The sequence below is a fragment of the Suncus etruscus genome, chromosome 14, assembly GCF_024139225.1.
Source record: "Suncus etruscus isolate mSunEtr1 chromosome 14, mSunEtr1.pri.cur, whole genome shotgun sequence".
In the NCBI taxonomy this organism is placed as follows: Eukaryota; Metazoa; Chordata; class Mammalia; order Eulipotyphla; family Soricidae; genus Suncus; species Suncus etruscus.
The window spans coordinates 39,252,863-39,315,270 of NC_064861.1; the positions used below are offsets into that span (position 1 = coordinate 39,252,863).

Here is a 62,408-nt window from a genome sequence, read left to right on the forward strand (position 1 = left end):
CTCAGCCCATTGACCTAGCTTTCTGTCAGTCTTCATGCTTCTCTTCTTCAGGGTCTACATCTGGTGTTACTCAGGGCACCTCCCTCTGGCGTAAGCCAAAGTGCTTTGACACAAACTGGGGCCTGCTGTGCACAAGGCAAATGCCTTACCTCTGCGCTGACTCTAGCCTCTTTCACTTGTTTTGGTATTTTTTTTGGAAAGGCAGCATCCCCTGCCAGTGCTCTACAGTCACTTTTGGAGGACTCAGGGGACCTTAGGTGGGGTGGTGGAATCAAGTTCCAGGGGGATCTGTGTAAAGCCTAGGCTTTTCCTGCTGTTCTCTCGCTGGGGATCTCATCCTCTTTCAGTGTTTCAAGTGTAATTGGAGCCTTTTCTAGGACACCTGGAAACATGGCCACGTAGAGCAGTGCTGAGCAGCCAGGCCTGGCCGTGATGACCGTGGCCAGTTTGTGCTGACCGGGTGAGGTGTGCTGACCAGGCAAGCTGGGACTTGGCTCCTGGGACTGGCCCCGTCGCATTCCTTCCTAGGGCGGGCCAGAGGCCTGTGACCTGGAACCAAGGAGGCTTCAGGTTCCCCGGGGAAAAGCTTCAGGATCTAAGCTTTCTTCCAACATTTGAAGACAACTGGAAAAAACAAACAAACAAAAACAGAACACAAACATACACAAAGTCAGCGGGTGTCCTCAGATCTTGCAGTTCACTTCCATGAAAAAGGCGCATTTCAAGGCTCTGAGCGCTCCTGAATCCCCTGGAGGCCCCGGGTAGCCTGGAGCATCTACCTGTCAGTGACTCGGGCCAGCCCGAAAGTCCTTATTGCTGCCGTGGGGCCCAGCAAGCAAGGAGGCTAAACTCGCTTCCCGGGCGGGAGGAGAGCCAGGTTGTGCAGCCTGCGGTCGAGTGCACACGCCTGGAAGCTCTGCAGGTCTAAGTGCCTCTGACAGCCCCTAGCGCGAGGGGCCAGTCCAGACGGGGCGGGGCCAGAAACTGGGCGGAGCCACTCATTGGGCGAGACCTAATGTAGAGCGGGGCCATACATGGAACGAGCCAATCATATATTTAGTAGGACAGTCATGGGGGCGGGGACTCAGGCGGTGGCGCGGAATGAGGCGCAGGCGCAGTGCGGCCGACGGGGTGTGGCCAGCTTTGGCGCGAAAGCCGGCGGGAAGCGCGCGCAATTCCGCTCCAACTCTTCCGGCCCGAGCTCCGCTCTCCTCCCGCACCCAGCACCGCGCCATCCCGCGTCCTGCACCCCGCTTCTCCATGGCGCAGCGCCGCCTCACCGACTTCTATGCGCGCCGCCGCCCTACGGTCCCGGGGTCCGCGCTTCCACGGCTCAAGCCGCCCTGGCGCACCCCGAGTCCCGTTAAGCTGGAGCCCTGCATCCCGGGCAGCAGCCGCAAGCGCGCCCGGCCGGCCGACGAGCCCACGCGCGACCAGCCCGCGCCACTCGCGCGCAGGAGGCTGCAGCTGCCGGCCGCCGAGGTGAGCGTGCGTGCGGGAAGCCGGGGAGGAGAGAAGCGGGTGGGGCTGATGGGCCCGAGCCAGACCGCGGGGCGTGCTTTAGGTCCGGGATGCGGAGCCGCACCACATGGGAGCTGAGAATGGCTGGTTGGGTTGGGGCACCCTTTGCAGAGCGCGTGCGACCCGGGCTTTGCTCAAAAAGTTTCTCCCTTCCCATCCGCAGACCCCCGACCCCGACGACCTTCCGGCCGCCCCCGACGATCCGCAGCCCTCTTCTCCCCGCAAGAAGGCCAAGAAAGCCAAGAAAGCTGCCCCCGTCGCGGGCTCCGAGATCCAGGTGAGGCAGCCGGACCTTGGGGCGAGTAGCAAGCGCCTGTGACCCGCACGCTGACCACACCCTCCCCCCCCCCAGGTCTCCGCCCAGGATCCCTCTGAGCTCAAGCGGTGCCTGCAGCGGGCCCGGGAGCTGGGGGCCCGGGTGCTGGAGCTGAAGAAGGTACACGCAGAGGATGAAGAGAAGCTCCAGGCTACTGAGGCCAAAGATCACCCCCCAGAGTCAGGGTGAGTCCTAAGAGACGGTCAGCACACTGCAGGGCTGGGCAGAGGACCAGGGTGGACTTGGGCTCCTGTGCCTCCTGGAGACGGCTCAGTGTAGAAGTGGTGTGGGGGGTGGTCAATGCATCTCTGTTCCAGTACAGCTGAAGACATTTGAGGGTCCTCCATGGCAGTTGGGGGGTGGGGATTTGCTTTAGACGCAGCTGACCCAGGTTTGATCCTTGGCACGCTTTATCTCCGAGCACCACTGAGTGTGGCCCCAAGTAAAATTAACCGCAGTTGAATTTTACAGCAGCAGCTGTACTTGCTACTCAGTAACCCATACTGCTGGGTTTGTGGCTCTTGTCTGCATGTGTGGAGGCCTCCTGGCCACACAGGATGTGTGGTATGGCCTGGACCTTCCCTCATGGCCAGCTCTGACCCTTTTGGCAGTGGAGAGAGATCTGTACCTGCCTACCAGCGCTTTCATGCCTTGGCTCAGCCTGGGCCCCCGGGCCTGGTTCTACCCTACAAGTACCGGGTGCTGGCTGAGATGTTCCGCAGCATGGACACAATCGTGGGAATGCTCCATGGCCGCTCTGAGACCGCCACCTTTGCCAAGGTCAAGCGGGGTGTACAGAACATGCTGAGCAAGTAAGCAGGGGGTATCAGAGGGTGTTGGGGGCTGGGTGGGGGTGTTCCTGCTTCCTCTTTTGACCCCACCTTGTTATGCAGGCGTTTTGAGGAACACAACGTAGGCCAAATCAAGACTGTGTACCCCACTTGCTACCGTTTCCGTCAGGAACGTGGCATCCCTACCTTCAGGGACAACATCAGGAAGACTGACTACCAGCTCACCTTTGAACCACTGCTGGAGCCAGGTGAGTGGGGTTGTGGACACCTCATCCAGCCAAGTGCAGGGCTCACCACAACCAGGGGGAATCTGGGAAGAGACACAGGACTGATTCTCTCTGCAGAGGCTGCGGACGCAAACCCCCAGCTCACAGCCTCACGGCTCCTCCAGCGGAGGCAGATTTTCAGCTACAACCTTGTACAACGGGTCCGGGAACACCATCGGGTGAGTTTAGGCAATAGGACATGGTGCTGGGCCTGAGATAGACAGGGGCTGGTAGACCCAGAGGGTTCTGCTTGCTGTTCAGGGTCACCAGCCACCCTTTGCCACAGGCCTTTCTGGCCTCGCTGGACCCCCCCATGGTGGTCCCTGAGGAGCAGCTGACATGCTGGCACCCCCGTTTTGACGTGGACAGCGTCCCCGACATCGAGCCTGCAGAGCTGCCACAGCCACCCAGCACAGAGAAGCCAGTTAGTGCCCATGAGGTGCTGGCACGTGCCCGAAGTCTGATGTCACCCAGGGTAAGATGGGCTTGACCCTGTGTCTGCAGATGGGGGGTTGAGGTGGCCAGGGGTAAGGGGCTCTCCTCCTGACTGCCTTGCCCTGCCGTAGATGGAGAAGGCGCTGACCGCCCTGGCTAAGCGCACAGCCCCAGCCTGTGACCCTGCACCACCTAGCCCCACTGTGCCCGCCTCCCCACCTGCAGCCCTGAAGGGGGTGTCTCAGGCCCTGCTGGAGCGGGTAAGTGGAAGTGGTGGAGGGAGGCGGCTGCCTTGCCAAGTGTGCCTGGACAGTTCCTCATGGACTTGCCATCGCAGATCAGGGCCAAGGAGGCAAAGAGGCAGCTGGCACGGATGACTCGATGCCCGGAGCAAGAGCAGCGGCTAGAGCGTCTACAGCGGCTGCCTGAGCTGGCCCGGTTGTTACGCAGTGTCTTCGTGGCTGAACGCAAACCAGCCCTTGCCATGGACACAGTCTGTGCCCTGATGGTGGACAGCTATCACTCAGCCTTGAGCCCTGGTACATCCCATGTCTTCTTGGGGCTCAGCCTGGGATCCCACTGCTCATTTTGAGTGGGTGGGTGGAGTCTTTTGCTGGTTTTGGTTTGGCAGTGTCCCCGGGCAGTGAGCCTAGCCCTGGGGTATCGAGGTCTCACCCACCCTCTCTCTACAGAGGAGATGGAGCAACATGTGTGCCTTCTCTCCGAGCTGCTGCCCAACTGGCTGAGCCTGCACCGTGTCCGCTCTGAAACCTACATCAAGCTGGACAAGGCATCTGACCTGGCGGGGCTCACTGCACGGCTGGCTCATGTGGCCCAGGTTGAGGAGACTCTGTGACAAGATAGGACTGTATGGTTTCTAATCCACTCACAAACATGCCTGGTAGCCAGGCCCAAGGGGGGACACCTATGACCAAGGTGCTGGGCTTCACTGTGTGCTATGATTAAAGTAGCTCACCGCTGTCTGCCCAGAGCTGTTTGCCTGGCCCCTGGGAATGGGGTGTGTGTGTATGGTGGTGGGGTGTTGTCCTAGCCCAGGGAGCCCTTAGGAAGTAGTCACAAAAGATTTTTTGTTTTAGGGTCACACCAGGTAGCAGAGGGGCTACTCGTGGCTCTACACTCAGAAATCACTTTTGGCAGGCTCCCGGGACCATATGGGATGCCCGGGTTCGAACCACCATCCTTCAGCATCTAAGGCCCCACAAAAGATCATTTGTTTGTTTGTTTTTTTGGTTTTTGGGCCACACCTGTTTGACCCTCAGGGGTTACTCCTGGCTATGCGCTCAAAAGTCTCAGAAGTCACTCCTGGCTTGGGGGGACCATATGGGACGCCAGGGGATCGAACGGTGGTCTGTCCTACACTAGCCCTTGTAAGGCAGACACCTTACCTCTAGTGCCATCTTTCCAGCCCCTATTTGTTTTGTTATTGGGTCACACTTGGCAGCGCTCAGGGGTTCCTCCTGGTTCTACACTCTACCTCCATGCTATCTCTCCGGCCCCATCACAAAAGATCTTAACAGCTATGGCAAGTTGACAGGGTGTGCCCAGAGCTAAGCAGAACTGGCCTGGACCTCTGGGAAGCAGCTCCTACCACAGCCCCAGGATGCACGGGGTCCACAGGGCAGCTTGCCCCACACTCCTACCAAGCTCACTGGACTGGAGACACCACTAGCAAATAAATTGTTTATTATAGTCTGGGTCCCTGACAACCTGCGCAGCCCAAGGGTTTGGCACCCACTCTGCACTTCCTGAGCCCCAGGCAGGGCTTGCTCAATCCTCTGGCCCCAGGCCACAGGAAAGTTCCAGGCAGGCAGCCAGCGCCCCTGGTGGCTGGGAGAGGCATCTGCATCCTTGGGTGAGCCATGGCCCAAGCTACTGGTGGTGTTGGGCGGGAATGCTTCAGTCGAACTGTAGAAGTGAGAAGAAGGGCACTGCCCCCAGTTTCTCCCTGCCCTTCAGCGAGGTCAGCTCCACCAGGCTCACACACTCCAACACCTCGGCCCGCAGCAGGCCCAGCAACTCACAGGCGGCCCGCATGGTTCCTGGGAGGGTGGGTGGGTTGTGAGGCCCAGCTCCAGGCAGGGAAAAAGGAGTGGGGCTGGGGCAGTGCAAGGGCCCCTCTCCCCTAATCCCTGTGCCAGGCCAGGGGACTCCTCACCACCAGTTGCCAGCAGGTCGTCCACAACCACCACTTTCTGCCCTGGTTCCAGGCTGTCCTTTTGGACTTCCAGCTCAGCCTACAGGAGGAGCCAGTGTTCAGGGAGGGGACCTGGGGTGCTGCTGTAAGCACCCATGGCCCATGACGGAGTCTCCCCGGATTGCTCACCTTCCCATACTCCAATGAGTATGAGACCGACACAGTGGGGCCTGGTAGCTTCCCCCGTTTCCGGATAAGCACACAGCCCAAGCCTAACTCCTGGGCCAGTGAAGGGCCAAACAGAAAGCCCCGGGAGTCCAGGCCTGTTGGAGGGGAGGGAGATTGGGGCCAGACCACGATTAACCAGCACAGGGAACAAGAGACCAGGGCTTGACCCCTGGAGGGCAATTCCCAGCCAGAAGTTCGAGCACCACTCCAACCTCTGAGATGTTTTTCAGCTGGATTCAAAGGCCAATGGGCCGAGCACACCAGGACCCAGTAATCCTTTCAGAGGAAGTCAGGAACTTTGGCCCCGTGACTGGTCAGACACACCAGGGTATCACGTCCCCCAAATACCCGGAGCTGAGAACCAGGAACATAGGGGCTTCTCTAGCTGTGCCTACATGTGGAACCCACCCAGCAAAGGCCACTCACTGTCCATGCTACTGCCCCGACATGCAAAACAACAGGCATCCAGCATACATGCACTCGGGCCATCAGAGCTCTGCATACTGGTGGTGTCCACAAGTGAGCCTGGCAGGACAGGGGACCCCCACACTTGGTCCTCATGTGGCAGCGTGGTACGGGCCGTCTGGGACTCCTGCCCACTTCCTGAAAGGCGGCTCTACCCCTTTTGCAAAGTCAGAAGCAAGAGGGGCGGCCCGCACACCGCCACAGGCAGCAGCCCCGCACTTGCCCGCGATGTAGTCTATTTTGTCGTGGGTCTTCCTCAGGTGCCGCGCCAGCAGGATGATGGCGGCCCGGAACGAGGCGGGGTCCTTCAGGAGGGGCGAGATGTCCCTGCCAAACAAGAACAGACCCGGTGACCCAGGGGCCGGGCCGGGGCGGCGGGCTCACCTCAGTTTTCCCTGGCCCGGCCACGTGGCCCGCCCCGCGCCCCGGCCGCTCGCCCGCGCCGCACCTGAACATCACGCCCGGCATGGGGAAGTCGGGGAAGCTGCGGATGCGCCGCGCCACTAGCTGCAGCTCCTGGTCCGCCATGGTGGGTCCCCGCGTGTCCGCGGCCGGGCGGGGCTGCGGCTCTGCGCCTGCGCGGGAGGGCCGCGGGGCGTGGCCCAGCAAACACGGGGCGTGGTTTGGAGCGATGGGTGGAGCCTGTCGCGTACGGGGCGTGGCTGCCAGAGATGGGCCAAGGCCCGAGGGGTGGGATGGGTCACTTGGTCTCTTTCTACCCCAACTACCTTCTAATTCTATAGTGTTAGTTTTGTTTGTTTTTGTTTCTTTTGTTTTGTTTTTGGGCCACACCTGGCGGTGCTCAGGGGTGACTCCTGGCTGTCTGCTCAGAAATAGCTCCTGGCAGGCACGTGGGACCATATGGGACACCGGGATTTGAACCAACCACCTTAGGTCCTGGATCGGCTGCTGGCAAGGCAAACAACGCTGTGCTATCTCTCCGGGCCCAAGTGTTAGTTTTTTTTGTTTTGTTTTGTGTTTGGGTCACACCCGGCAGTGCTCAGGGGTTGCTCCTGGCTTTACGCTCAGAAATCGCTCCTGGCAGGCTCGGGGAACCATCTGGGATTATAATATAATATATATAATATATTAAATATATAAATAAATATTAAATAATTATTAAATTAAATTTTAATTATTAAATTAAATTAAATATATATAAATATATAAATTAAATATATAAATAAAATATAATAAACGGAATTCGAACCACTGTCCTTCTGCATGCAAGGCTAACGCCCTACCTCCATGCTATGTCTCCGGTCCCCCCAGTGTTAGTTTTTTTTGTGTGTGTCAGTGTGCTTTTCTGTTTGTTTGTTTTGTTTTTGGACCACACCTGGCAGCTCTCAGGGGTTAATCCTGGCTCTAAGCTCAGAAATCGCTTCTGGGGGCCGGAGAGATAGCATGGAGGTAAGGCGTTTGCCTTTCATGCAGGAGGTCATCGGTTTGAATCCGGGCATCCCATATGGTCCCCCGTGCCTGCCAGGAGCAATTTCTGAGCCTGGAGCCAGGAAGAACCCCTGAGCACTGCAGGGTGTACCCAAAAACCACAAAAAAAAAATCACTCCTGGTAGTCTCAGGGGACTATATGGGATGCCGGGATTCGAACCATCGTCCTTCTGCATGCAAGGCAAACGCCTTACCTCCATGCTATCTCTTTGGCCCCTTGAGTCTGTGTATCTTTGTTTTTGAGTTTTGGGTCATACCCGGCTCAGGGGTTACTCCTGGTTCTAAACTCTGTTCCTCGTAGGCTCAGGGATCCATATGGGATATTGGGGATGGAACCCAGGTCCATCCCTGGTCAGCTATGTGTAAGGCAAACCACTCTGCTGTCTGTCGCTTTGGCCCTTGTGCGTGCGTGCTTCCATGTGTGTGTTTAGATACATAGCACAACGGGGAGTAGCGAGGTAGAACCAGGCAAAGCATAGGATCCCCTGAGCCTGGGCCCGGAGAGATAGCACAGCGGCGTTTGCCTTGCAAGCAGCCGATCCAGGACCAAAGGTGATTGGTTCGAATCCCGGTGTCCCATATGGTCCCCCGTGCCTGCCAGGAGCTATTTCTGAGCAGACAGCCAGGAGTAACCCCTGAGCACCGCCGGGTGTGGCCCAAAAACCAAAAAAAAAAAAAAAAAAAAGGATCCCCTGAGCCTGCCAAGAGTTATTGATTCCTTATAGCAGAGCCAGGGGTGAGCCCTGAGTATCTCCAGGTGTGGTGTAAACACAAAGACACCAAAGCTGACATGCCTGCATATTTTTTTCTACAAATTCCTTTATTATTAAAAAATGTCGAAACATGGGCCTGCCCCCAGAGGCCCTCACAGGGTGTGACACGCCCGATTAGGACTGCTAGGGGTGTGAGCCTCAGGAAGGCCTAGCCCGTGGGGGACCGAGGTACTGAGTGCCAGCTCCTGCCTCCCAGTCAGTCACACTGGGTCACGGTCACGGGAGGCACAAACGGAGGGGTCTGGGGCAGCTCAGGAGCTGCTGTGGGGATGAGGGCAGGGCAGGGCAAGGGAATGAGGACAGAGGAGGCCCCTGTGGTGTCCACTGGGGGCAGGGCCTTCCCTGCTGGCCAGAGTTCACACTGCGGCTAGTGGGGCCAGAAGCACTTCACGACGACAGACTCAGGGGGCGTCAGGCACTTCCCCAACTTCTCACAGCCCGGGGGCGCCCAGTTCTGGAGGTGAAAATTCAGGCCGGGTGGTCACCATAGCTCAGCTTCTCAGGCCACGTTGATAAAGAGAAGCCATGATGGGGAAGGAAAGGCCAGGGTGGGGTTGTGTGGGTCTAGGAAGGGAGGGGCAGGACAGGAGGGGAAGAGCGTGGTGTGGGTGGGATTAGAGGGGACCGGAAAATCGAGGAGGAATTGGAGGGAGGAATTGGAGGGCAGGATGTGGTGCTGGGGTTAGAGGAATGGTTGCTGGGCATGGTTAGAGGATGTAAAAGCAGATCTGTGTAGGGTTAGAGGGCGGAACGGTGAGGGCGGTATTAGAGGGGACAGTAGGGCCGGGTGCAGGGGGGCACCACGAGGCTCCATCCAGGGAGGGAAGGAGCAGCTCCAGACTCTCAGCACCCTCTCCTGCTACCCTTTGGAGGGCCGCACAGCCATACTCACCATGGCCGCAGGGTCGCACACGTTGAGCTGGGGCTGTCCTGGGATCATCGTAGCCAGGTGCTGACTTACCAGCAGGCGGAACCAGGCCAGGGCCTTTTGGTACTCTATGCTCCGGAAGCTGCAGGACGCGGGTGTCACCGGGCAGCACTAGGCTGGACCCATGAGGGAGTGGACGCTGGGCAGGGGGAGCCCTGGTTCTCCCACAGGGGTAAGGGAGGGAGGGAGGGGAAGAGGAGAGGAGGGGAGGGGAGGGGAGGGGAGAGGAGAGAGGAGAGAAGAGAGGAGAGCATCTGGGCACCAGGAACTGAGCAGGGCCAGTCCAGCTCACCTGAGGGGGAACTTCTCCCCGGGGTCTCTGCCCAGATGGAAGATGAGGGGCAGCTCCGTGTGGTCCTGCAGCGTGTGCGTGGTCACGCCTGACACGTTCTGGCCCGGGCAGAAGTTAATGCCCTGAGGGAAGCCAGAGGAAGTCCTTCTGTGTCCAGGTCATAACCTTACCCCACAGCTCCCCACAGGGCCACGATGGAGGTCAGACACCCCGACCCTGGACAGTCTCCAAAGGCAGAATGGAGGCAGAGATGACCAGTGCAGCAGGAGCCAGCAGGTCAGGGCCAAGACCCATGGCCCACACAGGGTGTCCCTCCCCTGTACCCTGAATCCTTGATGGGAAAGGAGGGCATAACTCAGGCTCTGTGGGGCTCTGAGCTGGCCCCACCTGCTTGAACTCCTCCCAGGAGTTGGTCCAAGTCCAGAAGTGTGCCTTGTACTGGTCCATGGCCACGGCCATCAGCGTATTGCCGCGGTAAAAGAAGACGGGCCTGTGGGGATGGGATATAACGAACTGGGTCCCAGCAGGGGCCAGCCCACCTTTGCCCTCAGCCACAGGAATTTGGAGCTGTGTGCCAGGACTCACCTGTTGGTCAGCTGGCCAACCAGCATGGATGGGAGCAGGTTCAGGCCATCAATGACACGGTCAAGGGGCGGCTGTATGCCAGCAAGGAGCAGGCTGGTGGTGAAGAGATCCATGATGGTGCCCAGCTGCTGGTTCACCTGAGGGGTTGCAGACCACAGCCTGTACCAACACTATCACACTGCAGGGCATGAAGGGATAATAGAGGGGTCCCCAGCAGGTGGGGACATGGGGCTCTGTCCTCCAAGAACCCTCATTATCCACAGAGCCTCTGTGGGGTGCACAGACATTCTGACTGACCCTCAGCCCTCCCCACCCTGCTGCCCAGGTCATAGGGGAAGAAACACCATATCCCCTACAGCTCACACGGACCCTCACAGTTGCCTATGTTCCCCAGTGACCTCTTAGGCCACCACAGCCCCTAGTGATTCCTATGTCACCCAATGTCCCTGGTGACCCCCCACATCCTTGACAGCCCCTGGTGAACCCCATATTTTCCCATGGCCCCCAGTAGTTCCTGTGTCCCCCAGATCCTCCAGTGACCTTTGTATCTTCAAATGGTCCCCAGTGATCCCCATGTCCCCACACAATCCCCAGTAATACCCATATTCCCCCCTCAGACCCTTGTGACCCCCATCTTCCCCCATGACCCCTGGTGAATCTCATGTCCTCACATAACCCCTGGTGACTCCATATGGATTGTCTTCTCATGACTGTGTCCCCAAGGGCCCCCCACATCCCCCATGTCTCCTGGTGACCCCTGTGCTCCCACCTGGCCCGCAGGGATGTGTCCAGGCCACCAGGCAATCGCAGGCTCCCGCATCCCGCCCTCGAAGGTCGTCTGCTTCCCACACAGGAAAGGTCCATTGCTGCCTCCTGGGGGCAGAATCAGGTTTAGGCTGCCCCGATTCCAAGTCCTGGTGTCACAGGCAGCCTCAGGAGGCAGGACGGGGCAACCCTGCAAGGTCATAAATGGGGTGGGGACCCAGAGGACTCCCGTATTTCTGGTGGGCCATGGGTGAGCAGCTTCTGGGTGCAAAAACCCGGGGGTGATACAAGCGTGGACTTGCCTTGTGTGGGTGCAGACACGAGGGCAGCGCCATTGTCTGAGGTGAAGAAGACGAAAGAGCTCTCTGCAATGCCCAAGTCCCGAAGCAGCTGAAGAATCCGGCCCACACTATCATCGATCTCCCGGACTGCATCCCCATACCTGCCAACACACAGATTCTCAGGCTGGGACCAGAGTCACCTCCTGCTGCCAGGAGGTGCCACAGGTTCTCACCTCCCACGCCGGCTGGTACCCAGGAAGCGCTGAGAGGCATAGACGGGCGCGTGTGTGGCGTCTACTGCCCAGTAGAGGAAGAACGGCTGCTGGGATGTGTGTTGCTTCTTGATAAAGTCCAGGGCTTCCTGTGTGAGAGCACAATTTGTGGGGGACCCCAACAACCTGGGACTATCACCTGCAGACCCCCCCACCTGCAGCAGTTCTCCCAGACCTTTCACCTAAAGACCCCCTCACCTGAAGTACCCTCTCCCCTCACCTGCAGGTATATCTGAGTGAGGTTGGACTCGCCAGTCTTCAGGTTTATGGGAAACTCTTCATAAAACCTGGAAACAAGTAGGAGGATGGGGAAGGCACTTGCCCCACTGGGAGCTATTCCTGAACACCACTGGAAATGATCCCTAAGCACCACTAAGAGTGATCCATTGTTACCCTTCCCCAACTTCCTGCCTATCTCACCTGGAAAGGGAGACCCTCCCACAGCTGGGAAAGGTCTGTGGTTGGTAATTAAGAGTGGGTTAAGAGTAGGGGCGGGGAGTGAATGCAGCAAGGGAGAAAGAGGTGAGGCAGGAAAGAGGTGGATGAGTTTAAAGGCTATGTGAGGCTGATGTCTCCTGAAACTTCATCTGACTGCCTGTGGATCATTTCTTCGCCATTACCCTGATACCTTCAGACCTGCCAGGCCATAGGGGCTGCAGACTCCCGACTGGGCCAAGAAAGGCCTCACTGGAGCCGGAGAGATAGCATGAAGGTAGGGCGTTTGCCTTGCATGCAGAAGCATGGTGGTTTGAATCCCGGGATCCCATTTGGTTCCCCGAGTCTGCCAGGGGCGATTTCTGAGCATAGAGCTAGGAGTAACCCCTGAGCACTGCCAGGTGTGACCCCCCAAAAAAACAAACAGAAAAAGAAAGGCCTGACGATTCATCCACTAATAGGACTCATTAATTAATAATTAATGCAACAATCCATGAGCACAACTGGGAGTGATCCATGAACACCATTGATAATGATCCCTAAATGCCACATAAATGATCCCTGAGCACTTCCAGGGATGTAGCCCAAATACCAAAACCAAAAGCCTGGGGCCAGAGCAAAGGTACAAGGGTGGGGGGAGCTTGCCTTGTACATAGCTAACATGAGTTTATTTTGTTTTTGTTTTTGGGTCACATCCTGCAGTGCAGAGGGTTTACTCCTGGCTTTATGCTCAGAAATCGCTCCTGGCTGGCTTGGGGGACCATATGGGATGCTGGGAATCGAACCTGGGTCGACCATGTGCAAAGCAAATGCCCTACCACTGTGCTATCACTTCAGCCCCATCTAACATGAGTTTGGTCCCCAGCACCTCATATAGTCCCCTGAGACCCACCAAGAATAAGAGAAATCGGCTAGACCAGGAAAGGGTCAGGCCTGACCTCACGCTTTAAGTCACGGCACTGGGACAGTCTGAGCGTGTCAGGGCCAAAGGCCAGAGGGTCAGGGTGACTGGCCATGCACATGGGTGTACTGTATGTTGGCAGAGAGAAAGTTCTGGAGCTGGGCCATGGAAGGTAGTGGGGGCATGAATAGCTCACACCCTTCACAGTGCTGGCTCCCGGCATCCTAGCATCTAGCTGCAGCTACTGCTCTGTGTGCCAGCCTGCTCATTACTGTCCAGCACCTCTCTCCCTCCCTCTCCCTACTCTCCTGCTCCACCTCATAGGGTGACTGACCTGCCCACCATCTCCCAGTTCCGGTACACAGGGATGTTGGGTCTGGCCTTGTTGTCGTAAGGTCCAAAATGACAATTGGGGGACCCAAACCACTCGTCAAACCCATGCTTCAGTGGGTGAAACTTCGGCCGGTGACCCAGGTGCCTGTAATAGAAATGGGACACTGGAATAAAAGTGGGACACTGGGGGAGCCCCCGAAAGGGGGCTCAATGCCCAGTAGACTCCAAGCAGCCAGCTCAGATCTGTGAGCACAGCATGGACTCAACATGGTCCTGTCCTGAGCTCATGAGATCAAGCAGATTCTACGCATGGTTCTGGGTTTCAGAAGGTCCAGCGCAGACAGTACCTCGGCAGCAGATCTCCCCAGGTCTGGTGTGTCCCACAGCCTTTGCTTGTCTGCAGTGAGGTCCTCCTCCCAACACTCAACACCATGCTGACACAACTCCCCTAGGCATGAAGGGGCCCTCTGGAGGGAGGAGACCCTTGAGCTGTGTGGGTCAGAGGGTCCTTGTGTGTCTGGACCTGCTATCAGGGCCAGACAGAAACCATGACTGTTGCAGCCCTGTGCCTGATACTGGAGTCGCAGGGGCAGGGATGAAGGAAAGAGAAGAGGGAAGAGAGACATACGGCAGGGAAGAGGGGCATGGACGAGGAAGGGCCCTGCATAGAGCTGCCACTCACCATTTGCCCACAATCTTGCTGACATAATGTGCTTCTTTAAGCAGCTCAGGCAGGAGAAGTTCCCAGCTGGAGATACCCCCAGTGACCTCCTGGGCCGTATACGCTGTGGGGAAAGGATGCCTGAGTCTTGGGGTATCAGGGTTCAAGGGCAGATCCTGGCTGGGAGCAGCAGTGGGCAGTGCTCCTGAGTAAGCATCTCTGTGGAGCTCTGCTTGGCTGCTGTAACTACCTTCTACCCCTCTAGGCATCTTCCAGACCTGCTCCATCCCTTGGGCCACCTGGTCCTGGCTTGCCCTGCACCCAGGACCTTTGTGGCACTTCTGCCCATCCCTCCAGCCATGGACAGTAACTCAGATGCACCAGGAGAGTACAGTAGGGCTGGAACTGGGGGGCTGGGACAGAGGCCCTTATGTGACCATGCTGGACCTACCATTTCTGGCGTGTTCATTGGTGGTGTAGAAGCCATTGCGGATGGGTAGCCGCCCAGTAAGCAGAGCTGCCCGTGCTGAGGGGGGAAGGCAGGTTCAGAGAGGGGGGCAGGGCCAACAGGGTGTGGGGTCCTCAACACTCCTTCCCCGAGACCCACACTCACATGGCGAGCACAGAGGGTTGGCTGTGTAGAAGTTCGGGAAGAGCATGCCCTCTGCGGCCATCCGGTCCAGATTTGGGGTCTCTCGGGAAGGTTCTCCATACACCCCCAGGTCGCCCCAGCCCATCTGCAGGACGCTGAGATGTGAACAGGGACAGTGCAGGGCCACTCTTCAGCCCCACGAAGCAGCCCATGGATGGAGGCACAGCAGATTTAGGGTGACCCCCCCCAGGTCCCCCACTGCCTTCAGCCACAAGCTGAAGGCCACATGGAGAAGCCATCGGCATCTGGGATGGCCTAGCCTCCACCAGATAACCCATAGAATGGGGTTGTAAAGGGTCCCAAGTCTTATGCCCTGGGACCCATGAGTGTACTTATGTTTGAAAAAGTGGGGTCACAGGCTCAGAAAGGCTCCACGTGGCCAGGCTGAGATGGGTACCCTGAAAACAGCCCCCACAGGATGCCCACAGCTCGAGCATGTCCCTAAATACCTCCCCATGCTGCTGACCAGGGGCAGGCTGAGAGATGCCTATTCCCACTGCAGTAACTGAGTATCTCCAAGCCCCAGCCACAGGCTTGACCATAATGCAGAGTTGCAAAGGATATGCACAATGGGGGGTGGGAAGAAACTGGAAAGAAATGGCATTGATCACAGGACACCCAAAATATGACTGTCATCTGTGACAGCACATTTCAGAAACAAGTAGAAAAGTGGGAAGATAGCTGATTTAATCACCACATACAACCACCATGACACTAATATAACCAATACCTCAAGACACCCTAATACATTCACTCTTCCACCACACTAACATGATCAATAACCTCAGTTCCCCTAATGCACCTGCATCTTCATACACCACTATATCAATACCTCAGTAACCCCAATATATGTGCACCTTCATGACCAGTAACTCAGTATACATTAATACAGCCACATTTTCATCGCACTATGATCAGGTACCCTAATACTTTCACAACATCTGATCAACGTACCCTAAAACACTTGTACCTTCATTACATTACCATAATCAATACCTTAATTATCCAAATATTCTCCAAATATTCATTACACTAATATAGTCAATACCTTAATTACCCAAATATACCCCATACCGTAATCACCTCAATATATGCTGTACCGTAATAGTCCTAATATGCGCCAACTCAAGTACACTAATAGACGCTGTACCGTAAGATCCTACCTTAATTACCCTAATAGATACTGTATCTTAATTATCCTAATTTGCTCTGATCTTAATAACTTAGGGGTACCCGGTATGTCAGTGAAGCCGTCAACCTAGGCTTCTTGGCCTCAGTTCGGCGCGGAGGGGAAGTGATCCTTTCACTCACCAGCGCCCGCCCACAGCACGTCTTCCGAGGAGGAAATCCCCCATAGGAGCAAACAGGCTTCTGGATTTGTTCTGCTTTGGGGGGTTGGGGCTCAGAGGTCACTCCAGGGATGCGGGGACCACGTGTTGCGGGGTCCCCAGAACTGTCTAAATTTAGGTCAGATGGACACAATGGGGGGGGCGTGCGGGCCTGCGACCTCCAGGGACCTCCAAGACCTGCGACCTCCAAGACCACCACTAGGACCTTTGCCCCTCCACGCACCTCGCCCACGCGTGGCCTCGGGAACTGTCACGGAGAAAGAACGTCAAGTGCAAACCCTCCCAGCCGTGGGGTGCAGACGGCGCCCCAAGCCCGCGGAGGAACTCACGTCGTCCATGAGCAGCAACAGAATGTTGGGGGGTCGCGGGGTGTCCGCCACCCTCATTTCCTGGGCACTCAGTGGCGGCAGCAGAAGCAGCAGCCGCCACCAGCACCGCCACCAGCACCGCCACCTCTGCGGACGACCCGCAGCTGCCGCCGCCATGGAAACTTCGCCCCGGGTGGGTTTTTTTGGCGGGGAGGGGCGAGAACTGAGTGACAGGTGGGCGTGGCCGGACTAAATTGGTGAAGGCGGGACTAGGCGCTGAGTGACGGTTGGGACCTGGCTAGTTGCTAAGTGACGGGAGGGGCGGGACTAGATCGTCTGAGTCTGATTGGCCAATGGCCAGGTGGGGCGTGTCCACGTGGGCCCGTGACCAGTCGCTCGGTCACGTGACGCGCCGCAGCCGGCCAAGATGGCGGTGTGCGTAGCTGTGATCGCCAAAGAGGTGGGTAGGACGAAGGCTTGTCCCGCGACCACTCGCTCTCCTGGGGCCCCCTGGAGGCTGATGCTGCGGGACGTCCCCGCCGTTCTCTCACCTACCCCGCCTTCTCGGGGGACCTCGGAAGAAGAGTTTTTGGGAGGGCCCTTCTGCAGCCCCTCAGCTTATTGACTGGCGTGCCGCGGTCTCCCTCCCTCCCTCCCTCCCTCCCTTCCTTCCTTCCTTCCTTCCCTTTGGGTTTCTGGTGCCGTTTTATGCACGATGCCCGGGAACCAACTAGATTTCATTGGCCCTGGAGATCCATTTCTGGGACAGATACTGAGCTGGGTGCCTTGCTGCCCTATTAACGGCCTACTTTCAGACTTCCCTCGGTCATGGTGCTTGCGGGCTGTGCTTAATTCACCCTCTCTCGCAGAATTACCCACTGTACATCCGCAGTGTCCCCACGGAGAGCGAGCTCAAGTTCCACTATATGGTACATACATCGCTGGACGTGGTGGACGAGAAGGTCTCAAGTATGGGCAAGACCCTGGTGGATCAGCGGGAGCTGTACCTGGGCCTGCTCTACCCCACAGAGGACTATAAGGTGTATCCTTTCCAAGGTGTTCACAAGATGCATGAGGTCTGGAGGTACCTGCAGGGTCAGATAACTAGGGGGGGGGGTGTTTGTGATTCTGAGCTCATTTTAACAGATGATCATATTTGGGCTTCCAGACTGCAAAGGAGCAGGGCAGCCTGAAATCCTGACTTATTTTTTTTTTTTTTCACTTTAACAGGAGAGGGGTGTGGGGGAAGTCATGCATGCTGGCCTGGAACCTCCCTTTCTGAGTTCTCCTGTGCTTTCTCAGTGCATGGCATAGATCATGGTTGATATGAAATTGTCCTTGAGACAAATCAAATGACTTGAAGTGTGTGGAGTGCAGAGATATATGTTGAAGAGGTACAGTGACAGTAGCCCACCAGGCACTGCAATTTTCACAGTGTGGCTGTTTGGCTGAAACTTTTTGCCTTCTGAAACTTTTGCAGTTACTCTTCTCTGATGATAGTCCAGGGTCTGGGACAGTGGACTCCTGTTAAAGCTAACCAAAACTGGCCTGGACCCGGGTTGGGGTCTGGGGTTGGAGATGGCCAAGCCTGGGGAGGCCAGGTCAGGGATGCCCAAGGTCCGAAGAAAGCCCACCGCTCAATTGAGGAGACACAAACCTTGGAGGATGCAATAACACATAGGTTTATTCTTTTTCCAGGGGTCTGGGGTGTCACTGCAAGCTGGGAATTTGGTCTGCAGTGAGACCCCGAGAATCCAAATTCACAAACATTTAAGGGAACTCATATGATAATGAGCATACAGGTCAAAGCATTTCATAGGTTTATACAGTTTGAATCATCCAATGATTTTTTATAGAAAAGGCGCAATTTTCTGTCTTTTCAGCCCCTTCATGATATCATTTACCCCCAACTCCTAGGCTCATGGCATGCAAAGATATAGGTTGAACCCTTCAGGTGGTCGCCTCATCTACAGAGTGGAGAACCCATTCTCTCTCTCTTTTTTTTTTTTGGTTTTTGGGTCACACCCTGCAGTGCTCAGGGGTTATTCCTGGCTCCACACTCAGAAATCGCTCCTGGCAGGCAAGGGGGACCATATGGGATGCCAGGATTTGAATCAATGACCTTTTGCATGAAAGGCAAATGCCTTACCTCCATGCTATCTCTCCAGTCCCAGAACCCATTCTCTTGACAGCATAGTGACTGGAGCGATTGGGGAAGGGAGTTTGTTTATTATATCAAGCAAGCCAGGCACAGAAGCGAGAATAGCATTAAACTAGATTTTACCCTTATTCTATACCTATGTGTTAATTCCTTTTTAGTGACTGTATGCAATTATTCCTCTCTAATCTTCAAGGGCCATCTGCCCTCTGCAGGGATCTCCTCAAGGGTCGAGGTGTTCCCCTATTGGAATGTAAGATGATTAGTTGGTTTTCCCTCCCTTCAAGGTGTCTGGTGGAAAATAAGATGTCCTTGCATTCCGTGGAATGTCCTTTGTGATTTACAGCCTGGTCTCAGGAATCAGCTGTCTTCTTGGGCCTAGTCTCAAAAGTTACACACTGAAATCCAAAGTTAAAAGGCTACACCCCAAAATTAAAAGTCACCTCTTTTCCAGACTCAACACCCCGAGTTTAAGGCAGGACAGGGTGTAGCTCCACAGACACCAGTGGTTCCTTGTTTTTTTTTTTTTTTGTGGTTTTTTTGGGTCACACCCGGCAGTGCTCAGGGGTTATTTCTGGCTCCAGGCTCAGAAATTGCTCCTGGCAGGCACAGGGGACCATATGGGGCGCCGGGATTCGAACCGATGACCTCCTGCATGAAAGGCAAACGCCTTACCTCCATGCTACCTCTCCGGCCCCGGTTCCTTGTTTTTTGTTTTTATTTGTTTGTTTGTTTTTGGTCCACCTGGCAGCACTCAGGGTTATTCCTGGTTCTATGCTCAGAAATTGCTCCTGGCAGGCTTGGGGGATCATATGGGATGCTGGGGATAGAACCCGGGTCCATCCTGGGTTGGCCATGTGCAAGGCAAATGCCCTACTGCTATGCTATGGTTCCAGCACAAGTGGTCCCTTGGGAGGTGTCCACATGCCATGCTCCTGAATATGGCTACCATGTCCTCCAGGATCCCTATCCTACATGCACTCCCTGCCACATTGTGGTCCCTAACAAGCACACAGGTATGGCTATGTCACCAACTCCAAGGTCAAGTTTGTCATGGTGGTGGATTCCTCCAACACAGCCCTACGGGACAACGAGATACGCAGTGTGAGCACATGCACCCTGGTGGCGTATGTCTGTGCATGCCTGGGTGTATGCTTATACACATATGAACATGTGTGTTCCTGTGGGTGCCAGAGTTTGTGTATATGTCTAAGTGTTGTCTTCCTCTGGGTGTCTAAGCATATGCACAAGCCTGAGTTCTGAGAACTGTGGTCCCTTTTGTTACAGATGTTCCGTAAACTACACAACTCCTACACAGACGTGATGTGCAATCCTTTCTACAACCCAGGCGACCACATCCAGTCCAGGTGGGCCTACTACTCCCCCAGGTGCTCCCTGTCTACCCCACATAGGCTGGCTGGCTCTGCAGTGGCTACTGCACTCCAACATCCCAGACAGTGGTGAGGGGACTCTAAAAAACCCTCCCTCAGCCAAGGTGCTGTATGGAGTCTTTGGTGGGAGAGCAGCCCAGGAGCAGCTCCCTGACCTGTCTTCTCCCGTAGAACTGGAACTGGCATTACCTGTGGGGTGGGGTCTTATGGGGGTCGGGCTGCTGTCCCTACAGGGCCTTTGACAGCACAGTGACAGCCATGATGATCCAGGTGTGCTGAGGAACATCGGGGGACCAGCCAGTTTGTACGCACACTTGTCCTTATTCTGTTCTGAGTGTTCATGTGAGTGCCTGGGGCTCTCATTAAAGTACTCTGTCCTATGTGTCACCTGCTTTGCTTCTTTGTTGGCAAAGGTTGGACGTGGATGGGGGTGGGATGGGAGCCACGTTCCCACTAGGCATTAGTGCCAAGCAAGGTCCAGGTTGTTTTTCTTCTGCCACCCAGCACTAGAGGGCCCGACATCAGCATATGATGCAGAGGGCCCAAGGCAGAGTTTGTAGTAGATAAGAGTTTTGGGTATGGTGTGTGCCCACTTCTCCCAAGGAGGCAGCCCAGGAAATTACTCAACATATCTTGTAAAATAGAAAAGACAGTGAGCTGGAGGAATAGCACAGCAGGCCGCGCACTTGCCTTGCACATGGCTGACCTGGGTTCAATCCCTGGTATCTATATGGTATTTATATGGCTTCTCAGCACTGCCAGGAAGAAACCTAAGCACAACAGGTTTTGTTTTTTTTTTTGGTTTTTGGGTCACACCAGGCAGTGCTCAGGGGTTATTCCTGGCTCCAGGCTCAGAAATTGCTCCTGGCAGGCACGGGGGACCATATGGGACACCGGGATTCGAACCGATGACCTCCTGCATGAAAGGCAAACGCTTTACCTCCATGCTATCTCTCCGGCCCCCAAGATATTAGCAGCACCTTTTTTTTTTTTTTTTTTTTTTTGGTTTTTGGGCCACACCCATTTGACGCTCAGGGGTTACTCCTGGCTATGTGCTCAGAAATCGCCCCTGGCTTGGGGGGACCATATGGGACGCCGGGGGATCGAACCGCGGTCCTTCCTTGGCTAGAGCTTGCAAGGCAGACACCTTACCTCCAGCGCCACCTACCCGGCCCCAGCACAACAGGTTTGAGGCCCCCTCCCCCACCTCTAAAATAGACAAGAGCAGTAGGAAGCTCTATCTCCCGTGGACAGGAGGTTGTGACCCTGCCTGAAGCCTGCTTTGGTCCATGCCCCTTTGGGGTCATTTCTGGCTGTAGGCCCTGCCCCTCCCCATCCCTTTGAGAGCCTTTTCCTGTATACCCTGCACTTTATGAGTCAGTCTTGATCAAGTGCTCTTGAGCCAAGGCTTCCTGGTCAGACCAAGAACCTTCCTGGCCTGACGCCCTGCCTCTAGGAACTGCTCTGTTCCCAGTATCCCATCCCTTGGGACTCATTTCTAGCCATTTGGGTGAGATGGGTGACCCTATATGGGAGGGTTCCAGGAGTGTTGGGGTAGCAGGCACTGGAGGTGGGACTCCACTATTGAAGACACAGAGTAATGCACAGAGTAGTACTCCCTCGGAGCACCGCACATTGCTCTAGGATCCGGCTTAAACATTTCTGCTTGCGCAGTTTACCCCATTTTTATTAATTTTTCAGTATAGCAAGCGTTGCTTCTTTGTCTTCATAATCCATAATTCATCATTGGGGCCTGGGTGAGGGCTATATACATTCACATTAACATACATATGGGGGCCAGGAGCCCCATGTCCAGTAGCTGACCCCTTCAGCATTGTTCCAGGGGCTGGGGGCTCCTGGGTCCACTTGACCACTCCAGGCCCTTCTTCTTCCTTCTCAACATTACTAAGAGTGGAGTAGAGTCAAGGTGAGGCGAGAATGAGGGTCTCCCCAGGAATGCGCTGGGGGCTGCTGAGCTCTTTGTCGATTCTTTCTTTCTATAAAAGTGGGGTGAGGGAGCAGCTGCCATAGGGGAGCAGGCAGGCCGAAGGGTGGGAGGAGGTAGAGGATGAAGGGGCCCAGGACTAGGTGGCCCTCCTGTGAAAAACTCCAGAATCTGCTCTGCTTGAGGAGGAAGCACTGCCTATTGGGAAGGACGGGGCTCTTGCACAGGGGCTCTCTGCTCCCTTTAGAGGAAAGGGATCCTTGCATCAAATCATAGCATACTCAGACAGGACTGCATACACACCACACACATGCTGCACGCATGGACAGGCACACACTATGCACACAAACCGAACAAACCTATACGTCATGTCACATGCCTTGCACACAAGAGAAGTGTACATGCCACACGTGACATGACAACATAAATGACTCATGCAATCACACCACATGTACTTGCACCATGTGTCCTCTGACATGGTTGGGAGACGTCCTTGAGAACCACACACAGAATGAACACGCTTTAGACACATGGGTGTGAGGCACACTTCATACAGGCACACACAAGACATGACCTACAGATGCAAGGCCTCTACACACAACACGTGCACACCCACTGGGACGGTGGAGACGCCACATGTAGTTGTGTTAGGTTCTTCAAACCTAGCGTCCTCCACAGTAACAGCCAGCAGTGGAGATAGGCTGAAGAGATAGCATAGTGAGGAGAGCTTTTGCCTTTTATGTGGCCTACAGGGGTCCTATCCTCAACATCCCATATGGTCCCCTGAGCACCGCTAGGAATGATTCCTGAGTGCAGAGCCAGGAGTGAGCCCTGAGCATTGCTGGGTGTGTTCCAAAAAGCAAAACAGAAAAATAGTAAGGAGAGGACTTGGGAGGATCCCAGAATGGGATGGGTGTCTTTCTGGCTGCTGGAGTCTGGCCTTCCTTTGGGTTCTGGCTGAGCAGATGTCTTGTGTTTCCAGCCATTGGGCTTGTTTTGGGGATTCCCCCACCCCCCAAGCAGAGGTGTGTCCGGTGTCCTTGGCTGGCTAGCTGGTAAGGTAGTTTACAGGTATATGTCCTTTGCTTTACAAAAATTTTTGGAGTTCTGTTTAAAGCCAAAGAGTTTGACATTAAAGGGGAGAAAAATCTGAAAGGAAAAAAAATGTTTCTTGAGTCGGAAACTGCAGCTGTTTTACTATCCTTCTTGTCGCGCACCTGGAGTGGCTCAGAACTCCGACTATAAAATAAGTTTTCTTTCCCGTCTTTAATTAGGTAGGGACCAACCTCCCCCGAGTTTTCTCTGTCCGCTTCTGAGTAGCTCTTTTGCCAACAAAATTCCTCCCACTTCTTCAAGGAAAGTTTAAGCCACCCAACAATCGGACTTGCTTCGTGGTAGAGAAGCCGGAGAGTCGGAGAGGGGGCGAGGCTCGGGGTGGAGCAGGGGTTCGCGTTGAGTGCAGTTTCTGTTGGTTCTGGGTTTCTTTTGGAAAAGCAGTAGCAGCAGTGACTCCGTGGGGCTCCAGAGCCGGCGCGGTGTCCGTGGGGGCCCAGGGGAGGGTCGGCGGGTGCTGAGTCTGATGTCCAACAGCAGGATCCTGGGGTCAGTGCGGCGCAGCTTCCAGGGGACCAGGAGAGCCAGGGCGAGAAGGCTCCGAGGAACTGGGCTGGCCTGGACTGGAGGCGCCTGCAGGCATACAGGAGCCCAGACCAGTCACGGTGGCATCGGGAGGACCCGGCACCCCGTCGGCAGCGGCCAAGGGGCCCTGCAGGCTTTGGCCGCACACGTGGTGGTGCTTCTCCCAATCCTTGTGCTGGCAGAAGGAGCCGCAGTACCGCGCCGCGTTGCAGCCGCTGCACGTCTCGCTAGCCTTGCGCCCACAGTTCCAGCAGCTCTAGACGTGAGGGGAGAGAGATGACAGTTAGGACACGGCCACACGCTCACCCTGAGTGCCCAGCGTTGCAGTTGGTTGTAGACTGGGCGAGAGAAACCCACACCAGCCTTTGGGTGCAGGTTAAGTGGGAGCAATGCGCACATGGTAACATGGGGCAGCGCCACTAAGTGGTGCCACTAATGGTTGGGGCACAAGAGGGGCGGGTCTATAGTAGGTGCCACCGACTAGGAGAGGTGCTGCTAAATGGCCACAGTAGTTGGAGCTGCCAGTAGGCGGGACCACAAGTAGGCAGAGCCATAAAATGGGATGAAGTGAAAAGGGCGGATGAGGTTCCCCTTCTGCTCACAGGCCTGGGCTGATGGGAGCACAGCCTCTCTATCTCTCTCTTCCTGGCCTCCCTCCAGTCTTCACCCACCTCCGTCTTATCATGGTCTAGGCTCAGAAGTGGGGGGCTGGACTCAGTGGGAGAGGTTGCTTGCCTTGAATACGGAGTCCCCAGGTTCAATCCCCCAGATTCCATATAGTCCTCTGCGATCCCACTCCAAGAGTGATTCCTAAGCTCAGAGCCAGGAATAACCCTTGAACAATGCTGGATATGCCCCCCCCCAAAAAAAAAAATAAAAAGACTCGGTAGTGGTCTGGGGACGTGGCTAAGAGTGCCTGAGAGCAACGCTTCCCTACACTGGGAATGGGCCGAGATGAGTGGGTGTGACTCAGAGCCCAGGTCGGGGCTGGGGCGGGCACATGGCTGTGGAGCTGCCTCACCTCGCTGGAGTCCTCCTGCAGGCTGACGGCGGCCATCGCGTCCTCCGAGGCCTGCCTCCGCGCCGCGGCCAGCGCCCGCTCCATCTTGGCACGCTCTGTGCTGATGAGCTCGTGCGCTTTGCGCTCGGCGTCCTCCACAGCTTTCTGCAGCTCCGACATGGCCTGTCGCTTTACCTCATTCACGGCCTCCTCTGCCAGGATGCACAGGATGCACGGTCAGTCAGGGCGACACGGTGTCTGGCAGGTATCCGCCCAGCTCACCACGGGGTGTGCAGAGGTGCCCCTGGGGGGGGGGCATGAACCACACGACAGGGTCTGTGGGACCCTGGAGGTTTGTACCAGTGGCCCAGGGAAGGACACAGCCAGGGCCCAATCCTGCCCATAGCACCCCACTCACCAGCCTTCCTCCAGATCTCCTCAGGCATGTAGCTGGAAAGAGCCCGATGCAGCAGCTCTCGGGGGGCAGCTGAAACAAAGGGCCACTGTCATTTTCTGCCCTGAGTGAACCCATTTCCCAGCCCTGACCGGCATGCAGGAACCAGGCGGGGTCAGGGGGCCTGGTGGGCACAACACCACTACCACCTCCTTTCACCTAACGGTTCTGGGCTGTATTTCCTTACAGCACCTTCTCTCTCTGTGCTGAGTTCTGGGACCCCCAATGCACATATGGGGCTGGCCCACCCCCCAGTCACCCACCCTCCTTGCCAAACATGACTCCTGTCCCTGCCATGTACCTGGTTGAGGCCCCCCCACACCCACGGAGGTGCTGAGGGGCCGTGGGGGTTGCGGGGAGCCCTTCTTGGGGTCCTCAGAGTCGCTGTAGCGCCGGATCCAGTGGTTGAGCTCCTCACGGTCTGCCTCCTGGCAGCGGCGCAGCACGGTCAGCGACCTCCGAGTCTTCTCGGCCATATCCATGATGCAATTCAGGAGCTGTGGAAGGGGCCAGAGCCACACAGTAAAGGTCTTGCATTTGCCTTGCAAGCAGCCAACCTGAGTTCAATCCCGGCATCTCATACGGCCCTTCAAACCTGCCAGGAGTGATTCCTGAATGTCGAGCTAGGAGTATCCCCTGAGCACCGGCGGGAGTGACCCCAAAATAAAACAAAGCAAAACAAAAACAAACTGTGGAGGGCTAGTGAGTTCTGGTGTGTGCTGCTCAGAAGTGCCCAGCAGAGGGCAGCACTCGCCCTTCCCACTCGAGCCCGAGCTGCGAGCACCCAAGATGAGTCTCCGCAGGGCGTCCAGACTGCTGGTGGGAACAGGTGGTGGACTCCCCTCCTGCCCCAAGGTGGGTGGCCCTGAGCAAAGGGCTCCCAGTGCTCTGGAACTGCACTTGCTGCTGAGCAGGGTCTCCTCGTCCACCTCAAGCCACCATCAGCCACGATGCTATGTAGCAGCAGGGCAGAAGGCTTGGCTGATGAGAAGGGGGCAGGCAGGATGATGTAGGCGGGCATCCAGCTTACTCACACAAGCCAAGGATTCACCTCCACCCAGCCTGGACACTCACGTTGTTGAGGTGCTTCCACTCCTCGGCCCATTCCCGCTCAGTGAGCCGGTGGTCAATCACCTCCTCGGTTCGGGACCCGTGCACACCTGCAGGGCCAGAGGAACACTCAGGCCCTGCCCATGCCCTCAAACCTCTGTTCCTATACTCAAACCACACCCACTCAGGCACCTAAGCTCAGCCCAGTCTCTCAACCACGCCCAGGCATGCTGGCCTCACCCATGCCCTCTCCCAGGCATTTAAGCACTGCCCATACACTTAAACTACTCCCATGTCCTCAAAGCCCACCCAACGGACAGACCACACCACACCAACCCTTTCTCCCAAGTTGTGCTCCCAGCTTCTTTCTCTTTGTCCCCCAGGCCTACTCTGTGCTGTGCCCACTAGAGGAAGATGGAAAGAGGCCTCTGCCTGTTGCCTTGGGAGGAACACAACAGGCCTGGCCTCTGCCAGTTCCAGACTTTGGTGTAAACAGGCCCTCCCCACACAGTCCCTACACCTAGAAAAAGGGGATACTGTGGTACCTTTCATGGCCCGGGAAAGGGGGTTTAAGGGACCCCACCCAGCTTGCAGGTGAGCAGCCATGGTTTGGGGAGGAATGTCCTAATTTCTACATGATTTGCACCCTCTTTGCAGAGGACAGAGCAAGGCATGTGGGCAGGGCAGCCACGGGGTGTCCAGGCATATGCTGGGGAAGCTGAACTCACAGGCCTGCATGGGACCTCCATGAGCTGGGCCAGACCCCCTTTAGCTGTCGCCCCGTTAGAACATTGCACCCACCCCTGGACTTCGTATCATGGTACTCTCTGCCATGTGGGTGCTCATGAGAGCTACTCACAGACCCTCAGTACCCAGGTCCTGGGACTACAAGTCCATGTGGGACTTCCTGCAGAGTGCTCACAGTGCTGCTGCTGCTGCCCTGACCATCCCTCTCCCTCTGCCCTCCTTCCTCTTTCCCTCTTTTCTACTTCTTCCCTCTCAGTCCTCACCCCCTCCAAGGAAACAAGCTCCCAGGACTGAGAGTTGAGTTGCCCTCAACTCCGAATCACTCCCCCTGTGGACCCTGTGGCTGTGGCCCTGCCCATGGTTGAGAGTAAATGGATGGTGTCACCAGGCTGTGTGAAGCTCAGCAGGGAGCACAGTCTGCTCGAGCCTCTGGCATCATTTTCAAACCTGCTCTCCTGTCTGAATGCAAAGTGTTCACATATATAACTGTGATTGTGTTCCCCACAGTGCTCATCCCACCATATTCCTCACAAGGTGCTCCCTCATGGTGCTCCCCAGTATTCACAACAGAGTGATCCCTATATACAGACTTTAGCAATCCCAGCATGCTCACCAAGATGCTGATAGTGCTCACGCAGCTCCTGGGGTTCCGGGTGACGGTAGGAGTCACGGAAGTGGTGGGCCATGGCCATGTCCTCCAGGCGGTAGTGGGGGGCAGGAGGGGGCATGGACTGGGGCAGCCCGTTGCTGGGGCTGTAGCGCTGGGCTGGGCTCAGGGTACAGAGCCGCTTGCTGGGGTGGTCTGGGGCTGGCGGCTCTAGGTCCGAGCCATTCTCTTTGGTCCTGGTCCAAGGAGCAGAGGGGAAAGGTTTGGGTTCAGCGGGGGAAGGGAGGGAGTAAGAGGCGGGGGGCCTGGGTGTGAGACATCTGTTGCCCCTCCCCAGCTCTGCGTGGGGTCCAAGGGTCTGGAGGCCTTTATGGTGGATACAGGGGTGCCCTGGTCCCCATGAGCAAGACAGCAGCCGGACACCAGGCTCCAGCTGATCACTGATTCTGAGCATAGCCACATAGAGGGGCAGCAGGCACTGTCCCATCCTGGTGACCTTGAGCTGGGGTACAGGGGTATTGCCAGCGGTTGCCTGTGGGCTTGCTCAGGCTGTGGTGGGGTCACCTTCCCGCCTTCCAGGGACCCAGTGGGTCCTCAGAGTGGGCCTCCTTGGGGGTAAGTTGGATTCCCAAGGTACAGCAAGTCTTGGGGTATGACTGGTTCTAGGGGGACGGGGTGCACCTGTCGGGAGACTTGCGCTTTCCGTTCTCATGGGGGCTTTGCAGGAGCTCAGAGGAGTCAGACGGAGAAGAGGCCACAGCTGCATCCAGCAGCAGGTGCTCGTGCTGTGCCAGGTACTGAGCAGGCGTCTGCTTGGCCAGGCGAGCACAGTGCACCAATTCGCGCTGCAGCCCTGGGAGGTTTGCCTGGGGGGGGGGGGGCAGACACAGGCACATGGGGTTTAGCTCTGGGGATGCCATGTGCCCTTCTGGCTTCATGCTTCAGGGATGGCTGGTGATGCCCTCACAGGCTGGATCGCCCACTGCCCACTGAGGCTGCTGGCCTGTCTGCCTGGCCCTACAGCTCAGCTATATACAAGGGTCCACAGTTCCTGGGGTGTTGAGGGGTGGACCCTAAAATCACATTTTCTTTTTGTCTTTTCTTGAGGGACCACACCCTGTGATGCTTAGGGAATATTCTTGGCTCTGCACTCAGGAGTCACTCCTGGAGGTGCTCCAAGGGCCCTATGGGGTCCTGGAGATGGATTTGGGTTGGTGGTGTGCAAGGTCAGTGCCCTCCCCAATGGACTATTACTCGACCCTGTCATTGTTCCAAAGTTGCACAAAGATTCTCTGACTCCTACCGTCCAGAGCCAGTGCATTTCTGGGTCATCCACTCTGGGCCTGCTTTTGTTTGGGAAGCTGGACACGGGCCAGCTGCCATATGGGGGACACATTAACCAGAGGAGCAAGATGACAAACATGCCCTCCCACCTCCTGCTGCCCAGGGAGGTGAGTGCCAGCTGGTGAGGGCGTGGACACATCTGGAGTCTGAATGGCAGGGTACCCTTGGGCTTTGGAGAGGCCATGCATGCTGCCCTCCCAGGCCCAGGGAAGAGGCTCAACTCACAGTTTCTGTCCTGACTGCTGAGCTGGGTGAGAGCTCCCAGAACCCCAATTTTACTTGTTCACTGCAGAGAAGGCCAGGCATGGAAGCCCAGTCAGCCCGTCAGGCCCAGAGCCTGTGTGTTCTCGCCAGAGCTCATGGTGGGTTTAACGGGCATCAATGACACCACTTCTCTGGCTTCCGTGCCCTAGAGGCTGCTGGGGGCATACCGCTGGCTCCTATGGCCCCTGTTGCCACACTTTCAGGTGAGAATGCCCTGAGGTGCCCTTCCCTGTGGGTGCAGCCTGATCCCACCAACAGTAGATGCAGTGATGGGGCTACAGAGCTGATGGGATTTGGTCCTGGAGCCAGGGGAGTGTCAGGGACCTACATACTCAGGTCTGACCTTGATGGTGGTGCTGGGGCTGTAGAGATGGGGGTACAGAGATGAGGTGCAGAGTTGGGATATGGAATTGGGGTACAGAGATGGGGATGTGGAGTTTGGGGTGCAGAAATGAGTTGCAGAGACGAGTGCTTGCTGCTTACCTTCAGGAAGGGGATGACGAAGGGGCGCAGAGGGAAGTTGGTGGCCTCCTGCAGCCTGGAGTGGAATTCCTCAATGGTCAAAGAGGAGTTCTGCAGGAGGTTCCCAGGGTCAGCCCACGGCCCCGCCGGCCCCCACCCCACCTGCTGGCCTCCCCTACCATCCCCTGCCCTGCTCACCACGAGCCCCAGCACCAGTGACCGTACTCGGGCCCCGATCTCAGGGGAAATGTCGCGGCCAAACTGCTGCAGGGTGGTGAGGAAGCGCTTGAGTTTGCAGAGCTGCCTGGCGCTGCAGGTTGGGGGCAGGTGCTGTGCACAGAGCGGGGCTGTGGATGAGGGTGCTGCGCCGCTGCTCACCCCGTTGGGCGTGGCTGAGGCACCGCTCAGGGCCGTGGGCGAGTGGCCACCGTTCATCACTACAGAGGAATAGGTGGGGATGAGGGCCACCGTGGCTGGCCTGGCACCTGTGCTGATTGCATCTGGTCAGGAGCAAGTGCACTGAGGTCCAGCAAGCCACACCCAAGGCTGCTGGGTCCCCATCCTCACAAGATCAGTGTCCACTGTCTGCTGGGGTACCCTCAGAGATCTGCTAATCTATATATGAAAGCATTTCCATAAGGTTATTATCTCTGCCTGTTAGCCCACCTACGACCTTCCAGGTGGGGGCGCTGTTGAGAGCCTAATAAATAGTTTGGAGTGAGGTGCTCTGGGTCTTTTGGGACAGTTTTACTAGCTGGCTCGAGGTTTTTTGGAGCTGGTGGTAGGCTGACAAAGGATACTGCATCCAACCTTCTTACCCTTTTACCCTCCTGTCTGTGTGGATTATTTGCCGTGGATAAATATTACCAAGATCTCTTTCCCCCTCCAAAGGGGAAGGGGAATGGGAATCAATTTCTCATTCTGGGAGCTCTTTGAGGCTCCATCGATAACCAGTCAAGGAGTAAACGGGACCCAACAAAAATCCTCTCCCTCCCAGGACCTGGTACTCCTCAAAGCCACAGATCCCAGAAAAATGCCTAGAAGCACCATCACCAAGATCCTGGGGAGCATTCCTGGGGCTGCATGATGGCTGTAGGGAGCTGAGGATCACAGTATCCACGCAGGTCCCAGGGTGGACATATGCTGAGCGGGTGGGTGGTAGGCATGAGCAGAAGGAAGAGCTGATCTGTACCCACCCTCCTGTGCCACCTCATGGGCCCTGCCTTAAATGACCTGGGACTGCAACATCAGCAGAGACCCAGAGTCCTGTGGCCTCTCTGGGCTCTGGGTATGGGAGCAATACAGGCTGGCCACTCCAGCCTTTAGCTTCCTCTGGGACCTCCGTCCCAGTTTTGTGGCCTGTGTGGACCCTGGACCTGGGTCATGCCCAGCCAGTGGGTAGGAGGCCAGAGAAGTGGGGTCCTTTCTAGCCCATCTCCTGACTTGGCAGCCCAGAACCTCTTGTCCTATGGTAAGTGCCCTGCTGTTGGCCTTGCAGAGCCCACAGATCTTCCTGCCAGCACAGTGACTACCCCGTTCCCTCTGCTGCCCCCATAGGTGCCCACCAGAAGCTCCAGTGGGTTCCAGACCCCTGAAGTCAGTGTGAGGAAGACTAGCATAGGGTGCTCGAGGGGCTGGACACAGGGCCGGACACCCTTAGTGTCAGGCTGGACACTCACGGCAGGGGTAGCAGGTGGCCTCGCACCCACCCCCAGCCACAAATTCCCCCTGTGTTTTGGAAAACAAGGACTTTACATGGAGGGGGGTCTGTGCTCCCACTGAGCCTCCTTTTTCCTGGGAGAGACACCAATGAGCATGGGGGTTTCTGTGGCACTCCTGCCTCCAGCTTATGGGACCGTCTGCCTGTGGCCCAGGTGGGAATAGCTCAGCTCGGTGGGTCCATCATGGGCAGCTGCTGTCCATGGCATGGGGGGAATTCAGGACTGATGGAGACAGGTGGGCATGAAAATGTGTGCCAGGTGGAGGCACCCCCTACAAGACCCCCCGGAGACACAGGCACCTGCACTCTCAGCTCCGGGACCCCCAACTTTCAGGCTTGCAGTGACCCTGGCCCCAAGGCCCCCCCCACCTAGTCTGGGATCCTGATCAACCCTACCTGATCTGAAAGCCCCACAGCACCCCCATCTGATCTGGGATCTCGAGCACCCCCACTTTGTCTGAGACCCTCAGAGCACCCCCATCTGGTCTGGACAAACCCACCTGCCTCTGGGATCCCCACACAGTCCCCTCCTGGCACTGTGCAGCCCAGTCCTGAGGGGCTAGATCCAGACATGGAGCCCTGACCCTGGTCCCTGCGTGTCTGGCAGTCTTGTCCAGATACCCCATACCCAGACATGCACATGCTACAGCCAGATGAGGACACATGTCACCCTGAGGTGGCCGTGCATGGGGCTCCCTCCTCACAATGCCCGGTGGGCACAGAGGGTCTGACTGCGGCCACCGTCCCTGTCCATGCCCCAGCCTGGCCACCCCACAGGCCCTTACCCGCCCGCTCGGGTCCTCCCGTGCAGCCCTGCAGCCTCGGCGCCTGTCACAGAGTCTCCGAAAATAACCCTGGCCACAAGAGCCTGCTCGCCCAGAACAGGTGTGTTACTAAGTTAGAGCACACACGTGTCCCGCTAGGCGGGACAGGACTCATGCCAGCCCTGGGGTCGGGCCCAGGGCCCTGACAACCCTCCGATGGCCCCATGAGCACCCAGGACAAGAACCAGAGACACATGGGGAAATGGAGGCACAGGCCTGTCTCCCTGAGGCTACATTCTTCTGTTAGGTTTTGTTTTGTTTCCAGTAGGGAAACAGAGACATGAACTTGCTGCCTGAGGCCACACAGCAGGGGCAGCAGTGCTGGGTGGTTGCCATGTGGGCCCCCTTTCCTATTCTTGGGAGGCCCATGAGGGGGATTTGGGGGTCTGTACTCACAGAGGCAGACCATGGACCACTTCAGACAGCTGTGCAGACGGCCAGGGGGCAGTGACAAGGCAGGCCCATCATCTGAATCTGAGGGGGAGGGGGGACCAGTCAATGCAGGCCAGAACTCAGCAGAGCACTGAAGACAAAAGGTGGTGCCTTCACAGACCTCCAGGACAGAGCTGGGCCACAGTTTGTGCATATGGATGGGAGATCCCAGTGCTCTGAGGGATTACAGTGCCACACTGTGCCCCACTCCCCACCTTGGGAACTTGGCTCAGGCCCAGCCGTGCTCTAGGGTCAAAGCAGCAAGTCTGCTTCTGGTCAGCTTGGCCTCCAGGCCAACCCTGGAGAAGTCGCTGCTCAGCTAGGCCTCATTGGCTGCTCGAATCCAGGAATTCCCAGGTCACAGGGGACAGTTTGGGAGAACCAAGGTGCCAGCTTGGGAAGGTTCGTTTGTCTCAGAACCTGCTGGACGTTTGCTCCAAAGCTCAGGTATCAACTGGGACCTACGGTGCTCACTTATCATCTACCCATAGTGCCCCCACAGAGGCTCAGTGGCTGGAGCAGGCTTGTGCATCAGGCAGAACGCCCAGGTCCTGAGTCTAGCTCTGAGATTTGGGACCCGGCAGTCCTGGGTACTCACGGGGCTGGGTCGTGGAGGGGGGCTGTCTTAAGGCTCCCTGGGATGAGGTGGGTATGGAACGGGGTTGTGTCCTCAGTTCGGCGGGTGAGTCCGGCATGACTGCGGCCTGGTCCAGGCTGTCTGCAGGGGCATGGACAACACATAAGAATAAAGGCCACGTCCATCCTCTCTCTGTCACTCCTGTCTGCAGCTATACACACACTTGGTGGGCAGGTATGACTGCGGAGGGCTCCTGAAGGGCTGGCTCCCTTCGTGTCCAGGACACAGCTTCTTCTGAGTTTCATCTAAGCCTGTGCGGGCAATGAAGGCAGTAAGGCATAGGACAGATTGCATGTGTAGCATCCTTGGATGAGGACAAGACACAGGCATGATCACTGTCACCCACCTACCCAGCTAGCCGAAGCGCGACCATTCTCAGGCAGAGGCAGTCGGGCAGCTCCCAGGGTGACCCACAGACCCACCTGTCCAAGTTGATCATGAAGCCCCTCTCACCTCTGGTCTAGTTGCCCCAGTTGCCCTGGGTGCCCAGGGCTTCTTGTAAGGGGGTGAGGCCTGATGGACCCTGAGTCCTTGGTACTAAGATTTGGGGGTTTTAGCTGCAAAGGTGAGGTGTCTCCCATGAGCGACAAGCAGGGTCTGTGCCAGATCCTGTCTTTGGTGCTCCTGGTCCCCTGTACTCACTGTCTTGGGTGCCCCTGCCCCCCTGCATGCCCCTCCCAGGGCTGCTCTGTGAGCCACAGGGACTGGTGCTCATGGGGTCCTCTGGGCAGCCGTGAGTGGGGACTCTGGCAGGTCAGCTCTGCAGACACCTGCTGTCCCTCAGCTGTAGCACTGCCCCTCCCCTGCACTCCCGCTGCCTGTCAGGGTGACAGCCTGGCACATATGTGCAGCAGCTGTGCCGCCTGCCCTGGGCCTGGTGACGCGCAGAAGCACAGGCCACTGGGCCTTGGCTCCAAGGGACAGCACGTCCGGCCAGCCCTTCATGTGATAGGTGGCTGTCCACACAGGAGTCGGGGTGCCAGCATGAGTTGGGGACACGGGGGCGGGTCACAGGGATGAGTCTGGGAATACACGTAGGAGTGGGGACATGGCTTCATCTTACAATATCTTTCCTTTCAGAGTTGCCCTCGGGACTGGGTCAGGGCTGAGAATCGCATCTGGAAGCCCCAGCTTTGCATGGTCCCCTCAGAACCTCCAGGTGTGACCCCCAATATAGATCTGAGCTGACCTTGGCAGCAGCTGCCTGGGTCCCACCATGCCCTAGACAGAGCCCAGTGAGAACAGTCCAGGAGCAGGGCTGGAGTCATGCAAGATCTGCACCCCCGTGCTTGTCTCTGAGGGGGTAGAAGATTGGGGCAGGGCTGAGGTGTAGAGTAAGGTGAAGGGCGCCCATGGCCATCCCTGTCCTGTGCCTCCTGCCACACAGGTATGCACACGCAGACCTGGGGAGGGTGCCCAGTAATGTCCCCCCACTTCACTGAGCCCACCTACCTGTACTCTGACCCTGTCACCCACTCTGCTGTGCCTATCCTGGCAGGTGGGTGGACATCTGTCCTCTGCTCCCCTCTGTTCCTCTGGGAGTTGGCCCCCACTCCTGCCCCGTTCCCACACCCCAGCCCCACAGGACATAGGAGCCTGGCTAATCAGAGGCGGCTGGTTCCCAGGAGCCGTCACTGAGCCTGGACGGAGAAAACTGCTGTCCCAGCCGGGGAGCTGGTGGGAAAGAACCCGGAATGTGCTGGAACACGCCAACCCATCTATCACTGTCTGCCCTGTGGCCTGGCCTTCTAGACTCTCTGGAGAGGCACCCACTGCTTGTTGGGCTCCAGCCTGGATGGTCCTGCCGTCTCATCTCTGTTGCCCCGAGACTCCTTCAGCTGGGTGAGGGGTCGTGGGCACCTTATGACTCCCTGCACAAGGCCCAAGAGACAAGGGTGTGGCAGGCAACTCCAGAGGCATACCATCAGATCCAACACTGGGCAGCAGAATGTACCCCTCAATGTGACCTCAGACCCCATCCTACCCAGTCCTTTCAGTGTCTTCATGGACCCTACCTCTGCAATAACCCGGCCCATATGCCTGAACTGGCCCCCTGGACCTGAACTCACCCCCTGTAATGACTTCACCAATTTCGCTCCTGTCTGGCTCTGCCCACACCCTGTAGTGACTGTCCCTACCCTACTCTGCCCCTGCGTGGCTCTGTCCCTATCCTGCCCCTACTCCTGTCCTTGCCACCCCGACTACTTCCCTCTGTGCCTAGGATGGAGCTAAGTGGCAGAGGTGGGAGGGCGCTCCCAGGTCCAGGCCTGGCCCGGTGGGCCTTCCTGGGGCCAGAGCAAAGTTTCAGAGTAGCGTCTGTCCCCCATGGGCTGTCTCTCAGCAGAGACCCCTCTCCTGGGCCCTCATGAAAAAAGTTCAGTGCTCTCATCATGGGAAAACAGCTAGGGCCTCTACTTGGGGAAGTGGGGGTTTAGGGTTCCTGTGCTCCCAGGGGAGACCTCCCACTCAACAGGAAGCTTATGCCCCTCCTCTGTCCAGGAGGAGGGCTGTGCCCCACTGGGGTTGAGGGAGGAGCTGATGATTGCTCCACCCACACAGAAACCCTTTCCCAGAAGTGAGCTCCCAGCCCTGCCTGGTCTGAGATGGTCAGATCTGACATACCCTAAGTGGCCCTAAACCTCAATCCTCAATTGGCAAAATGAGTTTTTTCCTGGCTGTGCACTCAGCAGCAAGGGCACCAGGCTCCACAGACAGAGGTGGCACAGACACAAGTGGTATGGACACAGAGGGCACAGCTTCGAGTGCCATGAGATGTGGGCATCTGGTTGTGTTTGCAGATAAAAAATTCAAGAATCAGAAGGCTGTAGTGACCCCAGATGGCCCTCCAAGGGCACAGAGCTCTATCGCTAACCCTGAAGAGAGTAGGCTCTCTCCAGCAATCCCTTTTAGGTATTTCTGGGTGCAGGGTCACTCACTCTACAAACACACCTATGGAGGTGGCCTGGGGCAGCAGGCAGCTGTGTGCTCAGAGCAGGGATGACAGACACAGGGGCTCTTGGGCCAGTGTTCAACTGAGATTGCAGACAAGCCTCCCCCCTCATGCCCAAACGAGCTTTGAGCTTCTCAGGGCAGCCTCTGCCACCCTGGGGTCCTCAGACTCCCTCCTGAGATGGGAAATGTTTCCTGATGTGCTAGAGACTCTAGCATGCCATTCCCCCCCACTTATGCAGTGGGCTCCCACATCTCTGATCCCTGGTCCCTTACAGTTGGGAGGTCTCCAAACCAGCCTGCAGTGGGGTGTCACCCCTCAATCCCCCCAGGACTGTGTCCCGGGGCCTCCTGCTGAGCTCAACCTTCCCATTCAGGAGAAGAGGGAAGTGGGGCCAGGAACCTGCCTGTGCCATTGTTTATGTAAACAGGTAAATTGTTTCCTGCCTCAATTACAAACATCTGCCACATAAATGAATGCCAATTAGCTCATCCTGTTTTTAATTACTCTGTTAATTACACGAAGCAGCAGAGAGGGGAGAGGCAAATGCCTGTGCCGCCCCCCCCCCCCCATCCCAGGAGAATCCGGAACCCGCTGCTTCCCAGGGGGTGGCATGATACTAGCCAGGATTCCCTGGCCAGAGTGACTGGGGGCTGCTTCCCACAGTTGCCCTTTTGGGGCCCCTCATGCAAGTTCCCTTTTGCCTCCCATCATGCAGTCACCATGTCCCAGCCTCCACCTGGGTGAGGAAGCGGGTCCGGGACAGAGGTGATGGAAGGGGTCTCTGGGTGAGGAAAGCAGCCCCGCCCACCCCAGGCCCAGGCATCTACCCCAACACCCGAATATAGTGGGTTCTTCCTGACTACTGTGGCCAGGAGTGGCACCAAGCTCAGCAGCTCAGGGAGTCCCAGAACTGATGGATCTTGTCCCAATACATCCCAACTCCTGAGGCACAGCTGGGTCAGAGCTTCTGGCCCTGGGGACCCCATTCCCCATGCCCTGGGGACCCCCCACTCCCACCAGGCACCGTGCATGGTTGTGGGGAAGGCCAGTCTGGGCTCTGAGATAGGGCTGGGCCCTTTCCTGGACCTTGTACAGCCCTTTTACAGGCTGAGCCTCAGGCCCTCACAGGACACCTGGCAGAGTGGGTGTATGGTGGGTTTCTGCCCAAGGTGTCTGCAGCCCCAGTCAGACCTCTAAGGCTGGGATCTATGTACCAGGTGTTTCCTGTGTCCTGGCCCTCAGCTGCAGCTGGGCCCCTCTGAGTTGGTGCATCACACTGCTAGGTGTCAGGACTCCCCAGTGGATTGAGGCGAAAGGACCCATCCTGGGGTGCTGCTTCACATGCATATCCCAGGGTTCTCTTAGGGGTGGACTGGGCTCAGGGCCTGTCCCAGGTGGGGGGCAGAGGCCGTTGACCACAGTGTAGATCCAGAGGGTGGCAAAGAGGGCGTGGATAGGTGGGTGGGTGATGCACCTGTGGGGCAGAGCCCAGAGCACTGTGGAGTGGACAGGCCAGGGCAGAGCCATGCAGGACAGGAGAGACCCCAATGGGCTTGAGAGCCAGAGTTGCACCCAGAGTCTCACAGGTGCAAGACCTTTGGGGTCACCATCTCTAGGGAGTAAGCTGTCAGGATAGCGCTGACTTCCACAGCCTGAGAGGCCCCACATAGTGTTTTTCCTCCCAATTCAGATTCACTTTGCCTCATGGGGACCAATGGAACATGGGAGGATGGTCACAGCTAAGGGACTAGGGGAGCTCAGTTCACAGACACCCAAGCCAATATGTCTACACCCTACACTGGGCTGGGACAGAGAGGGTAGTCCTTCAGTCCTACCTGAAAGCATAGCCGACTCCAAGGCTGACTCGCTTCACTTCGCCTTACCCCTGACCCTTGATATAGGTGCTGGCCCTGGGTTGAGGGTTCCTGGTGGAGTGGGACCATCCAGGAAGAACAAATCAGCCTTGTTCCCTGCTCTGGCCTGTTCTGGTCCCATCTGTGGGTTTGGGCTTGAGGAGCCTCACTCTGAGGTCTGACTCACCCAAGTTGTCCTCCTGCCTGCAACCAAGGACCCAACAGATCTGACAGCTGGGGACCCCGGAGGGTCAGGCCCACACATCATGCCAGATAGCATCTGCCCCACATATCCCTGCACGGGCACCCCACGTACCCCATGTGCACCCATCACCCACATGCCTCCTGTCACTCCAATACCCCATCACCCCATATACCCCATCACCCCATACCCTGGTAGCCCCCACTACCCACATGCCCTCATAACCCCATGTGATTCCCATCACCCCATATGCTCTTTGTCATCCCACATGCTACTGTGTGCCTGTCCCTTGGATGGACTGTGCCTTGAGGTGGGGGTGAGTCTGGTCTCAGAACTGTGGGGACACTCTGTTCTCAGCACTGAGGAGCCTTGAAGCTGACTCCCATGGAGCCTCCCCACGAACCCTGCACCCAATGTCAGAAATGGGCTTCCGGGCCCGGAGAGATAGCACAGCGGCGTTTGCCTTGCAAGCAGCCGATCCAGGACCAAAGGTGGTTGGTTCGAATCCCGGTGTCCCATATGGTCCCCCGTGCCTGCCAGGAGCTATTTCTGAGCAGACAGCCAGGAGTAACCCCTGAGCCCTGAGCACTGTAGGGTGTGGCCCAAAAACCAAAAAAAAAAAAAAAAAAAAAAGAAAAAAAAAGAAATGGGCTTCCAGGAAGTACTGCGGCCCATTTCCCTTTTGTAGGCTTAGTCTCGGGGTCTGGATGATAGACAGCAAGGGACATATGCAGAAGTCCTGATGCTGGTAGGGAGGCCCAGAGGAGGATCTGACCCAGCTGTGCTCCCAGTCCCTGCCCCTGTTAAGCAGTCTATGTGTCAGTGGGGCCTGTGCAGCTCTGCCTAGATCTCCCCATGTGTGGATGCATGAAGGTGCAAGTGTGCAATGAGCAATGGTATAGGCAGACATGGACACAGTACACACAGTGGGCACATGTAGATGCACATACATGGGCACACAAGATGCATGACATACACATATGTATATGTAGACAAACACATGTACATGCGACACATAACAAGGCACATGTTGTATCGTGCAGGTGCAAACACGTGCACATGTGTGGACATGACATACATATACACGTCACAATGCCTGGGTGCATGCAGAGGAAAACATAGAGACACACATGCATGGATGTGCACAGATGCAAACAAACATACACATATTTGTTGACACACAGTATATGCACGAATGTGTGATGCAGGTACACAGAAACCTGCGCCCGGACACGCACTCAGGCAGTCCCTTCCTCCATGACTGTAGTGAGAATTGATTGTTGCCCCTCTGCCTGGGGGTGGGGTCAGACAGCTCAGGCTCACATGCCTGCGCTCATGTGTAGAAACGGGTGTGGGCAATTGAGAGCCCCAGGGCCTGCCCAGAGCCCAGGGAACATGGCATCCCCCTGAGAGTCCTGGCTGTGTCTTCCAGATCATTGCCCATGGCTGCACAATCCTCGTGTAGGAAGGAAAATTAATTATTTCCAGTCAGGTAGAAAGGAAAGTATGTGGAGCTCAGTCAGTAGGAATATAACCCAGAGACCAAGATGGGCTGGTGGGTGGTCCTGGGCAGCCCCAGGCATTGGCCCCAATGTCCAGAGAAGCCCAGCCCCAGAAACCCACCCAGTGAGGAATCCTGTCCTGCTCGCTCATGCCCGTGCCCAGTTGCACTTTCGTGTTGTTCACAGGATCGGTCACTACCCCTACTGACCCTCAGGAGTGAACTGGGCTCTCTAGAGGGCTAGGACACAATGCCAGCTTTGCCAGTGTGTCCAGGCTCAGTGGCACGGTCTGCCCACCTCCTGCCAGTCGGCAGGTAAGGGCTGCCCAGCCCCACCTGCCTTAGGGGTGCAAGCGTGGGAACTTTCTCTACCCTCACAGGAACTTGTGAAGCACAGTCAGGCTACACAGTGACCACGGCCAACCCTTTTCCTGGGGTAACTGCTCTGAACCCTGCTCCGGTGCTGGAGGAAGTCACACCCAGTGGACATAATGAGGCCGCATCCTGGCTCCGTCTCTGAGAGGGGAGCCAGTGGCGTCTGGACCCCAGAGCCTGTGCAAGCTGCCGCCCTGTCCTCCTGGGCATGGATGGGCAGGTCTGCAGGTTGGTCACCCCTTTACACCAGTTATGGAGCTGGGTCATAGTCTGCGCCAGTGCCAGGTGGCTGGGGCGAGTGGCAACCCAGCTCCAGCCTTTGCTTTGCTTCTTGCCCCCAGAGGAAGCTGCTGCCCGGCTCTGACTCTCCAATCGTCTGTACTTGCACTGGTCAGCACCCCACTGTCCCTACACACAGATGGGGACTCCCCAAAGCTGCGAGAGAAACCTGCCATCACAGCCGAGGGCACCCAAAAATGAGGGTCCTCCCCTCTCTGACCGCGCCTGGGGAAAGTCAGCCCCGCTCCGGGGTCTCTGCACTTTAAGCCGACCCCTTAACCACTGACCGGCCCAGCCGTCCCTGGGCCAGCGGGAAAGGGCTGGAGGAAGCTGGGCCGCGACCCCCACCCCAGGCTGGCTCTCCAGGTGCCTCCACACCCCGCACCCCTCCGCTGTCACTTGGGGTGGGGGGCTTTGCAAACCCCAGCGCCCGTCTGCGTGACTGCCCAGCCGTGGGCGCGGCCCCTTGGCGGGTCTGACCACACCCCCCCAGTTCTAGCCCCGCGCTCACCTGGGGGCTCTCCGGTCGGTGCCAACCAGGGCGGGCGACGACGGCCCCACCCCGCCCAGGCTCCAACTTTGCAAAGTGGGGAGAGGGCGCCGGCACTTACAAGCGTCTGGTCCGCGGCTGATCCCTGCACGGCCCCGCCGCCCAACTTGGGGCGCGCGGGGCGCCGCTGGCGGGAACAAAGCGCGCTCGGTGCCCGCCCCTCCGGCCCGCGCGCCCGGGCGCGGCGCGTCTGGGCTCCGGCTCCGGCTCCGGCTCCGGCGCGCCCAGCCCGACCCGGCCCGGCCCGCCCGCCGCCACCTGCCTCCCGGGCGGCCTCGCTCCGCCCCGGGGCGCCCGCCGGGGAGCCGCGCGGGGCGGCGGGCGGGTTCGGTGCGCAGCTCGGGGCCGCGCACACGGGGCTGGGGCTCCCCCCGCCCCGGCCGCCGGCAGGGGGCGCCCCCAGACCCCGCAAACTCCGGGAGCAGCGGGTGCTTGTACCCCTCCTACTGCAAGACCTGTCGGGGCCGCGGTGGCTGTCCCGGGGGCTCGCGTCCAGCCAAGGCGCGCGCCACTCACAGAGCAGAAACTCGAGTTGACCCTGTCCGGCTCGGATACCCTGGGCTTCTCCTATGCCTGAGTACCCCACGCCCGTCTGAGGAAGCAGGCAGAGAAACTGAGGGCACATTCCCTTCCCTCCTAGGCAAGGCTGTCCCTGTGCAGGGTGCGGTTCCTAAAACAGTGGCCCCTCCCTGGCTTTCCCCTGCTGAAAGGCACGGTGGGCATCGCAGTTCTGCGGGAGAGACAGGGTGCCCTGGGCTTCCTGAGGGGAGCAGGGGCAGGGCCTTGGACAGATCCGGCAATCCACGCCTCACTCTCAGGTTCCTGCCACCAGGACCTCACCAGCATCCCAGGAGGGTTCCTCCCTCCCCTGCCTGTAGGGACCCCAGACTCCCGGGGTATGAAATGACATTCCAGGTGGATCCGACCACGCTCCCATCAGGGTTCTGAGAGCCCAAGATACGGTGTCACAGAGATGAAATCTCCACATGGGGGGCCGGAAAGATAGCATGACGGTAGGGCTTTTGTCTCGAATGCAGAAGGACGGTGGTTCGAATCCCGGCATCCCATATGGTCCCCCGAGCCTGCCAGGAGCGATTTCTGAGCGTAGAGCCAGGAGTGGCCCCTGAGTGCTGCCGGTGTGACCCAAAAACAAACAAACAAACAAAAAAAAACAAAACAAAACAAGCAAAAAATCAAACTGGATCTCCACACGGTTCCCATAGGCAGGCGTGACTTGTCTGCAGGGGCTCCTACCACTGCCTGAGCCCGTCACCGGACTCCAGGCCTTCAGAAGCTGTCATGAAGGTGACAACTCTGCATGGCTGCCAGCACACATCCCTCACTTATGACCCCTCACCTAACAACTAACTTCTGACCTCACTTCTCACCTCTGACTTCTCACCCCTCTTCTTTTACCCCTCACCTTTCTCCCTTCACCATTCAACCTTCACACACCCCTGGAGCCTATCTTTCCCATCACCAATCAACCCTCGACCCTCATCTCTTTTCTCTTCCCTTTCACCTCTCCCCTCTTCACTCTTTCTTTTCCCTGTCCTTTGTCCCCTATTTTTGTCCCCTGCCCCTCTCCCTTTTCTTCTGTCCTCTCTCTCCTCTCCTCTCTTCCCTCTTCAGTCTGAGGACATCTTCCCGAGTCTGGTCAGTTCTTTCCTGTCCTAGTCCTGGTCTCTCAGGACTCTGTGGGGCAACACTATGTGAAGTGTGTCCTTGAACAGGCAGACAGGTGTGACTGAACTGAGGGTAGGGGTGTCGCTCCGACATGACCCCACTGGTGGACTCTCCTTAGTCCTAGTGCCTGTGACACTGAGCAGCTGAACACTGTCTGGACTGGCCAACCATCTGCTGGATTGGGGTCCCGGATGTGGGTCTGGAGCAAAACCTGCCTACCAGTTTGTGGCCATGTCCATGTCCACTGAGGTGGCAATGCAGCGGGCGGGGGCATGCACAGTGGACTAGGCAGGTCTGGTGGATGGGGCATGTGTGCTGGAAGGGGCCTAACTGCTGGGCAGGGTGTATGTGGGTGGTCGGGGACACGCATGTGGGCAGAGACATGCAAGTGGGCGAGGTAGAACTGATGGGAGGGGCATGTAAGTGGGTCCTGTAGTTGGGCAGGCCAAAGAGGTGGGCGGGGAAATACACGTTGGTGAGGTGGGGGTGACAGTGTACATGGGCGGAGATGCAATTGAAGAGCAGTGATGGCGGGCATGGCCTACATGAGTTTTTGGTGCCAGCAGGTGGTTGTCGCTGTGCAGGATGCAATTCAGTACACAGGTCATGAGGGATGCTGGGGCTGAGCAGTGCGAAGCTGTGTGGATGGGCGGGGCCATGTAGGATGCAATGCAGCACATGGGGTCAGGCCCAGCCCCAGCCCCTCCTTGCCACTGCCCAGGATTCCTCCTAGAGTCAGCGCTGAAACTGCCCAGAAAGTTTTGAGCTTTTGGCTCCAGGAAACCAAATATCCCCTCATCTGTTGGGTTACTGATCCTGCCCTCATCCAGTGCTCTGTTGAGCCTTAGGCTGGAGGCAGCCTTGGGTTCAGATTTCTGACTCCAGGCTAAGGGATTAACAGGTCAGGGCCTGCCCCTTAGGGTCTGAGTGGAGTGCTTAATGCATTGGCTCTTCCTGGGAGTGGTAGGGCTTGAACAACAGCTCTCACCACCCTTGGGCCAATGGAGGTGCCATAAAGTGCACAGATTTCTCCCTTCAAAGCTACTGCTCAGCAAATGCAGGCCTGGGACCTCTCCAGGGAGCAGCTGGGTGCCCAAGGGGGACGGCCCTCAGCCCCCTAGCCCTGCACCCAGGAGCAGCCTGTGGGAAGACCCAAAATAGCCAGAGAAGCTGACAGAGCAGCAGAAGTTGAGGCGCGCTGTGGGCGCCTGGGATGGGGAAGCAGGTGAAGGAAAGGAGAAGTGGGGCGTCCAGACACACCCCAGAACCATGCCTCAGACACTCATGGGGGCCCTACTTCTTTAGGGGCCAGGCAGGGGGCCCTTGTGCCTCTGCCAAACTTGAGGGCAGGAGAGCACTGATGTGGAGGCATGTAGGGCAGGCAGAGACCTCGGCAGGTGTGTCGAGGACAGACAGCGCCCTCTCCTGGCCCTGGCATGCGGACTCCACATGGGAACCCTGCAGCTGCAGGGTGTGAGACACTCCACACCTTTCCTGTGTAAAACTTTCCAGAAGCCCAACTGTTGCCCAGTGCTAGGGAAATAACACTTTGCTCCATATAGTGAAGTCAGGTGTTCTCTGGGAGGAATTTACAGACAAGGCTCAGCTTGAGCCATGGACAGCCTGGGTGGGGGACCCTGAGCTTGTAATCATTTGTTTTGGGGGGCCCTTTGCAGCAATTCCCAGGTCACCCTGTCTGTGGCTCACAGCTAAGGCGAGGGGACTCTTGTTTCTGTGGTCAGGGACTCCCTATGCAATGTTAGGGGCTGTATGGTGCCCAGGACTAAGCCCAGATCTGCTGCCCATTCCTGTGGTCTCCCGCTCAAGAGAAGGTGGGTAGAAGGGCCATGTCCACGTCCACTCTGACCCTCTGGGAGGCCTGAAGCTTGTCCACTGCAGGAGGCAAGTCCTGCCAGAGACATGGACCATCTACCCCAGCTATGATCTTGTGGCTAGCCAGGAGGACTTGTGCCCTGGGGTGAGAAAAATGCAGTGTCACACTGCCCCACTGGCTTGCATGACCTTGAGAACATGATGCCAGAGTCTGTCCCCGGTGCAGGTGTCCGGCTAGGGCAGGGTCCTGGGCAGGACTGGCAGCCAAAAGCGGGGGGCAAACACCCACATTTGTGTCCCAGGCGGTTACTGAGGAGAAGCAGGCTGGCAGGGAGGTAAGAGGGGCTTTGGGGACGCTTGCTGGCCTGACACTGGGCAGCCAGGAAGCACCTGGGGGTTTCAGTTCTGACAGGAAGTGCCGCTCCCAGCCCCAGCTGCGCTTTCCACCAGGCAGCGGGGGTGGGTGGGGGGGACATGAAAAAGGGGCCCTGGACAGAAGTTTTGTCACCTGCCTGCCACCTGCTGCTCAGAGACAGGTCTCTGAGGACACCACGGTGGGGCAGGTCCAGGGATGTGTCCCTCCCTGAGCTTTGGGGAAATGCAGAGAAGGTTGGAATGTGGGGTGTACGGAGAGTTGGAATGGGGGTGCAGGGAGGGTCAGAATGTAGGGTACAGGGGAGGGTCGGAATGTGGACTGATGGGAACCCTGGGTCATTTTTCTGGGAAGAGCCCTCAAATCCTGTTCCTAGGGTCTGGGAAGCCTGAATATCTGTCTCAATGAGGTCAGGGGAGGGGACACAGGCTTAGAACTCCAAACCCGGGGATCCCTGTCATTTTGCTTCCTGGTTGTCTCCCTCTCTGGAAGATATTGGAGTGAGTAATAGGAGACAAGCCATAGGGTGCTGCCAAACCAGTGTCTTGGGCCCTTGGCCCCTCATGGCCTGTCAGTGCTGCTGTGTGTTCCAGGGAGGGTCCTGCAGGGTGAGGTCAACCTCCCGCCATGGACACTGCAGCACCTGCCTTTCCCGAGTCTATCCCCCATGGAGCCCTCCTGGCTCCTCTAGTGCACTGCATGATTGGACTAGCAGATGCCAGTAGAGGGTCCCCCAACTGCCTGGTCCTTTAAGCCTAGCTGGGCTGTGAACCTGAGTATGGGGTATAGTGTAGATCCTGGATCCAGCACCTTTATTTATTTTTGTTTTGTTTTGGGGCCACATCTGGCGGTGCTCAGGTGTTACTCCTGGCTGCTGTGCTCAAAAATTGCTCCTGGCAGGCTTGGGTGGGGGGACTCTATGGAATGCCAGAAACAGAACCCTGGTCAGCCATGTGCAAGGCAAATGCCCTCCCCACTGTGCTATCATTCAGGCACCTCCAACATCTTGTGTGAAAAGGGCCAAGGATCTTCCATGACCTATTCTAGGCTGGTGTCCTTGCAACCGGCTCTAGGGCCAGGTGGGAGAAATCTTGGGCTTTGGGACACCCAGTAGATCAGAGCAGGGCAGTCACTGCTGAGGGTACTGTGTGCAGCCTGGCCTGCTGCAGGGGCCCCTGATGGGCCAGCATGGACCCACATACTGGTATGGCCTCTGCCTCAGCTCTGGGCCCCATTAACACAGTGCCAGGGAAAACTGCTGGGTATGGGTCCCAGCTGAACAGCATCCTCCTGGCCAGACCCTCTCCTCTACCAGGCTTCTCCCAAAGACCCTGCATGCCAAAGACCTTGATCTGTGGCACTGCCAGCTCCCATGGAGCCAGAAACCCTCCAGGGCCTGGCTCCTCAGGTCACCTCTATGCCCCTCTGCGTGTCTGTTGGGAGCTGAGGTCCAGCTCGGAACCATCTGTTGTGTGACCCCAGGCGAGCCAGTGGCCTCTCTGGATCTGGCAATGAGATGACAGACCAGGCAATACAGCTGCAGTTCTGCCCCCCCCCCCCAGGGTGTCACCCCCAGGTGACAAAGTGAGTGTCCCACATCCCCATGCAGCCCAGCCCGAACAGCCCTGCTTGGAGAAATCTGTCCTGTACTATTCATGCTGTCCCCGAGAGGACAGTGTCCAGAGGGGGTGGAACCCAGGGGAATCCCAGAAGTGAAAGCCCCCACACCCTCATCTCTGGCCAACCTGAGGCCACTAGGCATGTGGAGAAGTGAAAGTTGCCTCCACCCGCACCACTTCCTCCAGGCAGCCACTCAGATAATGCCTATTCCCTGGGCCCTGTCCTGACCTCGCTATGGGCTTTGCTCCTGCTCCTAGTGGTCTGCATAACCCTTTCCTCCCTCTGATTCCTTTAGACGAGGAACTGCTGCCCCATGGCCTCATTCCTGATGGTTATTGAACTGTGTATAATGGGGAGTCTGTAATGTTTCCCTGAATGCTGCCCACATGCTTGCCCCATCCTGCAGGCCCAGCCCGATCAGGTGGGCCTTGTATCTCCCAGTCATGCAGTCCAGTTGCACCCAAAGCTGGGGCGTAAGATGCCGCAGATCTTTGTAGTACTGTTGGGGACCCTGTCAGGTCCCAGATCTCAGTTCAGTCAACAACTCACCAGGTGAGTCCAGGCCCTCACCCTTCCAGCAGCTGAGACCCTGGGAAGGTCCAACTCCGTCTGTGTGAGCCCCAAATCTGGTAGAATGAATGTGCATAGGACTGACAGAGAGACAGTTGCAGGCAGGCCATGTTTCTACCCTTGAGTCACCCCCTTCCCTGGCCCTGGACCCCTGTCTGCACAAAACTGACATTCTATCTGGGCTACAATGCAGGTAACTGGGTTGTTCTGACCAGAGGTGAAAGAAGGACTCAGGGGCTGCAACATCTCATCCCAGAGCTGGAAGGCAGGAAGGAAGGAACTTCCAAAAGCTTGGGTGGGCTTGGCACAGGATATGGAGGGGCCAGTGCTGTGGGAACCCTGGTATCCTTTCCGAAGTACCCTATTTCCCCGTCCCCAAGTCCCCCAGGCCTGACTCTGCCCCCACAAGGCCACGTGGAGTCCTGCCCTACCACGTGCATGAAGGGTCTGTGGGTCTGTGGAGCTGGCTGTGCCTTGGGCTGATGCCACTTCTTCCTCTGTAGAGGGACACGGGTTCGGCTCCTTGCAGAGGGATGAATGCCCCCCCCCCCGCCCCCCGCAATGCGGCCCCTGCATAGTGTCAAGGCCAAACCACAGAAAGGTCCTTGTCTCCTCGGTGGTACCCTTGGGTCCACCTTCAGGCCTCCATCTGGGGTCCTTCTGCCACACATGCTGCTGATAAGGTCCCCATGAGAGCAAGAACCTCAGACCCCCAAATAGACACTTGGTGCAGACGCTACCTGGCCTGGCCCCACCCCTGGCCACTGTCCCTCAGACACAGGCCACCAAGCCAGCTCCCAGAAGCTGTTGTCCCAGCTGTCCTTGCTCCACAGCAGGTCCCTGTGTCTCTCATGTTTAGAGAAGGTGGGAGATGAGGCTGTGGGGGCTGCAGTTACCCAGTGAAAAGCCCAGTGAGCGATTTTGAGAAACCTTGGGGCATGCAGGAGTTTTCTGTATGAACTGTGGGCTCCTGCTGCCCGTCCCTGCCAACTTCCACCTTGCCAACACCTCGACAGGACCCTCGCAGCGTCCCCGTGAACCCTTTCCTCACTGGCCTTCAGGGGCCATACTCACAGGGGTCGGGATAGGAACGTTCCATAGCAGCCCTGGCCCCTCTCTGAACCCCGACTTTACTCAGGCACAGTAGGAAGATTCTAAGCTGCTCAGTCCTAAGTCAGGCCCCACACATGGTTAGTGTTATGGTCCTCGGGCCAGCCAAGCCTGATCCCTGACCTCTGACCCCATCCCCTGGGTCCTGGAACAGAGTCCTCAGGACCAGGACTGGAGTCCAGACCCTCCAGCGGGCCTTGCTTCCTCAGGACACCCCTGGGTCCCTCCCAGCTGTGGGACTGGCCCACTCTGTCCTAGCACCTGGGGCCACCCCACCTGGCTCCTACCCCCAGCTGTGCAGACACCACAGCTGCACGCAGCTCTCCCAGGCTCAGCCCCTTACCTGGGCTGCAAGTCCCAGGACTCTGATGCCGGGCAGGGTCTGGATGCAGGCGACTGGCTCCCAGGTGTGAGGGGGTGCCCTGGACATGCGGGAGTGTGGTGTGGGGCGCTGCCCCAGCTGCTCAGAGGTAGAGGAAGGCCTGGACACACCGTCCCACCTGGGCACCCCCAGGACTTCTGGGAATGGACTCTCGGACCCTACAGCACTGCCGCCTGCTGGCCTGGGGAAGGGGCGGGCGGGTGCGTGTGACGGTGGGGGAGGTCCCTGGTTTTTGCAGGGCGAGGCAGCCAGCTGTGACACCGTGATAGTGTGTGGGGGACGGGGACGGGGAAGAGGCCACACAGCTGTGCCCCCAACAGGAACCATCTGGGTCCTGGCTGGCCCAGCCTTCCCTGCTCATTCCGGTCTGAACTTCCAACAACTTCCTCCTCTGGGTGTTGCCCCCCCCCCCATCTGCGGGGCTGGAGTTAGGGCAGAGTGTGTAGCGGCCCCCACACACACATAGGCCCAAGCAGTGTCCAGACAGCATCTGCTCTGGGGCTTCACCCCACGGCCGTTCCCTGGAAGTGACAGCAGAATCCTCATCTGTGGTTGGCCTCATAGAGGTTTGAGAGTCCCAGCAGTCCAGTTGACAGAGGCGTGAAATAAGCTACCCCCCCAACTTGGAGCTGTCACAGACCTTGGGAGTCCCTCCAGTCACTGTCAAAAGAGCAATAGCCTCCACCCTGCACTGCAAGGTGACCTCCAGGGAAGGAGCAGCAGGACACACTCTCTAGGGCTGTGCCAATGGTCACTTTCCTGCTGGGCTCTGGGCTGTGTCCATAACAGTTCCTTGGCTCTCAGCTGCAAGGCTGCACCTGTTATAGGGTGCTGAGCTTCTAGCAAGGATGCATGTATTCACATGGCTCTTATGCCTCTCCTGTCTGCCCTGTGCTTGCCTACTTGGGAGATGACCCCCTAATACAGGTGTCCAAGCCTTCTCCTGCCTGCTGGCCTCTTGGGCTAGGGTTTGGGGTCACCTGGAAAGTTAATGGGGTGGGCTTTGGTGCCTGGATGGTGGCCCATGTCCCCAGTGCAGCTGATCGTGGTCCTGGATGGACCGTGATTTGGGATAAATGCTCTATCTTGTTCCGACTTTTGGGATAAAGGCACCTGGGCCAGCTCAGCTCAGGTTGCGATTGGAGATCCACGCTCCCTAAGTCCAGCCTCCCACCACCCTCTCTGCTGACTCTAGAGTCGGATGCAGAGACCAAGCTTCCAACCTAGTGTGGCTGCATCCATGCACCCACCAGGCAGTTGCACTCCTGGGGAAGCGGACGTTGGCTGTGGCTTTCAGCCACCGGTGGACCAGGAGATAAGTCAGCAGGAGGAAGTGGCTGTGGGCTGGGCTGCTCTGGGTGGGACAGCAGGGGACTTCAGGGGATTCAATAGGGGCTGCAGGAGGCCATCGGGGGCTGCCACAATAGGGTGTGGCTTGGGGGTTCAGCGGGATCCAGGAGGCCTATGTAGAGGACTGTAGTAGAAGGGTGCCTGCCCCCTCCAAATCCTTTCTGGGATTCCCCATTTCCCTCCTTTCTACAAATGTTAGTGGGGGTTTATTCAGGTGTGGCCCAATTCCCTGGGAGCTGTATTAACCACCGAACCCCTGGTGATTCCCTGAGAGCAGTCAGTGGAGGTGATGTGCAGGTCACTTAAGAAACCATCTAAGGACACTAGAGAAGAGGAGAGAGAGGCCCAGTAGAGGGCCTAGAGCTAACCTTCTGCTACTCTAGCAAGCAGGAGATAGAGAAGTGCAGACCCTGAAGGAGGGGACACTGAATAGACATGGATGGTGGATAGATGGATGAATGGATGGATGGTGGATTGTGGAGAAAGCCTCATGCCCCAAGATCAGAACATTGGAGAATCTGGAAGCAAATGTTAGCACAGGAAATAATCTATACACAGTGAAAGGGGTAAAACAGGTTCAGGAACTTTAACACGCAAGCTTTCCATTCCTAAGAAACTGATAACTCAGTGGAGGAAAGCCAGAAACACAAAAGAGCATTTTCTTGAGATCTGGGGTCTTTATTAGGAAGCACCAGATCACACCTTGGGCATGGAGTATGGGGAGAGACCTGGGTCTTTATTAGGAAATGTCAGGGAGGGACCTGGTTAATCCAACATCTCCCCCTAATTGACTTTATAGAAAAATGCAGAAATATGAGGTAAAAAATAATTCTGCGAGCCCGGGGAGATAGCACAGCGGCATTTGCCTTGCAAGCAGCCAATCCAGGACCAAAGGTGGTTGATTTGAATCCCGGTGTCCCATAAGGTCCCCCGTTGCCTGCCAGGAGCTATTTCTGAGCAGACAGCCAAGAGTAACCTCTGAGCACCGCCGGGTGTGGCCCCAAAACCAAAAAAAAAAAAATAATAATTTTGCATCCCAAAGTTCAAAGGGCATATGCCTCTAACTAAAAAATAAAGGGGTTGGCAAAAATTTTGCATAGGTGCAGCAAAAGTTGGAGAAATAGAAAGAAAAAACTTTTGGCCTAAAAATAGGGTGTCCCTCTCCATGAAGCTTCCTGTCAAAGACCAAATACAGGCTCCAGGCATACTAATTTGTGTAACACCAAAGTCTTTCTTCAAGGTCCCAGAAAAGTTTCTACTCAATCACAGTTTTCCCAGTCAGGTATCTGTAATTGGATAACTTCGTGTTATCACATATCCTATGTTGAAGTCAGGATGACCTGTGGCGTCTCTTGATTTCATCTCATCATTATATGGCAAGGCAGGGAAATATGCCTTCAAAGTAAATAATTAGGGGCCCGGAGAGATAGCACAGTGGTGTTTGCCTTGCAAGCAGCCGATCCAGGACCAAAGGTGGCTGGTTCGAATCCCTGTGTCCCATATGGTCCCCCGTGCCTGCCAGGAGCTATTTCTGAGCAGACAGCCAGGAGTGACCCCTGAGCACCACCGGGTGTGGCCCAAAAACAAAACAAAACAAAAAAAGAAATATACAGAGGAGGTACACATAGCCCCTATAAATTATTTGAAGTAGTCTGAGGGGAGGATAAATTCAGGATCATACTTCAGCAGGCAACGTGGTCTTGTGGAGTCTGAAAAAATGGCTTGCCAGCAGTCATGGATCAAGAAATGTCCTAGAGGGTCCTCTAGTGGCGCTAGAGGTAAGGTGTCTGCCTTGCAAGCGCTAGCATAAGGACGGACCGGGTTTGATCCCCTGGCATCCCATATGGTCTCCCCAAGCCAGGGGCGATTTCTGAGCGCATAGCCAGGAGTAACCCCTGAGCGTCAAACGGGTGTGGCCCAAAAACAAAAACAAAAACAAAAACAAAAAAAAAATGTCCTAGAGGGGCTGGCGAGATAGCACAGCGGTGTTTGCCTTGCAAGCAGCCGACCCAGGACCTAAGGTGGTTGGTTCGAATCCCAGTGTCCCATGTGGATCCCAGAGTCCCATGTGGTCCCCCATGCCTGCCAGGGGCTATTTCTGAGCAGATAGCCAGAAGTAACCCCTGAGCACCGCCGGGTGTGGCCAAAAAAAAAAAAAAAAGAAAAAAAGAAAAGAATAAAAAGAAATGTTAGGGCGTTTGCCTTGCACCAGGCCGACACTGGATGGATCTGGGTTCAATTCCTGACATCCCATATTGTCCCCTGAGCCTGCCAGGAGTGATTTCTGAGCCCAGAGCCAGGAGTAACCCATGAGCGCTGCTGGGTGTGGCCCACAACTCCCCCCCCCCCCCCGAAAAGAAATGTCCTAGAGCCTAGAATCTCTCAAAAGCTGAAACCAGTAGTGAGCAACAGTCTATGTGAAAGGAAGTGGTAAAAAGGTGACCATTGAGAACACATCAGCAATAGCAGTGGTGGCATCTTCTTCCCGGGGTGCAGACAGGAGTCTGGCTGGAACTGAGAGTAAAAAGAGTTAACTAGGGAGAAATAAAAAGTTGGGGGTGAAAAAAAAGTTTGGGGCCCAGAGAGATAGCACAGTGGTGTTTGCCTTGCAAGCAGCCGATCCAGGACCTAAGGTGGTTGGTTCGAATCCCGTGTCCCACATGGTCCCTGTGCCTGCCAGGAGCTATTTCTGAGCCAGGAGTCACCCCTGAGCACCGCCGGGTGTGGCCCAAAAACCAAAAAAAATTTTTGGGGGGCCACACCTGGCAGCGCTTCAGGGTTTACTCCTGGTTCTGTGTTCAGAAGTTACTCTTGGAAAACTTGGGGGACCATATGAGATGCCATGGATTGAACCTGGGTCAGCTACATGCAAGGCAAATGTTGGGTTACATCGTATTTTACCGAAAACAAAGTTTATCCCTGGTTTATTTTTATCTGTTTGTTTACAACCTGGTTTCACCCCAAACAAAGATTGTCTTACTTGTAGACCGGGGTGGGTTTACTGCCCCACCCAGGAGTGATCTCTGTACTCAATAAAAATGGTAGTTCTGGCAGGCAGAGAGCTCCGTACTAGGGAGAAGGCTGCCAGACTACGAGTATCTCACCCTCAGCTTGGACTGGATTGTTTTTTTGTGAGACCCTGATTCAGACTCATTCACCTGGGCTTGGAGATATGGAGTGTGGGGTGATTTTACAGGCAAACACCTTACACCCTGTGCTATTGCTCCAGCCCTAACTTTTATAATATGACCAAACTCTTCTGCCACTTTACCATTATGTCCCAATGGATTTGACCTGTTAATGTCCTCCTTATAATGGTTCTGGTAAAAGTAATCGGTCAAACTTGGAATACAATATAGGCATTGTAATACTGAGTTCAAGTAACAAGTGTTTTCAAGATTATTATTTCTGTGAGAGAAGAACCAATTCCTTCATCTACAGAAATGGACATTCCACTCCCGATAGTCTCTGCCTCATTGTGTGGTGTCAGTTTATTATTCTTGTTACCTATTGAAATCGCAACTTGTTTCCTGTGCTCTTCTCTTTTTTTTTTTTTTTTTTTGGAGAGAGCTATGTTGGTTCTGAGGGGACATTTGCAGTCTTATCATGAACTTGTGTCTAAATGTTTTTATTTGTTGTAATCCTGCTTCTGACAAGGCGAGGTGGGACCCAGAATTTCTTGGCTGGGTTGCCATCTGTAGAAACACAAACATATCTTTTGCCTTGAATGAGATCACCAGCAATCCATTAATTATCCATTTTTACCCAAATAGGTTAATTAATTTTTTTTGTATTTGAGCATCTTTAAAGTGTTATTTCTGGGATCAGAGAGGTAGCACAGTGACAGGGTGTTTGCCTTGTATGCAGCCTTGTACCCGTCCTTGTACCCAGGACTGATGCGGGTTTGATCCCCAGCATCCAATATGATCCCTTGAGCCAGGAGTGATTTTTGAGCACAGAGCCAGGAGTAACCCCTGTGAGCTGCCAGGTGTGACCCAAAAACCCAAACAAACAAGCAAACAAAAAAACCAAAAACAAACAAGTGTTTTTTTTTTTCTGAATCTGTAAAGGGCTCTCTTTGGGTAAATTTAAGAAGTTTGATGAAAATAATGTTAAGAATTCATCATGAAAAAAAAAAAGAATTCATCATGGCATATTTCTTCTTATATATATATATATATATATATATATATATATATATATATATATATATATTTGGTTTTTGGACCACACCTGGTGACGCTCAGGGATTATTCCTGGCTATGCTCTCAAAAGTCGCACCTGGCTTGGGGGACCATATGGGATGCCAGGGGATCGAACTGTGGTTCGTCCTAGGCTAGCGCTGGCAAGGCAGACACCTTACCTCTAGCACCACCATGCCGGCCCCTCTTCTTCTATATTTTAATAGTTGAATTTTGAGTTTCTGTGAACTCTTTCAACTATGGCTTGTCCCTGTGGATTATAGGGGATTGTGGTGATATGTGATTTTCTTTGCAAAAATTACTGATGTAGGCAGGATCATTGCCCGTTTTTATGGATTGGAGGATACCCATAACAGAAAAACATTGTAGCATGAAGGTGAGAACAGCTTGTTCAGAAGTCATTGGAACTCCTCACATAAAATAAGAATATGTATTCACTACTACATGGAGATAGGAGGTTTCTTTTGAAAAACAAAAACAAAAACATCATGAACCATCAGCCCTCAGAGGCCAAAGTGGACTCTTATGTGAATGATAAAAATTGGCTCAGAGCATTTTTTTCAGAAGAGCTTGTAATTTCTTTTTTTTTTTTTTTTTTTGTTTTTTTGGGCCACACCCGGTGACGCTCAGGGGTTACTCCTGGCTATGCGTTCAGAAGTTGCTCCTGGCTTGGGGGACCATATGGGACGCCGGGGGATCGAACCTTGGTCCGTTCCTTGGCTAGCGCTTGTAAGGCAGACACCTTACCTCTAGCGCCACCTTCCCGGCCCTAAGAGCTTGTAATTTGTTTTTTTTTTTTTGTTTGTTTGTTTTGTTTTTGGGCCACACCCTGTGACGCTCAGGGGTTACTCCTGGCTATGCGCTCAGAAATTGCTCCTGGCTTCTTGGGGGACCATATGGGACGCCGGGGGATCGAACCGCGGTCCATCCTAGGCTAGCGCAGGCAAGGCAGGCACCTTACCTCCAGCGCCACCGCCCGGCCCCAAGAGCTTGTAATTTCTGTAGCAAATCTTGAACAACTTGGTTGGATTGTTTGTGTTTTTTGGATCTGTTTTTATTTTTGTTTTGGCCACACCCAGTGATGCTCAGTGGTTACTCCTGGCTATGTGCTCAGAAATCGCTCCTGGCTAGAGGGACCATACGGGACACTGGGGGTCAAACCAGGTTCGTCCTGGATCTGCACTGCACGTGCAAGGCAAACACCCTAATGTTGTGCTACCACTCCAGCCTTGATCAACCTGGTTGTGAGCATTTAAAGAGGTGGATACTATGCCTGGGAGCAATCTTACCACGTTTGCTGAATTGCTTATTATATTGCATGGGTCTAAAACATGTGATAGTAAATAATTTAAAGTAGCAAGCAAGTCCACTTGCTGAGCAGACTTGTAATTAATATGTACTGCTGTGGTCAGTGAAGAGCCAGTGACACCACCTTTTCCTGATGATATGGGGGCATCAGGAATAGGGGAGGAACAAATAACAGAGGAAATCACAAAATGTGTCCTTTTTTTTTTTTTTTTTTTGGTTTTTGGTTTTTGGGCCACACCCGGCGGTGCTCAGGGGTTACTCCTGGCTGACTGCTCAGAAATAGCTCCTGGCAGGCACAGGGGACTATATGGGACACTGGGATTCGAACCAACCACCTTTGGTCCTGGATCGGCTGCTTGCAAGGCAAACACCGCTGAGCTATCTCTCCGGGCCCCAAAATGTGTCCTTTTAAAAAATCCAGACTTTTCCAGCAGGATAATGGGAGGAAATTCTCCTAAAAAATCAGATAGGGCTTGTTAAAGAGGCTCACTGAGAGGTAGTATGAATTTTATTTCTTTTTTCTTTTTAACCAGCAGCATTATATTTCAGGGTCAAATCTAACAAGGAGATTGCTCTTAGCCTTTACTTGAAGATAAGAACAGCAATCAGGGCCCGGAGAGATAGCACAGCGGTGTTTGCCTTGCAAGCAGCCGATTCAGGGATTCTGGACCAAAGGTGGTTGGTTCGAATCCTGGTGTCCCATATGGTCCCCTGTGCCTGCCAGGAGCTATTTCTGAGCAGACAGCCAGGAGTAACCCCTGAGCACCGCTGGGTGTGACTCAAAAACTAAAAAAAAAAAAAAGAACAGCAATCAATTCCAAATAAGGCACAAATGTGCGAGGTTGCTTGTTGGGTAAATAAACCTATTCTAGAGGCCTAGACAGCTGAGTAATAGCACCAGATGGAAAATGAGGGATTGAAAAAATTTAAAAGCCACACCTTCTCTCCAGATTTGAATCTGGAAAGATCGGACTTTTGGAGTTGGTCCATGAAAAAATCCAATTCCTGTTGGATCTTTTTTATTTTGTTGTTGTTTTTGGGTCATACCCAGCAGTGCTCAGGAGTTACTCCTGGCTCTACACTCAGAAATCGCTCCTGGCAGGCTCGGGGACCATATGGGATGCCAGGATTTGGACCATCATCCTTCTGCATGCAAGACAAATGCTTTACCTCCATGCTATCTCTCCGGCCCACCTGTTGGGTCTTTTTAATTAAACTCCTGGGGCTATTTAAGTTTGGATTTTCTTCCAAAGTACTAAATAAGTTGCTGAGTTCTGAGTTTGGAATACCAATGGAGGATGGATTCAATTTATGTCACCTAAGAGTTTTGGAAGTGATTAAGAGTCCTTAAGATTTTTAAGATTTTATATTAAGATTTAATTCAAATTTTTCTGAGAAATAGAAATGTTGGGGGGGGACACACAGTAGTATGATCCAATACCGAAGTATTGAAATGAAGGCAAAGTCTGAATTTCTCCTGTGGCTATTGTAAAACCAAGCACTCTGCAAACAGCTGACGACAAATCCATAAACACATTGTAATTCTCAGTAAGTAGGACAAGCCATTAATTAGAATATCATTCATCCAGTATATATATATTTTTTTTTTGGTTTTTGGGCCACACCCTGTGACGCTCAGGGGTTACTCCTGGCTATGCGCTCAGAAGTTGCTCCTGGCAACATATGGGGACCATATGGGACGCCGGGGGATCGAACCACGGTCCGTCCTAGGCTAGCGCAGGCAAGGCAGGCACCTTACCTCCAGCGCCACCGCCCGGCCCCATTCATCCAGTATATTAAATATGTCTGGAGAAACTTTTTGTAAGCTAGATGTAGTACCACATCAACAAAATATTGACACATGGTGGATGAGTTTATCATGCTCTGAGGCAAGACCATTTATTGAAATCACTGCATGGGACTCTATTATTGAGAGAAGGAACAGAAAAGTCAAAGCACTTTCTGTTTTCTGGATAAATGGAAATATTATAAAAATTGTCTTTTAAGGGGCCGGGTAGGTGGCGCTGGAGGTAAGGTGTCTGCCTTGCAAGCGCTAGCCAAGGAAGGACCGTGGTTCGATCCCCCGGCGTCCCATATGGTCCCCCCCCAAGCCAGGGGCGATTTCTGAGCACATAGCCAGGAGTAACCCCTGAGCGTCAACCGGGTGTGGCCCAAAAACCAAAAAAAAAAAAAAAATTGTCTTTTAAGTCAATTACACTCACAGGTCAGTCTTTTGGGATGGCTACTGGTGAAGTTAAGCCATTCTGTAATTTTCCCATAGAAATTGTGAATGCATTTACAGCTCTTAAATTAGATAGAATTTTTCAGCTACCTGATTGTTTCCTGATTACAAATATAGGTGAGTTCCATTCAGAAAAGGAGGTTTCAGTGTTCCAGTCTTAGCTGTTCGCCTACTAAGTTTCTGGGTTATTTTTAGGGGGCCCCACCCAGCAGCATTCAGGGGTTACTCCTGGCTCTGTGCTCAGAAATCACTCCTGGCAGGCTCAGGGATTCCAGGAATTAAATTTAGGTCTGTCCTGGATTGGCTGTGTTGCTATAAGCTCTTTGGATGAGCTTGGATGGAGGTGAATGGTGATGGAGGCCTTTTTCCTCCAGCTCAGAACCACATAGCTGCACCTCCTTCATCAGCCAAGCGGATCTGCCAGTTCAGGTGATTGTGGCGGGCAGAAAACTCACATGCAGTCAGGCTTCCAGAGAGATAACATCTTTATTTGCCCTGGACAACATGTGTGACCTATATCATAAACCTACTTAGCACATGCCATCCTTAGCTTGCCCTGCTTCTTTTTTTTTTTTTTTTTTTTGGTTTTTGGGCCACACCCGGTAACGCTCAGGGGTTACTCCTGGCTATGTGTTCAGAAGTTGCTCCTGGCTTGGGGGACCATATGGGACACCGGGGGATCGAACTGCGGTCCGTCCAAGGCTAGCGCAGGCAAGGCAGGCACCTTACCTTTAGTGCCACCGCCCGGCCCCAATTGCCCTGCTTCTTAACTTCTATTCAGCCATGTCTCCTCCTGCTCCTTCTCCATTCAGGTAAAATGTCCATTTGCCCCTTAGGCAAAACCTTTTATAACCTCCCCAAGACACCTCCCAGAGATGGGAGGGCTTTCATTTCTTTTTTGTTTGTTTGTTTTGTTTTTGTTTTTGGGCCAAACCTGTTAGATGCTCAGGGGTTACTCCTGATTAAGCACTCAGAAATTGCCCCTGGCTTGGACAGACCATATGGGACTGAACGTGGTCCTTCCTTGGCTAGTGCTTACAAGGCAGACACCTTACCTCTATCGCCACATCACTGGCCCCCGGGAGAGTCTTTCTTGTAGGTAAGGTTACACAAAGAATAGGTGTAAGGTTACAGGCTACATGCAAGGCAAATGCCCTACTGCTGTGCTATCTCGCCAACCCCTCATTAACTAAGTTTCTAAGCTCCTCTAGTTTTGTGCAGACAGCCAGGAGTAACCCCTGAGCACTGCCAGGTGTGGCCCAAAAACCAAAAAAAAAAAAAAAAAAAAAAAAACCACCAAAAAAAATTGCATTAGTAAGAAAAAAAAAATCACAAAATTTCGCATTAAACATTTGCATACCCCGAATGGAACTGCTCATCAGGTGAAGCAACTAGAGACTCTTCTGGCCTAGTGCCAGTAGGAGGTGGAGGAATACCAACCTCAGGGCATTTTCTTGACTACATGTTATTACCAGAAATGCTTTTCTTTTTCTTTTTTTTTTTTGGTTTTTGGGTCAGACCTGGCAGCGCTCAGGGGTTACTCCTTGCTCTATGCTCAGAAATCACTCCCAACAGGCTAGGGGGACCATTTGGGATGCCAGGATTTGAACCACTGTCCTTCCGTATGCAAGGCAAATGCCCTACCTTCATGCTATCTCTCTGGCCCCATTTAGAGGCCTTTTTAGAAACAATAGAAAGTGCTTCAGAAACGGTGGAAAGCACCACAGAAACTTTTAGTGCCATGTTAGAAATCCAGCCTGCATTTTTCACTTCTAAAAATAACAAAGAAACCATTACCAGAGCTACCAATGCATAAATTACTACATCAGTATGTTTTATCTTGATTGTTGGAAGAAGGTAGCATTTTGCATGAAGAAAAGCCAGGATCCTTCAATCAAAATCCAAGCCATTGACACAACTTTGAACCAAATAGATGTTAACTTAAATATCCAGGCTGGTGAAATTCACTTAAAAAGCCACAGAATTAACATCTTGCCAGTTGTTGGCTGAGCCTCTGTTTATGTGCCAGGTGTGGAGGAAGCCTCATGACCCAAGACCAGAACATTGGAGAGACACAGATCTGGAAACAAATGCTGATGCAGGAACTTATCTACACACAGTAAAGGAGGTAAAACATGTTCAGAAACTCCAACAAGCAAGCCTTTTACTCCTAAGAAGCAGATAGCTCAGTGGAGGAAAGCAGGAAAAACAAGAAAGCATTTTTCTGAAACCTGTGGTCTTTATTAGGAAGCGCCAGACTGGGGCTAGAGAGATAGCACAGTGGTAGGGCATTTGCCTTGCACGCAACCAATCCAGGACAGACGCTGGTTTGAATCCCGCCATCCCAAATGGCTCCTCAGTGCCTGTCAGGAGCGATTTCTGAGCACAGAGCCAGGAGTAATCCCTGAAAAAGAAGGAAGCACCAGACCACACTCTGGGGTGGAGAATAGGGAGGGACCTGAATCTTTATTTGGAAATGCCAGACCACACCCTAGGGTAGAGAATAGGGAGGGGCCGATGATAGATAATAGTTGGATATATGGATGGATGGTAGATGATGAATGGTGGATGGATGGAAGGTGAATAGGATGATGGATGAAACTAGATGTGGATCAGTTGAATTTTTATTCAAGTTTCATTCTAGTCCCCTTATTAAGATCAGATCTCTTTGGGGACACTTCAGTCAAAGCCTAGGAAGAAGAGATTCAGCCTCCCAAGATGCGCACCTCCTGTGAGCCAAGTTTGGTAGGCCCAGAAAACAACTAATCTTTGCTTCTTTCCTGGCTGAAGAGAGGCAGGTGATGGGTGCCAGCAGCTCTGTGCTTGTGAGGATCAGACCAAGGCCAGGTATCCCCTTTGTCCCCCTCTGCTCAGGGACCACTGATGAAACCCAGGACTCACTTGAGGCTGCTCAGGACATGCAGAGTGAACTCTCCTTACTGGAAACCTTCCCCTCTCCTGGGTGCGAGTGGTGGGCAGAGGCGACACCACATCACATGCAGAGAGGCAGGAAATAGGTCATGTGTGGTCCTGGGTGGCATGTCCAAGTTCCAGGCTGTAGGCTCCACTGTGCTCAGAGCCCCTCTCCAGCTCTTGGCCCCTGCCCATGGCATCTGGGCAGGGGAGTATTTGGGGTGGCCCCTGCTGGTGAAGCGGCTAATGTTTGTCTGCAACTTTCAATGCAAGAATGACCAGAAGTGTGAGGTGCCACCAACAAGCAGACCATCTGTCCGCTGGGCAGGGATGGCCCCCCTGGGGCTGGGTGCTAGCACTGCAGTGATGCACCAAGCCTCTAGACTTCCCACTGGTTTCTGGCCAGTGGGACGAGCAGGGACCAGGTTGGTGTAGACAGATCAACTCTGGTGAAAGGGGTGCTCAAATTTCTGCTCCATGTCTCAAGTTGGGGAGCTAGAGGGGCACCTGAGAGCCTGAAATGTCCCAGACCATGCTGACTCTCACCTAATCTGGCCTCATGAACCTCTGGCTGCTTGTCCATCTCAAACTGTGCAGCTGAGGCTAAATTTAGGCACCCCTGCAGTTCTGGGTGAGGGTGAGGGGATTTGGGGGTAACAGACCTCCACAGGAGCCCCTTTTTGCTCTGAGGTGCTACTCCTGAGCAGAGGGCTGGAGCTGAGGTCTCTGGACCAGCCTGTACCTGCCTCCAGCCCCAAGACCATAACCAGGTATCTGTCCCCTGCCCAGCCTAGCTCTGAGTGACCACTTTCTGAGTTGCTGTGGGGGCCAGTGAGTGGTCTGGGTCCACCTAGGTTGGTTTGTGATGGAGGCAGCTGCACTAGGGGTCTCACTTGCCATAGCCCCTTGTGCTATCTCCTCAGCACTTACTGTGATCCTTATAGACCCATGAGTACAAGTCAGGGCTCAGCTGCTCCTGTGCAGGTCAAGGAGCCCTAATTGGTCAGCTGAGCCCCAGCCACTGCCGCATCCTCGAGATGGGGTTGGGTTTCTGGTCTGAGTAGTGTTGAGCCCCCAATGTAGTGATGTCCAGGGAGATTCTCAGCATGGGTGCTTCCTGGAACAGGAGGCCCTAAAATGGCCTTGGGAGTCTTCCTAGCCCCTCCTGTGTTTGGCAGTGTCTGGCAAGCCACTCAACTCCCTCAGTCCCCAGGGCTGCTGGGTATCTTCTTAGAGGAATTTCTTGGTGTTTGTCCCAGCACGGGCTGCCTCTTCCACCTGGTGTTAATATCACCCCTACTGAACCCTCTGCCAGCTCCCTGTTAGTGGGATGAAGGGCACAGTCCCCGGGACACTAGGTGCAGTCCTCGGAGCACTAGGCTACTGGCTGCAGGCTCTCTCTGTTCCCTAAGCTAGGGGTCCCACTTGGAGTTATCATTTTTCATAGGGGCATAAGATTGGGACACCCCCATGGAGCCAGTGACCTGGGCTTCAATAGCGTTGTCCTCTCACATCTGGTCATTGCCCACCAGGGAGGGCTACAGGGAGGCTCTTTTCTGCCACCCAACATCAGGGCGCAGATACTCCACCTCAGTGCCCGTCTGCACATAGTCACAATATCTGAGTGTCTATCTGTCTCTTGTTAGGACATCCTGGGTGCCAGCGACCTTGTGGCTGAGCCATCCCAGATCAGTCCTGGCTTTTGTTTGGACCCTGTTTGGTCCCTCTCTCTGAGTCCTGTTTGGGCTCTGTCTGGACTTTGTCTGAGCTCTATCTGGGCCCTGTCTGGGCTCTGTCTGAGCTCTGTCTGGTCTTATTGTTCAAGATTGTGTTGGGACTGCCTTTGCAAATGCTGTGTATTATGTGGGCACCAGTGTATAGGGATGCAGCCCTTGGCCACTGCTTGCCTTTCCTCTTGCTGCCACCACACCGGGCAGGTGATAGCCAAAAAATCTGCTAGGAAGCCCCATTTCCTCGCCTGTGATGAGAGATAGGCCCTGTTACTCCACCCTGGAGCATGGCCAGACAGGGCTGGTTCCTTCCTCAGCAGCTGCCTAGCCCTGCAGAGGGGAGTTGGTCACCCAATCCTAGGGGTTTGGCCAGGAGTGGGGGAAGGAGAACCCCTGGGAGGGAGGAGGAAACACAGGGCAGGGTGGCAGTTATGGGGGTGGAAAGCTAAGTGCTGACTGGCTGAGGCTGGAAAATACTCCCCAAAATGCATGAGCCCCAAGTAAATAAAAGATAAAAATGGATTGCGACAGCAACTTCTCGG

At 55.3% G+C, this 62,408-nt stretch overlaps 5 protein-coding genes across 5 annotated transcripts; 2 read left to right on the forward strand and 3 right to left on the reverse strand.

The window, feature by feature from the left end:
- The first annotated feature begins 1,101 nt into the window (after window positions 1-1,101).
- CDT1 (chromatin licensing and DNA replication factor 1) lies at window positions 1,102-4,185 on the forward strand. The gene is made up of 10 exons (XM_049787386.1): window positions 1,102-1,521; window positions 1,685-1,798; window positions 1,874-2,022; window positions 2,449-2,649; window positions 2,731-2,876; window positions 2,973-3,073; window positions 3,181-3,369; window positions 3,461-3,589; window positions 3,667-3,868; window positions 4,022-4,185. The coding sequence occupies exons 1-10, from the start codon at window positions 1,102-1,104 to the stop codon at window positions 4,183-4,185; spliced, it is 1,815 nt and encodes a 604-aa protein (XP_049643343.1).
- An 870-nt stretch (window positions 4,186-5,055) lies between these two features.
- APRT (adenine phosphoribosyltransferase) lies at window positions 5,056-6,848 on the reverse strand. Its single transcript, XM_049786309.1, has 5 exons — window positions 6,626-6,848; window positions 6,401-6,504; window positions 5,674-5,807; window positions 5,506-5,584; window positions 5,056-5,389 (listed from the first exon to the last, which is right to left on the reverse strand). The coding sequence occupies exons 1-5, from the start codon at window positions 6,703-6,705 to the stop codon at window positions 5,247-5,249; spliced, it is 540 nt and encodes a 179-aa protein (XP_049642266.1). The 5' UTR covers window positions 6,706-6,848; the 3' UTR covers window positions 5,056-5,246.
- Window positions 6,849-8,553: 1,705 nt separating this feature from the next.
- Window positions 8,554-16,441, reverse strand: GALNS (galactosamine (N-acetyl)-6-sulfatase). Its single transcript, XM_049786306.1, has 14 exons — window positions 16,183-16,441; window positions 14,466-14,589; window positions 14,304-14,378; window positions 13,874-13,976; window positions 13,193-13,336; window positions 11,743-11,809; window positions 11,484-11,611; window positions 11,272-11,411; window positions 10,974-11,077; window positions 10,205-10,341; window positions 10,007-10,109; window positions 9,620-9,741; window positions 9,292-9,409; window positions 8,554-8,853 (listed from the first exon to the last, which is right to left on the reverse strand). Exons 1-14 carry the CDS (start codon window positions 16,336-16,338, stop codon window positions 8,767-8,769), a joined length of 1,608 nt encoding a protein of 535 aa, XP_049642263.1. The 5' UTR covers window positions 16,339-16,441; the 3' UTR covers window positions 8,554-8,766.
- A 123-nt stretch (window positions 16,442-16,564) lies between these two features.
- On the forward strand, window positions 16,565-20,097 carry TRAPPC2L (trafficking protein particle complex subunit 2L). Its single transcript, XM_049786305.1, has 5 exons — window positions 16,565-16,621; window positions 17,031-17,203; window positions 19,336-19,423; window positions 19,607-19,686; window positions 19,944-20,097. Exons 1-5 carry the CDS (start codon window positions 16,589-16,591, stop codon window positions 19,987-19,989), a joined length of 420 nt encoding a protein of 139 aa, XP_049642262.1. The 5' UTR covers window positions 16,565-16,588; the 3' UTR covers window positions 19,990-20,097.
- Window positions 20,098-22,719: 2,622 nt separating this feature from the next.
- CBFA2T3 (CBFA2/RUNX1 partner transcriptional co-repressor 3) lies at window positions 22,720-40,516 on the reverse strand. Its single transcript, XM_049786298.1, has 12 exons — window positions 40,509-40,516; window positions 32,796-32,915; window positions 32,162-32,239; window positions 29,420-29,658; window positions 29,243-29,332; window positions 27,833-28,017; window positions 27,158-27,387; window positions 25,822-25,907; window positions 25,049-25,244; window positions 24,712-24,780; window positions 24,315-24,505; window positions 22,720-23,549 (listed from the first exon to the last, which is right to left on the reverse strand). Exons 2-12 carry the CDS (start codon window positions 32,890-32,892, stop codon window positions 23,259-23,261), a joined length of 1,752 nt encoding a protein of 583 aa, XP_049642255.1. The 5' UTR covers window positions 32,893-32,915; window positions 40,509-40,516; the 3' UTR covers window positions 22,720-23,258.
- Between the last annotated feature and the right edge of the window lie 21,892 nt (window positions 40,517-62,408).

What these genes read in the sequence shown, in the direction of transcription:
- CDT1 (XM_049787386.1), top strand. Translation starts at nt 1,102, where the DNA reads ATGAGGCGCAGGCGCAGTGCGGCCGACGGGGTGTGGCCAGCTTTGGCG. An exon ending in TCGCGGGCTCCGAGATCCAG is followed by an intron (nt 1,799 to 1,873) that starts GTGAGGCAGCCG and finishes CCCCCCCCCCAG; the next exon opens with GTCTCCGCCCAGGATCCCTC. An exon ending in GATCACCCCCCAGAGTCAGG is followed by an intron (nt 2,023 to 2,448) that starts GTGAGTCCTAAG and finishes CCCTTTTGGCAG; the next exon opens with TGGAGAGAGATCTGTACCTG.
- APRT (XM_049786309.1), bottom strand. Translation starts at nt 6,705, where the DNA reads ATGGCGGACCAGGAGCTGCAGCTAGTGGCGCGGCGCATCCGCAGCTTC. An exon ending in ATGCCGGGCGTGATGTTCAG is followed by an intron (nt 6,505 to 6,625) that starts GTGCGGCGCGGG and finishes CTTGTTTGGCAG; the next exon opens with GGACATCTCGCCCCTCCTGA. An exon ending in CGACCTGCTGGCAACTGGTG is followed by an intron (nt 5,390 to 5,505) that starts GTGAGGAGTCCC and finishes CCACCCTCCCAG; the next exon opens with GAACCATGCGGGCCGCCTGT.
- GALNS (XM_049786306.1), bottom strand. Translation starts at nt 16,338, where the DNA reads ATGGCGGCGGCAGCTGCGGGTCGTCCGCAGAGGTGGCGGTGCTGGTGG. An exon ending in GGTACCAGCCGGCGTGGGAG is followed by an intron (nt 11,412 to 11,483) that starts GTGAGAACCTGT and finishes GTGTGTTGGCAG; the next exon opens with GTATGGGGATGCAGTCCGGG. An exon ending in CCTGGGAGGAGTTCAAGCAG is followed by an intron (nt 9,742 to 10,006) that starts GTGGGGCCAGCT and finishes GGCTTCCCTCAG; the next exon opens with GGCATTAACTTCTGCCCGGG.
- TRAPPC2L (XM_049786305.1), top strand. Translation starts at nt 16,589, where the DNA reads ATGGCGGTGTGCGTAGCTGTGATCGCCAAAGAG. An exon ending in GGGACAACGAGATACGCAGT is followed by an intron (nt 19,424 to 19,606) that starts GTGAGCACATGC and finishes CTTTTGTTACAG; the next exon opens with ATGTTCCGTAAACTACACAA. An exon ending in GGCGACCACATCCAGTCCAG is followed by an intron (nt 19,687 to 19,943) that starts GTGGGCCTACTA and finishes CTGTCCCTACAG; the next exon opens with GGCCTTTGACAGCACAGTGA.
- CBFA2T3 (XM_049786298.1), bottom strand. Translation starts at nt 32,892, where the DNA reads ATGCCGGACTCACCCGCCGAACTGAGGACACAACCCCGTTCCATACCC. An exon ending in CACTGGTGCTGGGGCTCGTG is followed by an intron (nt 29,333 to 29,419) that starts GTGAGCAGGGCA and finishes AACCTCCTGCAG; the next exon opens with AACTCCTCTTTGACCATTGA. An exon ending in TGTGGGGGGGCCTCAACCAG is followed by an intron (nt 24,781 to 25,048) that starts GTACATGGCAGG and finishes CCTTTGTTTCAG; the next exon opens with CTGCCCCCCGAGAGCTGCTG.